General features: G+C 35.6%; 2 protein-coding genes and 2 pseudogenes across 2 annotated transcripts in view; 2 read left to right on the top strand and 2 right to left on the bottom strand.

The window, feature by feature from the left end:
- Window positions 1-13,436: 13,436 nt before the first annotated feature.
- LOC132275588 (small nucleolar RNA R71) lies at window positions 13,437-13,535 on the top strand (annotated as a pseudogene).
- Window positions 13,536-23,264: 9,729 nt separating this feature from the next.
- Window positions 23,265-23,362, top strand: LOC132275552 (small nucleolar RNA R71; annotated as a pseudogene).
- A 29,119-nt stretch (window positions 23,363-52,481) lies between these two features.
- LOC132272485 (B3 domain-containing protein REM19-like) lies at window positions 52,482-54,209 on the bottom strand. The gene is made up of 4 exons (XM_059773627.1): window positions 54,147-54,209; window positions 53,449-53,770; window positions 53,190-53,335; window positions 52,482-52,721 (listed from the first exon to the last, which is right to left on the bottom strand). Exons 1-4 carry the CDS (start codon window positions 54,207-54,209, stop codon window positions 52,482-52,484), a joined length of 771 nt encoding a protein of 256 aa, XP_059629610.1.
- Window positions 54,210-61,384: 7,175 nt separating this feature from the next.
- The window catches only part of LOC132273677 (uncharacterized), a 19,880-nt gene continuing 9,175 nt past the window's right edge, over window positions 61,385-72,089 (bottom strand). Inside the window, exons 3-5 of the mRNA XM_059774679.1 lie at window positions 68,937-68,988; window positions 65,893-65,959; window positions 61,385-61,672 (exon numbers count right to left, since the gene is read on the bottom strand). Coding sequence (XP_059630662.1) covers window positions 61,582-61,672; window positions 65,893-65,959; window positions 68,937-68,988 — 210 coding nt within the window. The 3' untranslated portion in view covers window positions 61,385-61,581. The remainder of the gene's footprint in view (window positions 61,673-65,892; window positions 65,960-68,936; window positions 68,989-72,089) is intronic.

Raw genomic sequence — 72,089 nt, 5'->3', positions numbered from 1 at the left:
TTTTTAGAAGTGCGCTTTTGAGTGCACAAATCTTTGAGAAATTTTTGCATAGGGAGGGATTTGCTTGATAGCATCCAAGTGGGGCAAGTTAATCTTCACTTGCTTGAAAACTTCCCACATGTCTTGAATTTTACAATTCTTGTTCCCAAAATGTGTCGACTCTTGAAGACGTTGAGGAAACGGAGTTTTTGGCTCATAAGTAGTTTCCACATTTGGGGTGACATGTGTGGGATTTCCGTGAATGGTATTTGGATAAGAATTTGGATTGGAAGAGCTTGGATTTGGATTAGAAGAGCTTGGATTTGGATTTTTCAAATGAGGGTTTTTCTCACTTGTGTCTCCATCAACCTTGTTGTCAACCACTCTACCACTCCGAAGGGTGGTGATAGCTTGAACTTGTTCATGAGTCGGCCTACTCGGATGAGGGGTTTCATCAATCACATGCATTCCTCTAGGATTTTCAAAAGGTTGAGAGGGAAGCTTGCCCTTGTCCTTTTGAAGCAATTGATTCACCGAGTTAGCTATTTGGCCTACTTGATTTTTGAGCTTAGCTATGGATTGAGTATGGGAGTGAACCATTTGGAGAGTAGGCTGCAAAGATGTCAAGAGTTGCTTATTGGAATCCATGATTTGCTTGTTCAATGATTCCATCATTTGCTTATTCGCAGCTACTATCTCGTCAGTTGGACACACAGGAGGTTAATTGGAAACATTTGGATTGTAAGGAGGACGGTAGCTTGAAGAGGCTTAGAAACGCCTACCTTGATATTGAGAAAAGGGCTGATTTTGAGGCCCTTGATTTTAAAATTGGGAATTTTGTGGGGCTTGTTGTCTCCACGAAAAATTTGAATGGTCCCTCCAACCCGGATTATATGTATTGGAATACGGGTTATGCCCGGGCCTTGAGAACATGGCATTAGCTTGCTCTTGGTTGGGATTGGGAAATTGCTCCGGTGTGGGGCAATCTTCCGAGAGATGGAATGGACTAGTACATGAAGCACAAACTGAACTTGCCGAATTTTGAGACAATGAAGGAGGAAGATGTGGTGCCATCAATTGGTAGAATTTATGAGCGATGGCATCCACTTGAGATGATTCCTCCTTTATTGATTTTGGTTGACAAGGGTTGGTGTTCTTTGCAATGGTTGAGGTCGGAGCCCTACGAGAATTATGTTGAAGTGAATTTTCGCTTAAATTCTCAAGTAGGGTCCAAGCCTCATCCGCATTCTTGGACATGAACATCCCACCATAAGAAGAGTCAACCATGAATCTATGGGTGTCGGTCAAGCCGACATAGAAAGCTTGCACTAATTGCAAGTTTTGGGATCAAATGATGAGGACACTTCCGAAGAAGATCTTGTAACCTTTCCCAAGTCTCGTGGAGTTGTTCTCCATCAACTTGAGAAAAAATTAGAATGGAACGCCTCATTTGGATGGTTTTACTCACCGGATAATACTTCTTAAGGAATTCTTGTTGCAATTGAGCCCAAGAAGTAATGGAATTGGGGGCGAGGGAGTTCAACCAATATTTTGCCCTATCCTTTAGGGAGAATGGGAAAAGATGGAGATGGAGTGCATTGTCCGGAAAACCTCTCAACCGGATGGTCGAATAGATTTCAAGGAACTCATCAAGATGCTTATATGGATCTTCATTATCAAAGCCATGAAATGATAGAGGCATTTGGATGGTGCTTGATTTGATCTCATATTAAGCTGCATCGATGTTTGGCATTACTATGCAAGAAGGAGAAGCATAGGTGGTAGGGATGAAATGATCTCTAAGAGTCATTGGCTCGATATTAGGAATTTCAGCCCTTTCATTCCCCGGATTTCCTATATTATCTCCCATTGTATTAAATTCAGTTTCAAGATCCCTTGTAAGAGTAGATTCCCTAAGGTTTCTTTTAAGAGTTCTTTCAAGAGAATTGATATCAATGGGCGAATCGATTGTGGGTAGAGAGAGTGACCTACGACCGAACATCAACAGCACAGCATATAATCAACAAAGCAATTCATTATCCATAACTCCACATACGATGTTCCTTTTCTCCTCAATTATCAAGACAGAAAATAAATGGCCACGACAAGGACTGATGCTTGAACATGAAATTAAAACAATAATATAGCCTCAACAAGGGCTTGCAAATAAATTAACTACTTCTAAGCTTAACACATGCACAATATATAACAATGCGAAACTAAAAGGTCAAGAAGCTTACCTAGGGTCCTCTAGACTTACACTTTGCTAGCGTTCCCATAGCGAGAGTCGAGTCCCTAGAATCTTACAACACGAAAATGGTTAAACCACACGAAAACAATGCACAAAACATAATATGCACAATCAAACTAAATTTAACCCTAAACTTTGGTTGCTAAACCGTTTGCAAGTCCCCGGCAACGGCGCCAAAAATTTGATCGGTTGGTTAATTATACATTAACCTTCGCAATAGCACGAATCATTGTAAAATAGGGCTATTGGTCGGGTAAGTCGAACCACTGGGACTACGCTAGTCTAAAGCAACCTAAATGTCTAGAATCATTCTTAGGATGATGAGGTGTAATAAAGAATTGTTGATTGTTTGTCACTTATACTATGAATTGAAATATGCATTAATGAAAAACTTGCAAGAATTTAAGAGATGAAAGACGAGTAAAGAAGACTAAGGAAGTGAATCCACCTCCATCCCTATACACATGCTAGATTAGAACTAAATTAGGGGAAAAATAACATATGATGGTCAAGAACTACATAGCAACACATAGTTGCCATGTAAGTAATCAAGAGGTACATTAGGTCTCAAACAGGTATAATCCATCAAAAGGGTAAACATGTTTAGACTACCTAACTAAGGTGTAGCTTATACACGTTTACTTAAATGAAAGACTATCAAATTCTTGACAAAATGATGAAGCACATGGAGCTAGAGATTAAGCGTACACCATCAAAGGATTTCCTAAGCAATGGTCTATCAAAGTCACCTATCAACATGCCATTAAATCATTTCATAACCTTGTTTCCATTCTCACCATGTAAACTCAAGCAAAGAGATTAATACAAGACATCACCTAACATAAGATAATGAGCTTGAAGAAATCATCCATACATATATAAACATTCATTACACCAAATGAAGTGCTCGTAGCTATGAAAAAGACCATAAATATACATTGCAATCCCCCAATATAGACTACCCTAGGACATGCTTACAAGGGAGGGACTTCATCACCTCCCTAGAGAAAGAGTTAGTTACCCATTGCTAAGCTAGAAGAAGGAAGAAGCTCCATCCAAGACTCCATTTTCGTGCTCCTTCCTTTGCTTAAAGAACTCCTCTCTTTTTTTCTCCTCTCTCTCCTCTATCTTGCTAGAAAATATCTCCCTGATGCATGTGGCCCTTAGTTGCCTTATGTCTTACAACCAAGCTCTCCCTCTCCTCCAAAGACATTCCCAACCACTCCATAAAGAAGGAGGGTGGAAAATGTGGAAACCAATGCACAAGTGGGCTGAAGAGGAAGAGTCCCGAGCTGCATTCTGCCTGAATCTTGAGTGCTCAAAATAGGGCCTCGAGCACTCGAAATTGGAGCAGATTGCTCCATGCTTGCTTTGCTTCGCCCGGACCTACTTTGGTAAAATGGCTATAACTTTGTGCTCCGAACTCCGAATGACAAACCCTTTGAAGATTTGGAAAGCTGATTTAGGGCTCTAAAAACTTAATGTTTTGGTGGAGATCCAAATCTCAAGTATGGTTGGTCGAAATTGAAGAGCAAAGCAGAAACTCATTGCTGCCAGGCAGTTCTGAGCACCTCTGATAAGAAGATCATAACTCTCTGCTTCAAACTCCGAATGATGAACCGCTTGAAGATTTGGAAAGCTGATTTAGATCTCTAAATATGTCATGTTATGAGGGAAGTCCAGTTCTCGAGTTTTCAAGGTCAAAATGGCGAGAAAAGTCCAGGTTCCACTGCTGCCAGAAATTCAGCATTGTGACCTTTGATGTTCAAAACTCCACAAAGCATCCTTCTTGCTTCTTTTTGGCCAATGAACCTGAAAATATGTAAAAACATGCATATGAAGGTAATCTACATAAAATAATCAATTAATGGACTTTGTTAATGTAATTTAGGGCGCTTGAATAAACAGTATTCGGCGCTTATCAACAAGCCTCAACCCACTTCGAGACATAGTCAACAGTAACGATGATGTACTAAAAGCCATAAGACATTGGGAATTGTGATACTCCTGGATTTCTGAATGCGGGCTAGCCAGGCCCATGCCCGAATACCCGAGAATATCAAAAACAAATTGGTAATAATCGAACACAGAATACAAATATAAGAAATAAGAATAAATAAAATGCTGAAAAGAAAATAAAATGATAATCCAATAATTCCTCAGAATAAATTTCCATTAATAAACTCTTCTAATACAACTTGGTGTGTCTCGGGGCGTCAACCCAAAACCCATGGTTTGTAATACCAAAAGATAATGGTGTAGAGCTATGATGAATATGGCCAAGTTTTACATTTAGAAATTGCCACTACTACCTTTCACTAAAAATATAGTTAGGGCAAGTAAGGATCATCCCAAGGGATTGGTGGGTCGTACTAGATTAAGGAATCAAGATTAGGGTTAGTAGGTCAAGTGATCAAAAGATTGGTTGGTGGTTGAATTACACTAAGATACGACTTAAACTAAAGTAGGTAATTAAATGTAATGGAGAGAAAATAAGAGAGAAATCTTGGGGTTTAGAGTTCACCACTAAGCATAGCTTTTCTACACCCTTAATGAGGGGGGAAAACATGTATTGCAACAAAGTGTGTGTGTGTGTGTGGTTGTTTCAACAAGTATGGATGACAAATTAAGCATATATTATCTAAGCAACATGGTGGATAGCACAACATAACAAATTAAGCCATTAATCATTTCTTTAAGCTCACAACCAAACACATCACAAGGTTAGAGATATATGTTACTTTATTTCATAAATATGGAACATCAGACAACAAGCAAGGATTGTCCTCCCACTTAACATCTAAACTAAAACTACACTACAATTAAGCTAATGACATGAAATTAAACTAATTAAACTAAGGGAGAGGTACAATCCATCAAGAAATGAGTATGAACCATCAAACAAAACACAAAAGCATTCCATTAAGCACTATGTGTTGACAATCTCTAGATCTATAGCATTAATACACATAGACATGCATCAACAACACAAAAAATAGAGACAAACACATGAACATCTATTCTAAAATACATAGACATATGGATAGAATGAAATGATCAACTGGAAGAATTAAACCATATAAATCATTGAATAAACAAGATCTATATATATATAAGTGTAAAAACATATATCACAATACAAATCCCCTCAAAAATACATAAATCAAGATGTAGAAAGTATGCTTAGGGCTAACTCTAGCCCCAAGAGAATGTCTAGCCACTCATGGATGGTGTCATCCAACCCTCAAGGGCTAACTCCATGGTAGAGATTGCTCCTCTTCTTGGTTGATGGAAGAACTCCAAGCTTGTATCTCTAGCCTCCTCCTTTCTTTTCTTCTTCCCTAAGATATGAAAATTGTGCCTCTCAAGTATATCCAAAGTCTCTAATTATCATTCCCTCAAAAAGTGGCTCATATTCCTTATATAGGTAGGTCAAATATCACCCCAAATGAGCTGGGCTCGTACACCAAATATTCTTCAATGATTGGATATGAGACAACTTTTAATAAGCTGGAATTTGGATTTTCTCGGGATTTGGGAAGTTCGATCGATTGAACTTGTGGTGAGATCGATTGAACATGGCTGAGATCTAACAAATTGAAGCTGGATCGATCCTCTATGGCGGTGTCTTTTTTGGATAAAAACAAATCTGAGATATTTTGAAGATATTTTTGGGAAAAAGACAAAAGTGGTTTGTAGGGTGGTACAGCTGGATAAGATCTAGCATGTGGATAAGGACAAGAAAGTTTGATCGATCAAACTTTGAGATCTTTGAATAGGGATAAACATGGCTCAGATCCATCTTGAAGTGCTGAGATCGATGAAAGTTGGATCGATCGAACTTTTCTTGAGATTGATCGAAGTTGCTAAAATTCCACCCTTTACTTCCTTTTGCTCTACTTTACTCCTTTCTTTGATTCATCCCAGAATTGCTTCATTTCTACTCTTATTTGGTTGAGTTAGCTTATTTTATGGATAAGTACCTAAAAATGGAAATAACATGAAATCAATACAAAGCGGGAAAATAAGATAAAAGTTCTAGAATACCCAAGCTTAAGGGATTTAAATGCGCACTTTTCATCGCTCATCACACCCCCAAACTTAAATATTGCTAGTCCCTAGCAATGAACTAGAAAGTAAAGAAATGAAATGAACAACTATACAACTATGAGCTAGAAAGCAATAAATAGATAACGCCACTTTCGTAGGGAACACGATTAAATTTAGCATATGCAACAAGCCTTTTAAACCCCTAAGTTACCCCTAGTGGACGAGTAAAGTCTCGTAAGGGTTTCCAGAAATGATAGACACAAACATTAAGCTCATTCTTTCAAAAGAGGCACCAATATTGCAAACAAGCATTGGGAGAAAACTACCTCAAGTATGCAATTTTTCAAGCATTTCCAAGCAATCTCCCAAAATCTCAACATCAAGCAAGCAAGTATGGTCCTCCACACATCAAGAAAATGATCATGCAAATCAAAACAACTCTAGAATCCTTTTGAGTGGACCGGCATCAAATATGTTGCTATCTTACCCAACTAAAGAAATGAACACATCCTTACCCTCAAACTAGCATACAAATCTAGTACCGATCATCAAGACAAAAAGTGGACTTTTTATTAAAGCTTTATGGTTCTAGCTGCACTTAATCTTTTCACTCGAATTTTTTTTTTTTTTTTTTTTTTTATCAAAGATGGAAGCATGGTGCAATGTGTTGATCTATTAAGCTTTCTAGCGATCCATGAGGTCGAGCGTTAGGTCAATGACTCCAAAACCAGACGGCTTTAGGGCATTAGGCATTCAAACACCTCTAAGGACTTACAAGCTCAAATCAACTAGGCTACAAATCAAAATAACCTCCATCTAATCATTTCCCACTTCTCACCTTTTAGGAGAAGTCCTCATTTTTTTTACTGCTTTTGTAACTTTTTTTTTTCTTTTTTTTTTTTTTTTTTTGTATTCAATTATCAACCTAGAGTTTCGGCCCTCCACCTTTCGGCGCGAGAAGTTCAGTGCTTGATGAGGCTAGAATCTCGGCTACTTAGTGAAAAGGGGTTGTTATCTACCTTTATCAAGAATGAAAGCTTTCAATGCACTACTAACTCAATTGGGATATAACCAATTCAATAATTAACAAAGCATGTACCCCACAAATGAATGCTAGTGTGCGCCTGTGCTAGTGTAGAATACTAGAGTGAATCTTAAATCAATCACAAAATCAGGATGATGTGGACGACAAGTGCAAGCAAGAATTAATCTTTCGAAAAATTTACTCCTAAATGACATCCACAAGGCATACAAGGAGTATCTCTCAAATCAAGTAATTTTTAAATTTTAAGCAATATAGTCCTCAAAAGATCAAAATCATAACTAGTTATGGACCAATCATAGAAAATCCCTCAAATACACAAGTTATGCTAAAAATTTTGAATTTAAAGCAAACACCACAAATCACACTATTACCCCTAAATTTAAATGGCACAGTGTCCTCAATGTGTAAAGAGAACAAAAGGAAAGAGTATACCAGTGCAACTATAGCAAAGATTAGTCGGAATAGAAGTATCCAAAGTAGGTGGCATAGCCCCCCCAAACTTGGGATTAACTGTGCTCCTGAAAATTTTGGCACTTGGATAAAACTTATCAGATAACAAAAGGGATAATGACAGTGCACAGTGGACATGCAAGTATAAATGGGATAGTAACTGAAAATAGAGAGAGGTATAAGGGTGGTCCTCACTGAAGTCACTGGGATGCACGTGATAGAGTCAATCACAAACAGATATATCAATACAAGGTATAACATCCATAATATAGCATGTATAAAAAGAAATAATATACATCATAGCACAGTATCAGGGCCAACAGACTGGTCACAAAAATAGAGTAACAGTAATAATGTATCACAGATAGATAAAATGACAGGAGTAAAGGGATAGAGAGATCAGGAAGAGAATGTAGGAAGGGCAGGGCGTGCTCCACGGATATCTCGAGATAAGTCTCGCAACGCAGCCATGACATCGGTACGGAGAGATGTAATGTCAGCTCGAATGAAGACAATATCCTCTCTGATAGAGATCGTGTCGACGCGGATAGATACTACAACATCCTTCAAAGCTTAGAGTCGCTCTCCAAAGCCGGGTGTCTATGCTGGAGCCTCAGGTACTGCTGGAGTGGAAGAATGATGATCGTGAGCCTGCTCCTCATCATGAATGGGCAACCCAGCCGGAGAGTGATGCTCGTGGTCCTCTGTGGGCTGCTTCAAATCAATATCCATATGCATGGCAGGCGGATCGACTAGTATATCATCCGCCACCTACGCTGCTGCTACTGCTATTATTGCCTGCTCCATCTCCTCTCTCTCTAGCTCCTCAACTGCCTCGGCAGCAACGTCCCACAAACTCTTGATAAGAGCATTGTAGCTCTTATCCCAATCCTTCTTCTTGAATAAACAGCCCCGAACTCAGTATGCTCCCATGGCTGGAAGGGATAGCGCTGGTCTCTTAGAATCTGTGTGATGAGATGGCCGAATGGGAGATACTTAGCCCTTTTGGGCTTGGCCTTGCTGATATGGTCAACATACAGCAGCTTCATCATAACGCTCCAGATGAGAGCAGGAATGGACAGCCAGTGCCCTGTATAGAAGGCGTATAGAGCTGTAAGATAGTCATCGTGCCTCTGTGTCTTGTGGTCGGCCATGAAAATATTTCAGTATAGCACCGAATTGAAAAACCACAGGTCGTCTGGCCGATAAGTCCGAGTGGTGAAGGTCTCGCCACTGGCATAGTGAACTGTGAGTAAAACGGCCATGTCTGCATAGGTGGGCCTCCATAGAGTAGGATAGGTATCCTAGAGATCGGAAAGGCAGATGTGTGGATAACGGCAGGATTTGGAAAGAGTGTCCACCGTGATAGTGATAGGATGGCCGTCGATGGTAGTCCGCAGCTCCGCCAGGTTACTCGGGGCAGGTCGGAGGTTCTGGAAAAACATCTGAACCAACCTCGGGTACACTGGGTATGTGACAGGAGCTAGTATGGCTCAGATGCCCCTCCAGTCTATATCATGATATGCTGCTCTAGTAAGAACAGACTGGGAGAAGTAGTCCACGTCAAAGACCGACTCATGCGCCACCCGAAGGTGTGAATATCTAGGTAATGGCCAGTCTAAATGCTGGGCTGGCTAAGCTGGCGGTGGTGATGGAGATGGTATGTGCTCAGCCTCAACGTTATCCTGTGAAGAAGATGCCTCGGCTGAAGACTGTAGTCGACTGTCAGCTAGAGACTGAGGTGGCGTGGGCTCTACTGGCTCCTCCTGAATGGGGTCCTGGGCGTGAGATAGACCTGCCTCGTCGTCTAAACTCTTCTTGGCCCTGCGGTGATAGTGTCCGCGAGCTACAGTCTTGACCCTAGCCATGGCCTGCAAAATAAAAGGAAAACTTACAAAATGGGAGTCAATGCCAGCATAAAGAATTAAAGCATAGTTGATACAATCATGTATGTCAAATAAGATAGACAAAACAGATAAGGAACATGAATCTATGCAAGTGACAAGAAATGAGTGACATGATGTGAAGCATGCTAGATAGTATAAGTATGGAATGCATCCAATGTGGAAAACACAAGCATTGGGCATGTATGAGATAGCATGAAACATAAGAGATGGTGTGTGAAATGTGTAAAGCAAATCTGTGAAGTTCAATCGATCACAAAAATGTGAGATCGATTCAAGTTCGATCGATCGATCGAGAATAAGTGAGATCGATCTGTTACAGATCGATCGAATAAAAAGTTCGATCGATTGAACTATGAGGTGAAACTCGAAAAGTCACAGATCTATGACGTGGATGGCACGAGGCCTTCACGAACATGGTCGTAGGCCCATTTACACAACAAATCAACATATTGGGTCACTTGGTTAGGCCCATAACCCCTAAAATCAAAATTAAAATCAAGAAAATATAAAACATATATACACATATATACAAAGCTTCAAATCGTCATCAATGGCAAAATTCACCTTCAAAACACCTTAGATCTAACAATTAGAGCATGTATTTATCAAATTGAAGCTTGAAGTCACATATAAGATCTCGGATCTTACCGGAATCGAGAGAGAAGGTGAGATGAAGATGAGATCCTAGATCCAAGAAGAGAGAGAGAGATTCGACGCTTGGGATGGTCGCCGGAGTCTCACTAGAGGTGGAGAAGAGTTGTATGCGATGGCGAAGGGTGAAATGAGGGTTTGAGATCGATTCTTGTGAAATCGATCGAATGACCCTAAATCAATTTTTAAAAACATTCCCTTGCCAGTTCGATCGATCAAACTGACATCGATCACTCCTCTTAAGTGACAAAATATTTTTGGGATTTTTGAAAAATAAAAAATAAAAATAAATAAAATAAAAAGTAAAAATATTTTTAGGATTTTTTTTTAAAATATTTATTTATTTATATAGATATATATATATATATAAATTAAGAATTTAAAACAAAGTCAAAATTTAAAATCAAAGAACAAAGATCGATTTCACCAAGATCGATCTCAGAATACTTTCGATCGATCGAGAATGCAAAGATTTGAAGAAATGTTCGATCGATGAGACAAAAAAGGCTTTTGGATGCAGGTGATACAGGTTCAAAAATTTTCTAAGTGTTGGAACTGCAGATCGATCCAAGATAAAGTTGGATCGATCGAAAAACTAAAAATCGATCTAGGAACAAGTTCGAACGATGGGACAAAGAGCTGAAATATGCAAGTTTTGTTCAAACGATTGGACAGAGAGTGATTTGGATATAGGTTTGATGTAGGTGGGAAGTTCGATCGATCAAACTCATTTTGAGATTGATCGAACTTATGCAAAATGCTCAATTTCAACATAAAAGTGCATGCAATCCTAATCACAGTTCTTAGCAATGCATATGAACCCAAAGCCAATATCTAGACTTCGCAAGAAATAAAATTAAAGATGGAAATGAGGGAGGAATAGAGTTTTGACACCCAACGAAATGTCTTGCTAGTCTTTAACGTCTCTAGCAAGACGTTGGGCTCTTTTAGCCCGGATCAAACATCTTGTAGTACATCCCCTCCTTGATGGGGTGAGAAGTGTTTTGAACTCCACCCAACAAATGGTTCTTTAAGGAACTTATTGGATTGAGCTCAAAAGAAGTTTTTGGTCCTTGGTCAAAGCAGTCTTTAGGCTTCCATGCCTTTTCAAAATAAGACTGTGAAACAACTTTCTTTGGTTTCAAGGTTGAAGATGGACTTTTTGGAATTTTGGTTTCAAGCAAAAACTCTATTCCTTCACATTCATGGTTATAACATTTCTCTACAACATTCACTTCTTCATGCTTATTAAATGAATTGGGTATTGGATTAAAAATATTCAACTTTACCTTCATGTGGCCAAATGAAATCTTCATTATCCCCGTCCTACAATTAATGTTAGCATTCACGGTTGCCAAGAAAGGACAGCAAAGGATAATGGGAATTTGGCTCTTAGGATTTGGGACTGGTTCCGTGTCAATGACAACGAAATCAACGGGAAAGAAGAATTTATCAATCTTAATCAATACGTCCTCAATGATACCTCTAGGCTTTTTGATTGATCGGTCGGCAAGTTGCAAAACCACCGACGTCAGTTTCAAGTCTCTTAAGCTTAATTTGACATATACCGAGTATGGAAGAAGGTTAACACCTGCTCCTAAGTCAAGAAGAGCCCGATTAATGATATAGTCTCCAATGATGCATGAAGTGCTAGGTGAACTAGGGTCCTTAAACTTTGGAAGAGCGTTATGCTGCAAAATTGAGCTTACTTGCTCGGTTAAGACCACTTTCCTAGGTGCTTGACTTTTGTTCTTCCTCTTTTGGGTGCATAAGTCTTTTAAGAACTTGGCATAAGCCGGAATTTGCTTGATTGCATCCAAAAGTGGAAGATTGACTTTCACTTGCCTAAACACATCCATGATTTCATTTGCTTTAGCTTTTTGCTTGTCATTTGAAATGGATCCTTTTAAGGCATCCGGGAATGGAGCTCTTGGCTCAAAAACCTTTTTAGAAATTTTCTTTGAAGTCTCTACAACACAAGAAGTTTTGAAATCATGTTGTAAATCTTTCTTTTCAAAATCACTTTTTAAGGTATTCTCATTTGAAAAATCATGCATATGCAATGAAGGAGGAGTAGGATGTGAAACGGGATGGGTGTCAACTTGTGGTTACACCAGTTCACTCTCTTCATTGGACATACCCACTTGGTTGTCCACAATCTTCCCACTTGTCAAGGTAGTCACCGCATTGACATGCTCCATTGTGTGACCTTCTGATAAAGAATGAGTCTCCACAACACATTGTTGCTTTTGTGGGGAATTCAAAGGCATTTTCCCTTTCTCTCTAGCATTCAAAGTACTAACTATTTGCCCTACTTGGGTTTCTAGCTTAGCAATGGACTGAGAATGAGAATGAAGCAATTGAGTGTTATCCTCTAGAGTACCTAGAGCGGTCAAAACTTTCTCTTCAAAAGCGGGACTCCTAGCATTTCCTTGAGAATATGATGGTTGATTAGGAAAATAAGAATTAGAGAACTGTTTCCTTATGATTGAAATAGTCTATATCCTTGGGAACCTTGGCTTTGCATTGGAGGTGGAACATATTTCCCTTGGAAACCACCTTGGGGAGGGTTTGAGCCTTCCCCTTAGTTTTTCCAAGAGAAATTCGGGTGATTCCTCCAACTAGGATTATAATGATTGACATAAGGATTGTTCCCTTGATTAACAAAAGTTGCATTGACTTGTTCATGATGCTCACTTTGCACATGTCCAAGGAGACAATTGGAAGTAGAATGTAAAACACTTGAACAAGTCATACATGTCTCATTGGATGCATGATGGGAATGGTTAGGGATGGAAGATACTTGATTTGCCGAGTTTTGGTTGATCAAGAATTGATCAAACCTTTGAGTTAAGGATTTCATCTCGGCGGCTATTTCATTGGAATGGTCGACTTGATGTAAGCCAACACTCTTCCTTCCACTTGAATTCCTACCATTCTTAGAAGATCTCGATGCAAAGAATTCTCACTCATGCTCTCATAAAGACGCCACATGTCATCCTCATGCCTATCAATGTAAGAGACACCCATCGAAGCATCAACCATGCCCTTGAAATTGTCCGATAAGCTCTCAAAGAAATATTGAACTAATTGCCATTTGGGCATGTCATGATGTGGACACTTCCTAAGCAATTCATTGAATCTTTCCCATACCTCATGGAATGTTTCCCCATCCCTGTGTGAAAACTCTCAAATTGAGGTTCTCATGGCATTGGTCTTAGAAACCGGATAGTACTTCTTCAAGAGCTCTTGTTGCATTTCTGCCCAAGAAGTTATTGAAAAAGGTCTAAGATTGTTAAACCAATATTTTGCCTTGTCTTTAAGGGTGAATGGAAAAAGTTTAAGCCTTAAGACCTCTTCCGGCATGTCCATGTATCTCACGGTGGAACATACTTCAATAAACTCATCCAAATGCTTGTAAGGTTCTTCACTTGGAAGTCCATGATAGTTAGGAAGCATTTGAATAGTTTGTGGTTTGATCTCATAATGGTGTGCTCTAAATTGTGGCAATTGAATGCATGTGGGTGCATTATATTCATTAGGCACATAGTGATCTCTTAAAGCAAGGGGAGGATTAGCAATTGGAGGTGCAACATGGGCACCTTGATTGCCTTGAATAATGGGAGGTAGTGGAACATAGATTGGCCTTGGCATTCCCAATGAAACTTGGCCTTGTTGTTGTGGTGGATGAACGAATGGCCTCGGCATACCTAATGGTACTTGCATGTTATCATGATGCACATTGGGGTAAAGGATACCTTGTTGGTTTATGTGACCGAGGTCCTCCACATGGTCCTCATTATGTCCTTCCATTGATGAAATGGATTGAATAGAACTTCCTCTTCCCCTAGGGCTTCGAACAACAGATTCAAGATGAAAATTTAAAGGGACAAGAGTGGATCTCAATGATCTACGACCATGCATGCACAATGTAACACAACAAGCAATAATGACAAACACTTCACCTTCACAACAAATCAACAATCAACAAACTTCCTCCACATACAATGTTCCCATACTCCCATGCTATCAACAATATGCAAGAAAAGTACATAGCCTCCACGTGGGCTCACGATTTATCTAAGAATTGAAATATAAGCCTCTACGCGGGCTGACGATTTAACTAGAGTTTGAGTTAAGAAAAAGCTCACAAAGGGTCCTTTAGCACTTCAATTTAATTTCAATTTTTAGCCTTGCAAATTTTTTAAATTTTGCCTTTTTCCTTTGCTTTGCTTAGCTCCTTACTTGGAATACTCCTTTGCTCACCTTCTTGCTTAATGCACCTTGGTTCCACAAATACGACGTTGCCTTCAATCAATCCCCAGCAACGATGCCAAAAACTTGGTGCGTCTCGAGGCGTTAACCCAAAACCCACGGTTTGTGATACCAAAAGACAATGGAGTAGAGCTATGATGAATGTGGCTAAGTTTTACATTTAGAAATTGCCACTACTACCTTTCACTAAAAATATAGTTAGGGCAAGTAGGGATCATCCTAAAGGATTGGTGAGTCGTACTAGATTGAGGAATCAAGATTAGGGTTAGTAAGTCAAGTGATCAAAAGATTGGTTGGTGGTTGAATTACACTAAGATGCAATTTAAACTAAAGTAGGCAATTAAATGTAATGGAGAGAAAATAAGAGAGAAATCTTGGGGTTTAGAGATTACCACTAAGCATAGCTTTTCTACACTCTTAATGAATGATTAATGAGGTGGAAAAACATGTATTGCAACAAAGTACGTGTGTGTGGTTGTTTCAACAAGCATGGATGACAAATTAAGCATATATTGTCTAAGCAACATGGTGGATAGCACAACATATTAAATTAAGCCATTAATCCTTTCTTTAAGCTCACAACCAAACACATCACAAGGTTAGAGATATATGTTACTTGCTTTCATAAGTATGGAACATCAAACAACAAGCATGGATTGTCCTCCCATTTAACATCTAAACTATAACTACACTACAATTAAGCTAATGACATGAAATTAAACTAATTAAACTAAGGGAGAGGTACAATCAATCAAAAAATGAGTATGAACCATCAAACAAAACGCAAGATCATTCCATTAAGTACTATGTCTTGACAATCTCTAGATCTATAGCATTAATACACATAGACATGCATCAACAACACAAAAAATAGAGACAAACACATGAACATCTATTCTAGCATACATAGATATATGGATAGAATGAAATGATCAATTGGAAGCATTAAACCATATAAGTCATTGAATAAACAAGATATATATATATAAAAGTGTCAAAACATGTATCATAATACAAATCCCCTCAAAAATACATAAATCAAGATGTAGAAAGCATGCTTAGGGCTAACTCTAGCCCCAAGAGGATGTCTAGCCACTCATGGATGGTATCCTCTAACCCTCAAGGGCTAACTCCATGGTAGAGATTGCTCTTCTTCTTGGTTGATGGAAGAACTTCAAGCTTGTGTCTTTAGCCTCCTCATTTCTTTTCTTCTTCCCTAAGATATGAAAATTGTGCCTCTCAAGTATATCCAAAGTCTCTAATTATCTCTCCCTCAAAAAGTGGCTCATATTCCTTATATAGGTAGGTCAAATATCATCCCAAATGAGCTGGGCTCGTACACCAAATATTCTTCCAATGATTGGATATGAGACAACTTTTAATGAGCTAGAATTTGGATTTTTTCGAAATTTGGGAAGTTCGATCGATCGAACTTGTGGTGAGATCAATCGAACATCGCTGAGATCTATCGAATTGAAGCTGGATCGATCCTCTATGGCGGCACCTTTTTTGGATAAAAACAAATCTGAGATATTTTGAAGATATTTTTTGGAAAAGGACAAAAGTGGTCGGTAGGGTGGTACAACTAGATAAGATCTAGCATGTGGATAAGGACAAGAAAGTTCGATCGAACAGAGAGTTAAGTTGGATCTATCGAACTTTGAGATCTTTGAATAGGGACAAACATGGATCAGATCCATCTTGAAGTGCTGAGATCGATGAAAGTTGGATCGATCGAACTTTTCTTGAGATCGATCGAAGTTGCTGAAATTCCACCATTTACTTCCTTTTGCCCTACTTTGCTCCTTTCTTTGATTCATCCCAGAATTGTTTCATTTCTACTCTTATTTGGCTAAATTAGCTTATTTTATGGATAAATACCTAAAAATGGAAATAACATGAAATCAATACAAAGCGGAAAAATAAGATAGATAAAGGTTCTAGAATACCTAAGCTTAAGGGGTTTAAATGCGCACTTTTCAGCGCTCATTACAACTAATCCTCTAAATAATATAACTTGGGAATCCATACTATGTGGACCCCTAAAAAAACTAAACTGAACCAATGACAACAATAACTGTCTACAACTGAAAAATGAAGTATAAAGGAATCTCCCATGTAGAATCGAAAGAATGAAGTAGTCTGATCCCTGGTCAGCACGAACAACCTCTACTCCTAACGAACAACTGGAAAATAATGATGGGTCAGGCCCACAAACAAGTTCTACTCTACTATAGTCCAAGCAGAGATCAGATACACGTATACATCCTAGTTAATCCAACAATAACTAGTAGTCCGTATATATATATATATATATATATATATATATATATATATACATACACACACACACTAAGGAACCTCACTGGCTATAGGGCGACCTCAACCTGAATAGTAGGCAACATGCAAAACGCACATATAGTGGGCATGAGTACTTAGACCTACCAGGGTACATAATGATCCACTATATCCAGCTACACATCCCTGGCAATATACGCACCTTAACCATGATCCTGAAACTCAAGCTCATATTATAGTATCATAATCATATATATAAAGATCCGTATAAGCATAAAATAAATGTTATCCATCTGATACAGTGGCTTGACACGAATAAGGAGGACTTAACTCTGTGGTTAATCCATTCCCTTATAAATAAATAGGTAGGACTTAACTTCTTTGGTTAATCCATCCCTAAAATAATAGAAATAGGTAGGACTTAACTTCTTTGGTTAATCCGTCCCTAAAATGCTACCATCCCATACTAATGCATTACATCCATACAATCCAATTATTGATGAAAGAAATAAAACAATACATCAATAAATCTGGAAAAAAGCATAATAAAAATCAGATATAAAGAATCATATTATGCAACCAACACAAGATTAAAAACATATAATCTCCATTTAACTTGCCAAAATAGTTCAAAGCAATTAAATCCTCCATTATCAATATGCAAATTTAATTAAAATTTCATACCGATTAATCTTTAGTATAACAACATCAGAAACAATCCATGATTATATTATACTACAAATATATGATTAGGATCATATAACGTTTATTTTAAATTGCTAAAACAAAACTAACCAAATAAACCATCCTTTAACAATATGCAAATTTACTTAAAATGTCATATTGTTTATGCTTCTTGGGATTTAAATATGTCAAATAATAATATTTAAACCCCCATCATCATCCAAACCATCACTGGAAACCTAAAACCCCAAAATAGTAGCCAAATTACACATCTCGTTGAAGTCCCAGCCATGGAGCATGCTCCCATCTGAAAGGAGCAGGCTCTATCCAAAAGGAGCAGGCTCTGCCCACAGTGGAGCCGCCTCCATTCCTGCTACTCTCCGTTTTCTTCATCTCCGGCATCCTTTGATCATTCTGATCATCTTCCTTAGGGTTCCTAACCTTCTGTTCCAAGCCCCAGATGATCCCAATAAATTTATAAAGTCTATACACATCTTAAACACGAATTAAAACAAGGTTTCATACAAGAATTTTCAAGATCAAGTAAGAACACCTTAAATATATAAACTCAGTTTTAATTCTAATTAAGCATGCATAAAAGATCAATTTATTATCTGATTATTCCTATAATTAATCTCGGCATGCATATAACACGAATCCAAGGGAAAGAGTAAGAGAAAAACTTGCCACTAGGTTTCAAAATAAAACCTTAATCTCTTCTTCCTAGCTTTTTCAGTGATCCTTGGCCACCGTCGAAGCCTCCTACTATTTTGGTTCCAACCCTCGAACAGCCCTTAATCTTTCTCCTTGGTCTGGCCTTAAGTCCTTGGCCGAAACCCTAGTTTCTTCTCTCTCAAAAACTCTATGTTTTCTCTCAAACCTTCTTTGCCTCCAATAGTACATGAATAGGGTTCTAAACCCTTGGTAGACATATCTCCTATGTATATATAAGCTAAATTCCAAACCTAATCCTATATAAAAACCAATTCCTCTAATAAAAGGAAAATAAAAGAAAAAGAGAATATAATAAATAATACATATATATAGGCATAGTCAGAGACTAACGTGATTTAAAGATACATATAATATATATATATATATATATATATATATATATATATATATATATAACTATCTTAATATTACTATTATTATTATTATTAAAAATAAATAAATAATAATAGTGTTAATAACTATCCCTATATATACATATATACCCATATATATATGTACACCATCCATGGGTAAATATCCATGTGACCTATTTACTTGGTCCATTACTACTATTCAAATCCGTTCCTTTTAAAAATATAAAATAACATTTAAATTAATAAATAACTACTCATCACCAAACAACACTTAAACAAATAAATACAACCAAATAAGAACATCAATAAAGTAAACACACCAGATAACAATTTAATTCAAATAATCCATTTAAGCGCATACAATTTAAATTAAACAACTAAATCAATTAAACATATAACAAATAGCCAAATAATCAATTAATCAAATAAAAATGTAATTAAAATAATTAAATAAATATCGAGACTATCATTTTAAAATTAAAGGTATTACAAGAATGGTCTCATAAAATTTATACCCCATACATCAAAAATTTCAACTACAAAGATCGAAGTTAAGGGCATCATGTCTCTTTGACATTGATCCTAACTTTTGGCACCGGACACACACCTTGTAAAACTTATAGGCATCTCGGTGGATAGTGGGCCAAAAGAGCCCACTTTGAAGAACCTTCAAAGCGATCTTTTTTCCACTAAAATACCCCCACAAGTAAGTGTGCAACAAAACACAAGGACGCTCGGAACATTACTTTCCGGCACACATCTCCTTATGATTTGATTTAGGCAATAATGAAACAAAATGGGATCTTCCCAATAATATTTTCGGATGTTAGCAAAGAATCGGTCATTTTCTTGTTTTGACCAATTAATTGGAATTTTGCCAATTACAAGATAGTTAACAATGTCGGCGAACCAAGGTTACGTCCCATTGAGATTTGAAAGAGTTGTTCATCCAAAAATAATTCATGAATTTGAAGATTTAGAAAAGATTCAACCATTAATCTAGAAAGGTGGTCGGCAACGACATTGTCAGAGCCTTTTTTGTCCTTGATTTCAAAGTCAAATTCTTGAAGAAGTAAGATCCATCTTATCAAGCGAGGCTTGGTTTCCTTTTTCATTAAAATATGCCTAAGAACGGCATGATTGGAAAACATAATGACTTTGGATCCTAAGAGATATGACCAAAATTTCTCAAAGGCATATACTACGGCAAATAATTCTTTCTTGGTGGTAGAATAGTTCAATTGTGCACCCAAGAAAGTCTTACTTGCATAGTGTATAGCATATGGTAGCTCACCTTCCCTTTGTCCCAAGACAGCACCCATCAAGAAGTCGAAAGCATCACACATAATCTCAAATGGTAAAGACCAATTTGGAGGTTGCATAATGGGAGCAGATGATAGAAGAGTGTGAAGTTGATGAAAAGCATTTAGACATGCTTCATTAAAGACAAATGGTGCCTCATTGGCAAGAAGACTGCACAAAGGTCCAGCAATTTTGCTAAAGTCTTTGATAAATCGGCGATAAAAACCGGTATGGCCTAGAAAGGAGCGGATTTCTCTCACCGTTGTAAGTGGAGACAATTTAGAAATTAGCTCAACTTTTGCTTTGTCAACTTCTATTCCTCTTTTAGAAATAACGTGTCCAAGCACAATTCCTTCTTAAACCATGAAATGGCTCTTTTCCCAATTGAACATGAGATTAGTCTCACGACATCTTTAAAGCACTTTTAAGAGATTTTGGAGACACGAATCAAAAGAGGACCCAAAAACCAAAAATTCATTCATGAAGACTTCTAAATATTTCTCCACCATATTTGAAAAAATTGACATCATACACCTTTGGAAAGTGGCGCACAATCCAAAATGCATCCGTCGATAAGCAAATGTACCAAAGGGACATGTGAAGGTGGTTTTTTCTTGTTCCATTGGGTCTAAAGCCACTTGATTGTACCCCGAGTAGCCATCTAGGAAGCAATAATATTGTTGCCCGGCCAATCTTTCTAAGATTTGGTCAAAAAAGGGCAATGAAAAATAGTCCTTCCTAGTGGCTGAATTTAGCTTTCGATAATCTATGCATACACGCCACGAATTGGCAGAGCATTTCGATATAAGATCACCCTTAGCATTTTCAACAACAGTGATTCCCGACTTTTTGGGAACCATTTGAGTTGGACTAACCCACTTGGAATTAGAGATGGGATAAATGATTCCCGCATCTAGAAGTTTCACAACCTCCTTACAACTTCCTTTATATTTGAATTCAATCTCCTTTGAACGTCCCTGAATGGCCTTTCATCCTCTTCCATGTGTATACGATGCATATAAACGGAAGGGTCAATGCCTTTTAGGTTAGCCACACTCTATCCAATGGCTTCTTTGTTAGCTTTAAGCATTTCCAAAAGATCATTCTCTTGGTTATCTTTAAGATTTGAAGCAATGATGACCGGAAGAGTCTCTTTTGGGCCTAAGAAGGCCTATTTGAGATTGCATGGAAGAGGTTTAAGCTTAAGAGTATGAGGAGAGATAAGAAAAGGAACTGGTGGAGTACTAGAGAGTGAAAGAAGAGGTTCTTTCTTACTTTTCCAAGGTGGGAAATCCAAAGTGGCCACAGAGTCCATCAATGCATTCACCTCACTTATGGATCCTTCCGTGTCAAAACCACAACTTTCAAACATTTCACAAAGGCATGCCTCAAGAGGGTCCTCAAAGAGAATAGAGGGAAGATTTTCCTCTATGATTTCGTCCAAGACATCCACTAGGAAACACTCACCTTCATCTATGGGATGTTGGCTTGCATTGAAAACATTAAGCTTAACCATCATGTTGCCAAAAGAGATGTCCATAATGTCGAATTGACAATTAATGGTAACATTGGCGGTGGCAAGGAATGGTCTTCCTAAGATGATTGGAATGTGATTGGTAGGATTAGGGACCGGCTTGGTGTCAAGTACCACAAAATCAACCGAAAAATAGAACTTATCAACCTTAATTAGGATGTCCTCAATAATTCCCTTATGTTTCTTTATTAATCTATTGGCTAATTGGAGTACAATCGATGTTGGCTTCAAGTCCCCTAATCCTAATTGTAAGTAGATGGAATATGGAATGAGATTAATACTTGCACCTAAATCAAGGAAAGCTCAACGAATGTGTTGGTTTCCAATTACACAAGAAATGGTCAGAGCATTCGGATCCTTGAACTTAGGATGAGTGTTATGAATAAGAATGGAGCTCACTTGTTCCGTTAGAAGCCTTTTTTTAAGGTCTTTTCCTTTGTTCTTCCTCTTTTGAGTGCACAAGTCCTTAAAGAACTTTGCATATGGTGGAATTTGCCTAATTGCATCTAGAAGAGGAAGATTGATTTTTGCTTGTTTAAACACTTCCATCATGTCATGAATTTTTTCTTCTTGTCTCTCAAATGGTGAAGTCTCTCTCAAAGCATGAGGAAATGGAGCATTTGGCTCATAAGGCTTCTCTAATTGTGGAGATGATGATGATGGAAGGTCCTTTTTAGAACCACTAGCATCCAAGGAAGTAAAAATAGGATTTAGAATGGGACGGAGGCAACCATTTGGTTGCGCCAGTTCACTATCCTCCCTAGGTGCCTCTACCTTATTGTCCACTTTCCTACCACTCCTCAAGGTAGTAATTGCTTAAACTTGCTCATTGTTGGAAAATCCTAATGAAGGACTTGTTTTCACCATAAATTGTCCCCTAGGATTAGTCTCGGTTTGACTAGGCAACTTACCTTTCTTTCTCACATTTAATGAATTAGCTAATTACCCGATTTTAGCTTCAAGCTTTGCAATTGATTGAGAGTGAGAAAGAAACAATTGATTATCTTTTTGAAGATTACCCAAGGCTTCCAAGACATTGTCCTCAAAAGCGGGACTCTTAGGAGGCGCTTGATTTAAATGAGAGTAGGATTGAGAATTTGATTCTTGAGGATGAGAGTATTGATTCACATTTTGAGGATAGAATGAAGGACGGTTACCTTGAGAATTCTGATTTTGAAGATGTGGGGGAACATACTTTGCTTGGTAACCTTGACTTTAAGGAGGATTTGCACCATCTCCTTGACTTTTCTATACAAAGTTTGGATGATTCTTCCACCCCAGATTGTAAGTATTTGAATAAGGAATGTTCTCTTGATGAATGAAAGCGACATTGGCTTGTTCTTGAGACTCACTTGGTATAAGTTGTCCAAGAGGACAATTTGAAGAATGGTGAGTGTAACTAGAACAAGTCAAGCACATTTCATTGGAATGATGGGAAGAAGATGATTGAAATGCCGGACCTTGATTCAAAAGGAATTTATCAAACCTTTGAGTAAGATTTTTTACCTCGATGGCAATTTCCATGGAAGTATTTACTTGACATAAGACTTTCTTCCCTCCCACACTTGCTAGGCGACCCCCCCTAGAAGATGAAGATCTATGTATTGAGTTTTCACTCATTCTTTCGAAAAGATGCCAAATTTCATCCTCATTTCTTTCGAGGTAGGTGCCTCCACATGAAGCATCAACAATGCCCTTATTGGCATCGGATAAACTTGCATAGAAACATTGAACTAATTGCCACTTAAGAATGTCATGATGTGGACATTTCTGTAGCAAGTCATTCAAACGTTCCCATGCTTCATGAAAAGGTTCTCCTTCTTCTTGTGCAAACTCACGAATGGAAGTTCTCATAGAATTGGTTCGACTTGTGGGGTAGTACTTCTTTAAGAACTCTTGTTGCAATTATGCTCAAGAGGTGATTGTATTCGGCCCCAAGTTGTTAAACCAATATTTAGCTTTATCCCGAAGAGTGGAAAGGAAAAACTTCATTTTAAGGACTTCTTCTAGCACATCCGTGATTTTCACAGTGGAGCAAACTTCCAAGAACTTATCTAAATGTTTATAAGGTTCTTCATTGCTCAACCCATAGAAAATGGGGTACATGTTAATGGTGGAAGCCTTAATCTCATAATGATAAGCACGGAAGCTTGGTAACAGAATGCAAGTAGGTGCATTATATTGATTTGGAGTGTAATGATCCCTAAGGACCATTGGAGGATTGAAAGGTGGGTATACCTCTTGACCTTGGAGAGGGTATGCCATTTGACCTTAAGGAGGGATTTGTACATATTGATGTTGTTGCTCACCAATTGGGGGAACAACATTTGGCCTTGGCATCCCTAAATGAGGTTGTTGCACAACATTATTGATTAGTCGTGGCATTCCCAAGGGTGGATGCACACCTTAAGGATCCACATTATGAATTTGTTGTGGGTGGTACACACCTTGGTGATCCACATGACCAAGATCTTCAATTGGATCTTCCATTAAAGGTGATGGATGATAAAAAAAAAAAAATGGGAAGAATAGAATGACTATCCCTAGTGCTACCTCTTAAACGTCAAAGGGAAGCTTCGGGATTTTGATTTAAAGGAACGAGAAGACGACTAAGTGATCTACGACCATGCATGCACTAAAATAAGTCAACACACCAACACTTCAATCAACAACAATTTCCAACTTCCACATACGATGTTCCCAAACTCCTCAATAATATCAATGCACTAAAAAAAATAATGGCCTCCACATGGGCCGATGCCATTTAGAGTTACATCAAATGGATGTGAATACAACTTTTATGAATGAAAGTTTAGAAGATGAAGTCTATATGATCAACCTGAAGGCTTCACATTAGAGGGTAAAAAATATATAGTCTATAAACTTAAGATGTCAATATATGTACTTAAACAAGCTTCTTGACAATGGTATATTAAGTTCAACGATACCATTATTTCTTTTGTTTTTAAGGAAAATACTATTGATCGGTGTATATACTATATGGTTAGTGGGAGTAAGTTTATATTTCTAATTCTATATATATTGATGATATTTTGTTTGCTAGTAGTGATCTTAGTTTATTATATGAAACTAAAAGTTATCTCTAAGAACTTTGAAATGAAAGATATGGATGAGGCATCCTACGTGATGGGAATAGAAATATTGCATGATAGATCATGTGAATTTTTAGGATTGTCTCAGAAAGCATATATTGAAAGAGTTCTAGAAAGATTTGGTATGGAACATTGTTCAACCAGTATTGTTCCATACTGAAAAGAGAATAAATTCAGCCTAATGCAATCCCAAAAAATGAGTTAGCTAGAAGGTAAAGAAACGAAAAATATTCCTTATGCATATAGTGTGGAGTTTGATGTATATAGAAATTGGTAAGGGATAAAAGATTATATGCTCACACTTATGAAAACTTTTTTATGAATCTGTGGATAATAATTAATTCACAATTAGTTATTTGTTCCTTTTGGCTGGAGGAATAATATTATGAAAAAGTGCAAAGTAATTACTTTGTCTATTATGAAATTTTAATTTATAGCATGCTTTAAGGATATAATTTATGGTCACAGAATTTATTTCAGGACTTGGAGTTATGGGTACCATTTTCAGATTACTGAAAAAATTTATACTGCAATTGTTGATCTTCTTGAATGAAAAATAATAGGTATTCTAAAGTTGAAATACTTTATCATTAAAGAAGATGTTTAGAAACAACGAGTGTTTATTGAACATATAAGCACACAACTTATGATTGCAATCCATTAACGAATGAACTACTACCCAAGACATTTATTGACCATGTTGAAAGAATGGGTCTTGAATATAGTCAATGGTGATTATTTTTTAATTGTGGATTGCTTAACGGTACTTATATATATTTTATATTTTGCGCTCATTAAATGTGTTTCTAATATTTCCTATTAATTAATGTACATGTACTTATTGCTTTAATAAATGGTAATAGGAATAGTCTTAGAAAAGACATTATTGTTAAATCATTATTGATACTTCTCATTTATAGACTCTATTGAATAAGTTACTAGTGTTGTGATACATGGAAGGGACTGTGTTATTTAGTGATATATAACCGCCATGACTCGCATTGGTAATTTATTTACCATGGTATTTATGATGACCAACTTAAGTACTCAATCTGATTTATGGTGCACACTAATGACTATTTTACTAAACCACTATATAAGTTATCATATGGGCCAAGTGGGAGAATGTAAGATTATTTATTAATTGTGTGGACCACAAAATTTAGACATGTGATATATTTCATTAATTAGTGGTTAAGTAAATAGATATTAGATTAATATTATATTATTTAGTCAACTTATTAATTACCTTTTTGGTAATTAATTATTGGGGAAGTGTTTTCCTATGTATTCCTTACTTTGATGGAAAGTGAAATTACAGTTACTAAAAGGAAAATTGGTCCTCTCTTTGCCTTTATAAAAGTGCATATATTCCATCAATTATGTACGCTAATGAAAACAACACGTATATTATTTATGTGTGCAAAAGACCAAGAGAGATAAATCGATTTCTACGCTTTGGCTATTGCAGTTTAGCATGTTGTTCGTTCCGCAAAAAAAACCTCGATGTTTGCCTTAATCTCTACGAGATTTACAATTACAGATCGAGGAAATTATATCTAACTATTTATTTATGCATTATAGATATGTGAAAATCATGAAGTTCTAAGATTTGGAATTCATGTTTATTTGTAATTAATGCTTAACACGAATTAATGAAAGTTTACACTAGGATGATGGAGAGAAGGATAGTGGAATTGGGTTTTGCAGTTCTTAGGGTTTGGATTGGCTTTACTGAGCATCGAATTGAGAATTTTATCGCACATGTTCTTTTGAAATTAGAATGAGGTCTTACTCTAAAGTATTTTTGATGAATTCAACAATTTTTACCAACATGGTATGAATTTTCCTCCCCAGAGAGGTTGAGTTCAATGGTAATTACGATTGGGCACTACCCTAGATGGTTTAAACTCAGTTAAGTGTTTGAGTTTTGGTAGAGGTTTAATATGGATCAGGATCCTCTAAGTCAAAACTCAAAAACTACCTAATATTGTAGGGAATTCCATTCTAAATCAAATTCAAATTACAAAGTTTCTAACTTTCCATCCACTTAGGACTAGGGATGGCAAAATCCCCATACCCGGCGGGTCTGCACCCCACCCCACCCCTGTTATGATGGGTTTAGGGACCCATTTATGTAAATGGGGAGGGGATGGGGATTGTATTTGAAACCCCGGCGGGGGACGGGGCGAGGCCGGGGGAGGGTAACCCCACCCCTCCCCGCCCCGTTTATAGTGCATTTTTACAAATTTGCCCATACATGTTATAAAATATTACTAAATTACATAACTATATATATAATATATTCACTTCTGAAACCCTAGATCCATTCCCTTGCAACAGAGTCGTCGAATGTTATTTGTTTTGATTGATCATGTTGAAAATTTCCAGACTATTCCAAAAAATGTTATATGTGGTTTTGCTATAAGTTTCATCGGGTTGAAATGATATATTTTAAATTGTTATAATTGTGCTGAAACTTTATTAAATTATTAGGTTGAAAAACATTATAATTGTGTTGATTTTGTTGAAGGTGAATTGAAATTTTAAAAAAGTTGTGCGGGACGGGGACGGGGGCTAATGTGGCGTGGCGGGGCGGGGTGGGGATGGGGGAGGGGGTTGAAATTTAAACGGGTATGGGGGCGGGGATGGAGGTAAAAAATTTGACCGAAAATGAGGATGGGGAATGAGATCCCCACCCCACCCCACCCCACCCCATTGTCATCCCTAGTTAGGCCTCTCTTTGTTTTTCCTTATATTTCTCCCCAACATATATTTAAACTAATGTAAGTATAGATTCATTGTCAGCCAAATTCTCAATCTACAACAATAGGCTACCGATAATCCATTGATCTCACACCCACAGTAACTGTGGGTGTAAACATAAATGTTAGGCCTAGTGAGTGTAATTTTTTAAAACACAAAGATACTGTGTGTAATTTAAGATTTTGTGAGGGTGTGAATGTAATATTTCCATACATACAGGTATGTGTAATAATTTCAAATAATGTAAAAAGAAAATGAAAAGGAAAAAATAGGAACTCCAATTCCAACAAACGCAAATTTCTTTACGTACCAATACATCCTAATTATGTCCTTCTGTCAACATTTTAGAGACTCAAATTCCACTTTTGCCAAGTGTTTTGCAATAAATAAATAAGAAAAATTTGGTAAATATTATGATTTTAAATTGGGACACCAGCTAAAATTTAAGTTCTGTTTGGTTTAAAAATTCAGTGATATGAGGGGAAAAAAAAAAAAGAGAAATAAAAGTAATAATTTATTAGCTACATTCAGTTGCATAGAAGTGAAGCTTTAAAATTAGAATGGATAGACTTAGAAAAAAATATTAATTTAATTTTCTGTACTTTGAACTAAATGGATTTACCCAAAAAAAAAAAAACTTATAAATAGACTTATAAGTAGACCTACATTCGGTTTCTTTTTAAATTTTCTTCTTTTTATTTTTTTATTTTTATATAATAGACTTATAAAAGACAGTTAGAAGTGGATTATCACCAGACTAACGCATATATATATATATATATATATATATATATATATATATATATATATATAATTAAAATCAGCACTTAAGTCTTTCAATTGGCTCAAGACTTTGACTTGCTTGAAACTTCAATTTCAAAGAAATGACTTGAAGTCTATGGTGGAATATAGAATATTGCCATTGTGTCTTGAATGTTCATAAATATTCTACGCCAATCATTTTTATCAAGTGTCGTTTGAGTTAGATGGAGTGTTACTGAAAAAAAAAAAAAAAAAAAAAAAAAAATATTCTTTGGTTTTTCTATTTTATTTATTTATTTACAAATAATTCATGTATATATGGGTGTGTGTGTTCTCATGAGAATTAATTTGAATTCTGACTATTTACTTTTTAACAATGAGATGATGTAAAAAATTGACTGTCGGCCAAGTTTTTAAATATAATATGTTTTATTTCAAAAGAGTATCAAACAAAAATGACCCAATCTTTTTTTTATTTTTTAATGTTATGTATAAATTTTAATTATATTATAATTCTTTCTCATTGTATCAAACAATTACAAATGTACAAAAAAGGAAGGTAGCTATAATAATTTAAAATACAGGAAGGAGAGGTGAGTGTAATAAACCCAGTTTGGAGGGAGGTAAGTTTAATCCATCCATTTCCAAAGATTTGATAATTCTAAAAAAAGTGTCGTTTGAGTTGGGTGGAGTGTTACTTTTGTAACTTCCCAATTTGCATATAAACCATATATAACAAATTCCCAGAATTTTTATACTCGATGAATTAACTTCTTAGACATTTGGATTCCTCTAGAACACTTCGAATTGGGATGATTTTTTTGTCTATAAGATACGTGTAGACATTGAAATTTTTTTTATTGTCTCGTTTGATCGGTTAAAAAGTTAAACATTATTGGTTAGTTAAATTTTATATACGCGAATCCCATTAATGAACACCTCTTAAAATCTTAGAGGTCCAAAAGTGTGATTACTTCAAATCTAAATTTAAATATAGATTAATTTTCACATAGAAAAAGACAATTCTCTCTTACTTATGAAAATTGACACATTATTGGTGGGTTTCAAAGTTAAACACTATACAATTTGTTTTATACAGACAAGACCACCTTACACATTAACGCATAGATGGATAAATTACTAAAGTTTTGCCGACTCTCTAATTGATTCAACACAAGTATTATTCTTTTTTAAACCTTTAGCACCGGCAAAGAATAATAAGTACATCATATAAGTATTGTTCTTCTTTTGAAAATCTTTAACCAAATATTCTAGATCAAGTTTTGCTAGTCCTCAATCGAAAATGTAATCTTGCTCTTGAAGATTTGAAAAAAATTCACCACAATCAGTTCAAGATCAAACTTGCGAGTCCCTTGTATCAAAAATCAAGGAGGTTGAATAAGAAGAAGATTTAAAAGATTCGACTAGAGAGAATTGTACCTTTTTCATTAAATTAATAAAATTATTATTTGTTTTGCATTTTCGTGTTTCTAGATTTTCATACCAAAATAAAATAAAAATAAAAAAATAATTGGACACAAAAATTTTCGCATCAAAAAATTTAGGAGCAAAAATAAGGAACAAATAACAATTTTATTAGTTAGGGTAAAGTGCCAAAAAAACTTACTGCTATATATATAATGCGCGAATACTTCCTTGAGTTCCAATTAACCTCCTACTTGTTAAAATTGTGCAAATTAAAATATTATGTCAATTTAGCAATTGAAATGTCCAAAATACCCACATAACAAAATAAAAGAAATAAAAAATAATGACGAAGCAAAATGTCCTCTCTCTCCTCTATTTCTCTCCCAATTTGCATTTTTTTGGTCGGTCTCTCTTTACCATTTTTTCCGGCGTCCATTTTTCTATTCGACTTCCTTATTTGCCAATCTCTCTTATTTTTAGCAACTTCCATATATTCATTCATCTTGTCATATATATATATATATATATGGAAATTGCTAAAAATAAGAGAGATTGGCAAATATGGAAGTCGAATAGAAAAATGGACGCCGGAAAAAATGGTAAAGAGAGACCGACCAAAAAAATGCAAATTGGGAGAGAAATAGAGGAGAGAGAGGACATATATATATATATATATATATTCATGAATTCATGCATTTTGTGTACACTTCAAATTTTCAACTCAAACCAAAGATTGTCGTCGTCAAGAAACATGGAAACTACCCGTTACACCGTCCATCCCACAATCACCATTGAAGGACCCTTAGAGCTTGGAACCACCCATTACACCTACAGTTCCCCAATCACCATTGAAGGACACTTTATGTTCGGCTTTATTCCTATGGATTATTAATCAAACCCAATGCTAAATTCAATATAAAAAAAATTGTTCACACATCAACACATATACACACAGACATAGAGAGAGGATAAACAAAAATGACCATCAGACCCAACTTGTACCCTCTCGTCCTCTTCCATATCTTCACCAATTAAATCTCTCTCTAACACAATTAATTTTGTGGTGTTGGTTTCGTTATAAATATATATATATATAATCTTGAAATCATTGCTTTTCAAATAATTTGCTTTTGAAATTACCGGAACACATAATTTTTGGTCAACGTAGTGATTTTTCGGTGAGAATTGGTTGTTGCCGGAGCCGGCATAGACACCAATGAAGAAGTCCGGTGCCGCCACTGGTGTGGTGTGATCCTCTGTTGTAGAGAGAAAAATAGAGTGGAGAGAGAGATACAGTTTAGAGAGAGAGAGTCTGAATGAGAGAAAGGATAGAGATTTTTTTTCCCTTACATTAGCACTGAGAATTTTGGAATTTTTATATAAAAAAAAAAAACTGGTCAAAATTTATGATAATGGAACAATTTGTTTGAAAGATTGATAATACAACGATTTTATATACACTTAATTTTAAGTGGGGATTGTTTTTGCACATTTTTTGTATGGTAATTGCACTTTACCTTTTAGCAAAAGAGGTACAATTTTTTTTTATAATTGTGGAATCCACAAAGGCAGGTCCAAAGGACCCACTCATAGAAGATAAATTACGGGACATTGGCGAGACCCGAACACTAGTCCCCGGGTAAGTCACAAATAATTCAGAAAGAGTGTTATCTTCAATGCGTCTTTCAAGTGTCGAACTTCGTATCATCTATTTCCGTCTCAAATCCACTAAATCAACCCGTGCAAGTCAAAAGAGGTACAATTTTTTGTGATCAATTCTTCTGCGTCCCTTAGTTCAATGTCTTTGAAATGTTCTGAGCTTCAAAAGCTTGATCTTGAAACAGTGGTATAGAATTTTCTTCCAATCCTCAAAATTGAATTAAGAACTAAGTGAATTTTCGATTAAGGGCCTATGATGGTAGAAACACAAGATTGATTTTGAAATAGTTAGTTATTATTATTTTTTAAAATTGTAAGTCCAAAACCCATTTCCTAAAACCCATACTATCCATATTTATAAGAATTCTGATATCAATTTCTTTGAAATTCCAGCAGCCCACCAACAAAACATAGCTAAATTCGACCTCAAACCAATCATTATAGCTATTCATAAACTAGACTCTGCTTCCACATCTTTACACTATAATTAGCTATTCATAACCTAGACTTACCTGTAAATTAATCAAAGACATCATCTTTGAGACTTCCAAGTGTTGTCCTCAAATCAACAAAGCATTTGTCACAGTGTTGGATACTAGGACTGGTTATTAGTACACACCAAGAAAAATTTTATATAACAGAATTAAAAATTTTAAATCATAAATAGCACAACTATGAAGTAAAATCATTAAAAATAATATGACTACTACATGATTAAAGGTATAAAAGAGTTCTTATTTAATACAAATTCTTTTATCATTAAATGCCTTTTTTTTTATTTTAACAAACTCCTTTTATCATTAAATGCCTTTTTTTATTTTAACAAACTCCTTTTATCATTAAATGCCCTTTTTTTTTTTTTTTTTTTTTAATTTTAACAAACTCTTCTTTTCATTAGACAATATGTATTCATTCTATTTCATTTCAACAAACACTACGAATAAATAAATAATTTTTTAATATTTTTTTGTTATTTTATTTTATGCAAAAGCAAAAAAAAATAATTTCATTTAATAGAATTTAAATTTTAAACCTTAAAGAGCATAACTATGGTTTAAAATCATTTAAAATAATATGACTATCACTGAATTAAAGTTATATTATATAGTACACTATCAAATTAATTGATTTGGGCCCATTTGAGTACTCATGTTTACTCCAAATAACGAGTACAGCATTATGTAAATCTAGAAAAATAAGCCTTTCAAATAAAATCTATATGCAGTGTACCAAGTCAAAACACAATTTTATATCACAAATAAAAGAGGGACATGAGAGAAAATAATTAGAAGTTTCCACATGTAATTTACCTGCATATACGCCTAGTATAATTAAAGATGTATTTAGATCAAATCTTATATGATCAATTTAAATCTTATATCAGTTTGTGTGATTCAGTAGGTTAGCCATGAAGAAGACCTGTAACGAATATTACATGAATTTTGTTGGTTGTTCATGACTTTATTGCATGCTGTGTTAACTATTACTGTAATTGTTTTGCCATTTTAAATACAAAACCATATCTATCATCCAGCCACATTTCTGAAAAACCAGTAAGTCTGTCGGATGTCATTGCTTCATATTTGGTTTGTTTTTACTCTCTCTGCCCATTTGGTTCTCTCCACCATCTGCTGCGTTCTCCAATGTATCAAATGCCATTCAACTTAGCCTAGAAGTAACACAATTGTTGTCAGAAGCCAAGACCTCGAAGAGCTGCAGCCACAAGGCAGATCTTTTGCTGTCAAAGAAGGGCAATCCTATCGGCGGTAATCATCTCCGGTACAACAATGAGCTATGCACAAAGTACTACTTGGTCCGGGTTGAAATTGGCCAACCAAACCCCAATACATGTACATGATATTGGATTGGACACCAGCAGTGACATATCTTGGGTGTTTTGTAAAAGATGGCTCTAACCCAGACAGGTCGCGTTCCTACCGACAGCTAAACTGCGATTCACAAGAGTGCATCTAGGCTAAAAAAAGCAGTAAGTCTGTCGGATGTCATTGCTTCATATTTGGTTTGTTTTTACTCTCTCTGCCCATTTGGTTTTCTTTCTACCATCTGCTGCGTTCTTCAATGCATCACATGCCATTCAACTTAGCCTAGAAGAAAAACAATTGTTGTCAGAAGCCAAGACAAGAGCTGCGGCCACAAGGCGGATCTTTTGCTGTCAAAGGGCAATCCTCGTCAGCTGAACCAAAATTGGCAGAGTCATCGACGGTAATCTTCTCCGGTACAACAATGAGCTATGCACAAAGTACTACTTGGTCCGGATTGGAATTGGCCAACCCAAACCCCAATACGCGCACATGATATTGGACACCGGTAGTGACATATCTTGGGTGTTATGTAACAGGTCGCGTTCCTACCGACAGCTAAACTGCGATTCACAAGAGTGCATCTATCTGCCAGAAAAGAGCAGAGATTGTCGGGCAGATAAATCCTCTTTACCAAATCATTTATATGAATGGGATGTCCTCTGTGTTGACCTTGAATTAAAGGTTTTTAACGATCATAATTCATTAATGATCTTCTATGATTACTAATGTCTTCTTGAGTGAAATTACAGAGCGAAGCATTCATCAAAACAAGCACTACAATACAAGAACAAAACTGAAGAAGCAACACTAAGGCATGAGCAAAGGACCAAGCAATCAAAAGTCAAAGTCAAGTCATCTAAATGGGGTTAGCTAGGTTGGTGAGTTTCTTAGGAAGCTTTGTTAAAGTGTATATGAATATCTTGATGCTCAAACTCTCCAACATTATGCATATCATCTCAATTACCATGACTAAGGAACAAAGGACTTAAGCATATCCTTATCTGAAAATGTGAATCCATTTCGGTCTACCGAAATGAGAAGTACTTGTGTATCAGTCTACCGAAATGAACCAAGAGTTAGGATCAAAGTTTCAAGTTATTTCGGTCTACCGAAATAAATCATCATTTCATTTCGGTCTACCGAAGTGAATATACAGATCCAACTAATAGTTATTTCGGTCGACCAAAATAACTGAGAGTTCACTTCGGTCTACCGAAATAGATATACCGAGAGGGTGAAGTTCAATCCTGAAACTATTTTGGTCGACCGAAATAAACATGGGTTCCTCTTTGGTCTACCGAAGCTAAAGTACTGAGAAGGGTGTCCAAACAAAAAACCATTTCGGACGACTGAAACTCAAGGGAGTTTCACTTCGGTCGACCGAAGCTGCGCATTTCAAAATTCAAACAGGCATTTCTGTCTTCAGGTGTGTGTCCAACAACTAGAAAAGTATCAGACATCATCTGAAAGTGTATATAATGACTGAATAACTTCATAAAAGGTTGAAGCATTTTATTGAAAAAGATCTACTAGCAATCGAAGCCTTTCATCATCATTTTATACACATCATATATCAAAAAAGAGAGTTGAGCTTCAAGTTATTCATACATACTCTAGAGTGAGCTAAATCTTGTACTTCAGATCTCAGAGAGAGATCATCTTGTACTTCATCTATATATTTCAAAAACTTGTAAGAGCTGGTGTGGCTCAAGGAAGACTAAGAGAAGGTGTATCTCTTAGAACTTAGAAGCTAGAAAGTGTTTCTTGTAAAAGGTTTGCTCTCCACCCGCAAGGAGAAGCCTTAGTGAATTAGGAAGTCTCAAGAGGGGTCTTGAGCCAAGGAGTAGGAGTTTCCGAACCTCGCTAAAATCGCTGAGTACATGTTTGCAACTTCTATCTTTATCTCTCATAATTATTGCTTCATGTATGTCTTGATATGCCTCTTTCTTCATAAAGATTGACAATTAAAGCTTAAATTCAGTTTGCATCATTCAATATTTGCCAAAGAAGTTAAGTTTAACTCTAGTTGATAAATCAATATTGAAAAATTGACCTTAGTTTGCTTAGACTCTATTCACCCCCCCCCCCCCCTCTCTAGAGTCTATACTTGGGCAACAATTGGTATCAGAGCTTGGTCTCTATTGAAATAGCTTAAGTGTTTTAGAGATCGATCATGGCAAACTTAAATGGTCAACTTTTTCAAGAAGGTCAGTCCAATACTAGACCTTCTTGGTTCGACGGAACAAATTATGGATATTGGAAAAATAGAATGATAGACTTCCTCCAATCCGTGGACTACCAAATCTGGTTGGTTATTGTTAATGGACCTTTTGTTCTAATGAAAGGATTTGGTGCTGAAAGAGACCCTAAGACTGAAGCTGAATGGAACACCGAAGATTATAAACTTATCTCCTTGAATGCTAAAGCCAAAGTCAATCTTAATTGTGCTATAAGTCCTAATGAATATAATAGAGTCTTTACCTGTACCATAGCTAAAGAAATCTGGGATAAACTCCAGATTACCTATGAAGGGACATCACAAGTTAAGGAATCCAAAATTGACATCCTTATGCATCAATATGAACTCTTTCGCATGAATGAAAATGAGTCTATTAGTACAATGTTTGTGAGATTTACTGACATTATTAATGGCTTAAAACACCTTGGCAGGACTATGACTAATTCTGATCTTGCAAGGAAAATTCTTAGAAGCTTACCTGAAAAATAGGATGCTAAGGCAACTGCAATCAAAGAAGCTCGTAACCTCAATACACTTGAGCTGGATGAACTTCTCGGTTCTCTTCTCACATGGGAGATCACTTTAAAAGATAGAGAAAGAGATCATCATCGAAAGAAAGAAATTGCTCTAAATGCCTCTCAATTTGAAAAGGAAGTTTCCGACAACGAAAGTGAAAATGATGATCTAGCCCTTATTACTCAATCATTCAAAAGATTTCTTTATAGGAAGAAATTCAACAAGGGAAGGTTCAAAAAGGGAGAATCCTCTAATGAGCAAGGCAAACGTGACTCCCTTACCTGTTTTCATTGTGGAAAATCGGGACACTTTAAAGCTAATTACCATGCCTACAAGGAGGAAAAGAAAAAGAAAAGAGCAATGCAAGCCACTTGGGAAGATGACGACTCAAATGGATCCGAAAGTGATGAGGAAAAAGCCATTCTTTGTCTCATGGCGAGTAGGGATGAGGTAAATTCTAATTCTGACTCCTCTTCCGAAAATGAAATTACTTATGATGATTTAGTTGATGCATATAATGGTTTACTTGATGGCTTCAAAGAATTGCATGATGAACTAGGTAAAATGGTAAAAAAATGTGCTTCTCAAAGAAGAGAAAAACTTATCCTTGAAAACAAACTTCAAACTCTTCTAAATGAAAATGAGTGCTTGAAAAATGAATGTATTTCACTTAGAGAAACAGGATCACCTGAACTCATATTTGAAAATGAATCCTTGAAGTTAATCATTGAAGACCAAATTGATAGTCTAGCTAAGTTCACTCAAGGTACCAAAAATCTAGAACTTATGCTAGGTGCTCAAAGAGATGTCTTTAATAAAAATGGATTAGGATATGACCCTTTTGACAAGAAAGCATGTCTACTGAATAAAAGAGAGTCCTTGGCTAATTACTTTGTCAAGAGCAAAAACAAAAATTCTAAATGTAATTATTGTAAAAGAATAGGTCATCTTATTCAAGAGTGCTCAAAGAGAAAGCCTAAATTCATAAAGAAGTGGGTTCTTAAAGGAACATATATGCTCTTAGCTAACTCCCATGGACCCAACAAGATTTGGGTACCAAGTGAAAATATTTGAAATCTCTTTTGTAGGATGGTTCCAAAGTCTCCACGTCTTCCAAAGACAAATGGTTTCTTGACAGCGGATGTTCAAGACATATGACGGGTGACCGTACAAAATTCTCCTCTCTAGAAGCATACAATGGAGGAAGCGTAACATTTGGAGATAATTCTAAAGGCAAGGTAATTGGCATTGGGATCATAGATATTTCTCCTTCTTTGTCAATTGAACATGTCTTACTTGTTGAGGGTTTAAAGCATAATCTATTTAGTGTTAGTCAACTTTGTGATAATGGATTTGATGTAACTTTTAAATCGGATAAATGCATTGTTAAAAGAAATGAATCTCAAATATTTTGTGCTCCTAGAAGTGGTAATGTATATACTTTGCTCTTAGGTGAACTTCAAGAACAAGATGTTAAATGTTTCATGTCATCCAATGAAAATAGTTGGTTGTGGCATAGGAGGTTAGGTCATGCTAGCATAGATTTAATCTCAAGATTGTCTAAAAATGATCTAGTTAAAGGTCTCCCCAGGAAAAAAAATTCAAAAGACAAACCGTGTAGTGCTTGCCAAATCGGTAAACAAATCAAGTCCTCCTTCAAAAGGAAAAAGGATATAACCTCTTCAAAACCACTTGAATTGATCCACATGGATCTTTTTGGACCGGAGAAAATTGCTAGTCTTGGTGGTAAACTCTATGTCTTTGTGATCGTAGATGGCTACTCTAGATTCACTAGGGTATTCTTTCTTGCACGCAAAAATGAGGCTCATTCAATTTTTTCAAAATTTTACAAAAGGGTCGAAAATGAAAAGGAATGTAAAATTAAAACCATTAGAAGTGATAGGGGTAGAGATTTGACAATCAAGACGTTGAAAGATTTTACGATGAAAATGGCTACAATCATAATCTTTCGGCACCTAGAACTCCCCAACAAAATGGTGTGGTTGAAAGGAAAAATAGATCTCTTCAAGAAATGGCTAGGACCATGCTAAATGAACACAAATCTCCTAGATCTTTATGGGCCAAAGCCGTAAATACTTCATCCTATGTTATAAATAGAGTTGTTATTAGAAAGATTCTCAACAAAACACTCTATGAGTTATGGAACAAAAGAAAACCTAATATAGGTTATTTCAAAGTTTTTGGGTGTAAATGTTTTGTCCTCAATGACAAGGATAATCTAGAAAAGTTTGATGCCAAATTCGATGAAGGCATTTTTCTTGGATATTCCTCTAGAAGTAAAGCATATAGAGTTTATAACAAGAGGACCCTAATTGTGGTTGAATCGATACATGTTGTGTTTGATGAATCCTCAAACTCTCCCACAAAAAATGTGATGGATAATGATGAATAAGTTGAACTTGAAAAGGGTACCAATGAACTTGATACAAATAGGTCCCCTATAGAACTTGAGAGGAGTATCAATGATCTCAACTTAAATGAGTCTCCTATTGATATCTATCAAAGTTCTAATTCAAGTAATGATGCCTCTCTAAATAGAGCTACTCCAAATGAATGGAAGTTAGTTTATAATCATCCCATTGACCAAGTTATTGGTGATCCATCCAAAGGTGTTAGCACAAGGTCACAATTAAGAAATGTATGCAATTTTGTGGCATTCGTTTCTCAATTCGAACCTAAAAATATACATGAGGCTAAAAATGATGAATCTTGGCTTTTAGCAATGCAAGAAGAACTCATTCAATTCAAAAGAAATAAGGTTTGGAATCTTGTCCCTAGACCTCAAAATAAAACAATCATTGGCACAAAATAGGTTTTTAGGAACAAAAAGGATGAGTCGGGAACCATTGCCAGGAATAAGGCTAGACTTGTTGAAAAAGGCTATAATCAAGAAGAAGGCATAGACTATGAAGAAACTTTTGCTCCCGTTGCTAGACTAGTAGCTATACGAATGCTACTTGCTTTTACATTCCACAAAAATTTCAAATTATTTCAAATGGATATAAAAAGTGCCTTCTTAAATGGTGTTATTGAAGAAGAAGTTTATGTTGATCAACCACCGGGCTTTGAAAGCTATGATAATCCAAACCATGTTTATAAATTGACTAAAGCTTTATATGGTTTAAAACAAGCTCCTAGAGCTTGGTATGAAAGACTTAGTGGATTTCTACTTTCAAACGGGTTTGGTAGAGGTAAAATTGATAATACTCTTTTTACCAAAATCATTAATGGAAACTTGTTGATCATTCAAATCTACGTTGACGACATTATTTTTGGATCAACAAATGACCTTCTAAGTAAAGAGTTTGCCACCTCAATGCAAAACGAGTTTGAAATGAGCATGATGGGTGAACTCAACTTCCTCTTAGGGCTGCAAATCAAACAAACTTTTGATGGAATTTTCATTTCCCAATCAAAGTATACCAAAGATTTGCTAAAGAAATTTGGCTCGGAAGACGCCAAACATGCTAAAACTCCCATGAGTCCTTCCTTAAAACTTGATAAGGATGAGAAAGGTAAGGAAGTTGATATTAAGAAATATAGAGGAATGATCGGGAGTCTTCTATATTTAACGGCTAGTAGGCCGGACATTATGTTTAGTGTGTGCTTATGTGATAGGTTTCAATCTTGTCCCAAGGAATCTCACTTGAATGGTGTCAAACGTATCTTTAAATACTTGAATGGCACTATCAACCTAGGTTTGTGGTATCCTAGACACACATCCTTTGAACTCATAGGATTTACGAATGCTGATTTTGCTGGCTATAAAGTTGACAGAAAAAGTACAAGCGGCGTGTGTCACTTTATAGGTCAATCTCTTGTATCTTGGTCTTGCAAGAAACAAAACTCAGTTGCATTATCAACCGCTGAAGCTGAATATGTTGTTGTTGGCAGCTGTTGTGCATAAATTCTCTACATCAAACAACAACTGGAAGACTTTGGTTTATTTTTTGACAAAATCCCAATCAAATGTGATAATTCCAGCCCTATTTGCATATCAAAGAACCCCATTCAGCACTCTAAAACAAAGCATATTGAGATTAGATATCATTTCCTACGTGATCATGTTTCAAAAGGTGACATTGAATTGATGTTCATTAACACCGAGAATCAATTAGCGGACATTCTCATGAAGCCACTTCAAGAAGACAGATTTTGCACACTTCGTCGAGAAATCGGAATGGCTATAGAAAGTGAAATTCATAATAGTTGCTAATTCTCAAAATCAACACTTCAAATTTTGCTCTCAGGATCAGCATTTCGGTAGACCAAAACCATGCTTCGGTCGACTGAAATAAGGATGAAGTTTCCTCTCAACAGCCATTTCGGTCGACCGAACCTCCGGGCCCCATCACATATGGCCCATCTTTGAATGTTAAAGACCCGTGAATCTCATTCTTACCTTCAAACCTCAAAACCCTATCTTTCTCGCTCCCTGAGGCGCCTCTCATCGTGCAAAACTCCCGCGACTTTCTTCCTTCATCCTCTCCTGCGAATCTCTCACTATCTCTCAAGGTAAGATGCACTTTGAACTCTCTCATCTTTTCGTCATATTCTCTCCTAAGTTTAAACATCTCTAATTATCATCTATTTAAAGGACTCATCTACTGAGATTATTCAACTCCTTCGCTTCATTCTAAGTTAGAAGTGTTTTCTTTCAGTCAATATCATCTTGTTGCATCACTGTAAGATAGATTGTGTTGCCTTTAGTTCCGTCATCACTTCACATACACTCAAATCTATCAACAGAAATTAATGGCACCCAGAAAAAATTCTTCTAAACCTGATAAAGAGAAGAGATCTAAGCTCACACATGACACTGAAGCTGGAGGGTTTAACCCCTCAAATCCTGTTCCTTCCGACCCTTACCCTGCCCCAGCTATGCGTCTATTCCATGAGCCTGAGTTCAAAGAAGTCTACAAAACCAAGTTTCTCCACAAAATAGTTTAAAAAGGAAAATTTTTTGAGGAACATGACACTGAGGAACTCATCACACATACCTTTTCTCTCTTTGAAGCCATAGGGTTAGGTGAATTCGTGTCTATCAAAGTTCCTATCTACCCCAAATTGGTCAGGCTATTCTATACTCATCTTCAGAGGATCATAGGAGAGAACACCTTCCTTTCATTCGTTGTAGGAACCAAGATCACACTCCCTCTGTCAGCCATTCGTTGCATTCTGAACCTTCCTCATGGCGATATTACCTACTACACTGCTTATGACTGGTATGACGGGGAAGGGTTTGACCCTTACCAAGCCGTTCAACAAATGAGCCAATTTCCTACTAACAATATTGACAAAACCTATGCGAGTCAATTAACGGTACAAGCCCGTCTCATTTATCATGTCATCATTCATTGCATCCTTCCTAAATCTAGTGGCCGCTCTGATGTCTCATTCCTGGAGGCATTTCTTATCTAGTGTGTTCTAAATGGCAAGAAATTCGATCTCACTTTTCTCATCTTTATATGATCGATTGCACCAAGAAAAAAAAAAAAACTCACCTCTTCTATGCTATGCCGCTTACCCTAATCTTCCGAGCATTAAGAGTGCGAATAGAAGGCGAGGACAAAAAGGAGCTCACTAACCTCTACAGAGTCGACCAAGAATTGCTAAGTCAAATAGGTCTCAAAAAATCCGCACACAATATTTGGTATGATCCCAAACATGGAGATCCAGTGTATGAGGACCATAATATTGATATGGTAGAACCTCAGGCAGAAGAGGTTGCAGAAGATAGAAATGAAGAAAGGGAAGTAGAACAAGCTGAGGTTAAAGAGGAAGAACAAGAATCCATTGATATCCCTCCCTCTGACGAACGGTCCATCCGTAAGCTTCTACTTGAGAATCTTACTCTTTCTAAAGAACAAATTGCCCTTGGCAAAGAGAACAAGGAACACATTCTCGACCTGCGCTTTTAACTAGAGGAAGTAGCAAATGAAGCCGATCTTGTGAAGAAAAACCTTGCCGATCTCAGTGTCATGGGACTTCCTCACTTTTGATGATCTCATACCCCCTCCTATCTTTTTGATGAATGCTAAAGGGGGAGAGTTTATGTGTTGTTGGTGGTTGATGCGGTTGATGTTGTTAGTGGTTGTTGATGTTGGTGATGTTGGTGTGACTTTTATGACTGTTGAAAAATTGATAGAGTTGCTAATGTAGGTTGTGGATGGTAATGCTGATTGTAGTTGTAATTGAAACATTGGTTGTAGTGGTCATTGGGGAATAGATGATGTATCTTGACCTTAAATTTGTGAATCAATGAAAATACATGTTTTTGGCAATTAAAATCTATGTGCTTTCATGTCTTCAATTTCTTTATGATTTGCTTATATGCCTTAAATATGTTATGCTTTCAATTCTAATGATGGTTAAATGATTGCACAAGGAAAGGGGGAGATTTGTAAATCTCTTATTTATCAAGACTATGCACATTGATAGGGGGAGAATCACTCACATACTTTTTCGCATTTAACGAACACATCAATGAATTGTCATCATCGAAAAAGGGGAGATTGTTGACCTTGAATCAAAGATTTTTGATGATTATAATTCATTAATGATGTTCTATGATTACTAATGTCTTCTTGAGTGAAATTACAGAGCGAAGCATTCATCAAAACAAGCACTACAATACAGGGACAAAACTGAAGAAGCAACACCAAGGCATGAGCAAAGGACCAAGCAATCAAAAGTCAAAGTCAAGTCATCTAAATGGGGTTAGCTAGGTTGGTGAGTTTCTTAGGAAGCTTTGTTAAAGTGTATATGAATATCTTGAAGCTCAAATTCTCCAACATTATGTATGTCATCTCAATTACCATGACTAAGGAACAAAGAACTTAAGCATATCCTTATATGAAAATGTGAATCCATTTCGGTCTACCGAAATGAGAAGCACTTGTGTATCAGTCTACCGAAATGAACCAAGAGTTAGGATCAAAGCTTCAAGTTATTTCGGTTTACCGAAATAAATCATCATTTCATTTCGGTCTACCGAAATGAATATACAGATCCAACTAATAGTTATTTCAGTCGACCGAAATAACTGAGAGTTCACGTCGGTCTACCGAAATAGATATACCAAGAGGGTGAAGTTCAATCCTGAAACTATTTCGGTCAACTGAAATAAACATGGGTTCCTCTTCGGTCTACCGAAGCTAAAGTACTGAGAAGGGTGTCCAAACAAAAAACCATTTCGGACGACCGAAACTCAAGGGAGTTTCACTTCGGTCGACCGAAGTTACGCATTTCAAAATTCAAATGGGCATTTCTGTCTTGGGGTGTGTGTCCAACAGCTAGAAAAGTATCAGACATCATCTAAAAGTGTATATAATGACTGAATAAATTCATAAAAGGTTGAAGCATTTTATTGAAAAAGATCTACTAGCAATCAAAGCCTTTCATCATCATTTTATACACATTATATATCATAAAAGAGAGTTGAGCTTCAAGTTATTCATACATACTCTAGCGTGAGATAAATCTTGTACGTCAGATCTGAGAGAGAGATCATCTTGTACTTCATCTATATTTTTCAAAAACTTGTAAGAGCTGGTGTAGCTCAAGGAAGACTAAGAGAAGGTGTATCTCTTAGCACTTAGAAGTTAGAAGGTGCTTCTTGTAAAAGGTTTGCTCTCCACCCGCAAGGAGAAGCCTTAGTGAATTGGGGAGTCTCAAGAGGGGTCTTAAGCCGAGGAATAGGAGTTTCCGAACCTCGCTAAAATCGCTGAGTACATGTTTGCAACTTCTATCTTTATCTCTCATATTTATTGCTTCATGTATGTCTTGATATGCCTCTTTCTTCATAAAGATTGACAATTAAAGCTTAAATTCAGTTTGCATCATTCAATATTTGCCAAAGAAGTTAAGTTTAACTCTAGTTGATAAATCAATATTGAAAAATTGACCTTAGTTTGCTTAGACTCTATTCACCCCCCCTCCCACGCGCGCGCGCGCTCTAGAGTCTATACTTGGGCAACACTCTGCAGGTGATTTGATCCTAGAAACGTTGTCATTTGATAGCTCTATCTCATTTGACAACATGGTAATTGGACATTGGATGTCATACACGAGTACTAAATGTTTCGAAAAGGGCCAGAACCCTGGATTGCTAGGACTCGGCGGTGATATGATTTCACTCGTTTCTTTTTCCTGCTATAGATATACATTTGATTAAGATAAACTGAAAAGAGACTTCCTATCATAATTGGTCATTTTAAAACCAGCATCACTGCTACAACAGTAAAGGGATTTATATAATTAGCTAGGCAAAAAAAAACATACCTATTTTCTTTTTCCCTATTCCACCCATTTCCAATCAACTCTCTTCTTTCATAAAAGAGACCTATATTATTAGGACAAAAGAGGAAAAGTTTTAAAAGCGTTAATAAACTTGTAAAATATATATTCTGAAATTGAAAACTAAACTTCCAAGTCTTTAATTCCCATTAATAAATTGTTTGAGCATCACATCATAACAATATTATATATATGAATGTAGAAACAAAAACAAAAAATCAGTATGTAAAACATGAATAAATAGACGTAACTAATAGCTAAAAATGTCAATTAAAATTTTAGAAAAAGTTAAGAGTTAGTAACCTGATGACTGAGGAGGCATGTTTCTTGAACCTTGTTCTTACTAAATGTTAAGGCCCGATGATAACCCTAAAAATAGGAATACACTTAAGTTGTGAGGAAGATGTTTCACAATCTCACTCATAACAATTAAAACACCACCATCTAAGTACTCTCTGCATCATGTATTAACCCAACCCAACTATGCTTTCGGTCAAAATGTTGGACACCTATCCGTAGAAAGAGGTGTGATTACATATAGGTGTGATTAGTACATATTATACTCAGCTCTTATGTTAAATTAATCCAATACAAAGTACAATGCATTAGTTTAGGAATAATTTTTAAAATTAACAAATCAATATCTTGATATTCTGCATTCTAATAACAAAAGAAAATCAAAAACCAAAATTTGAAAATAAAAATATGGCAGAAAGATTGAATATACCCTTCGTGCATTATACAGATTGTATTTCTATGTGAAACAAAACATCCAGGATTTCTCAATGAGGTGGACTAAATCAAAATATATCAACCAAAATCAAATCAAAATATATCAACCAAAATCAACTATTGTTTAATTCAATTTTAGTTAACTAACAATGTTTCTTTAGACAATTGATGGATTAAAGCATAGAAAATCCTATTTGGGTAATTAAAAAAAAATATATTAACAATTTATTTCTGAACAATTCACCACTCAGTATCCTATCTCTTCTTTTGACCAATTTAGTAATCCTATTTGAGAATCTAATAGTGGAAGCAAAGTGTGAGGTAGTTCATGGCAAGCCCCCTCCAACACTATGGAATTCACTCAAAAGCATGTTTTTTGTAAGTATTTTAATTTTCAAGAAGTAACTTTAGAGCTTTACCCTATATTAATTACTTTTGCGTGTCAAAGTTCTTGTTATGATTTTTTTTAGTTCTGAAAGGATTTCCATCTTCAAAAAGCTTGGCATGTTGATAAAAATTGTTTTAGATCAATCTCTGAAGATATCTAATCCAATTCAGAATTTTTTTTTTTTTTTTTTTTCTTTTTTCATGCCCAGATTCAAATTTTCTTGTAGACATAATTGACAAAAAAAAAAAAAAAAAAAAAAAAAAAATAATATTACGGTGATTACCTCAAAATGCAATGGAAATTTTTTTTTCTTATTCTGTAAAAAAAAATTTATCTAAAAAAGATGATAAAAAATTTGACGGATTTATTTTGCAAAACAAGAATTATAGAGATTGATTAGTTGATTTAGAAAAAAAAAAAATTAAAATACTTACAAAGTTAGCAGTTGCAGAGAGAGATGGGGGGCAAGCTTGAGAGTTGAGAGACAGCTGCTGAAGCTTGCGAACGGCGAACCCGAACTGGAATAGCCGGCGATGGAAACTGAAAGATATGGGTTTGAACAATCTGAAATGATATGCCGATCTGGGTTTTGATATAGGTAATAGGTTTTGAACTTTTGATTCTTGCAGACATATAGATAAACTGAAATATATGGGTTTTGAACTTCTGATTCTTATAGATTTTGCAGTTGCAGAGAGAGAGAGAAAGAGAGAGAGAGAGGGGGGGGGGGAAGTTCAGAGTTGAGAACGAGAATAGAGATGAAGGCGATTGGGGAGGCTGAAATGATTTGCCCCATATATATATAATAACCAACTAGTCAAATAGTCAAATCTACGGGTCAAAAAAACAATTTTGGTACTGAAGTTGTAGGATTTAACAGATTTGATTATGATATAATGATAATGATATTCCATGTTTAGAGTTTTCAAACTAACAAAATACAATAATTTATTATCAAAATAATAACTACTAAAATTTTTTGCCCTAAAAACATTTTTTTTTTCTTCTGGTGGCTCATCATCCATGGGCCTATAAATTTTGATGCCCTAGGCGACGCTTTGTCGCCGTGGGTCAGGGCTAGCTCTGGGCTTATTTGGTTTGGGCCTTTATTTTAATATGGTAGCTGAGTTGACTTGGGCTTGATTGGATGGACTAATTTTGGGATGGGCTAATACTATTAATAAATTTTTGTTGTAGGAGTGTTTTGGATAGAAATCAAAATCATGTTTGATAACGAAAATTTATTTTGAGAAATTCAAAAATTTGCTTTAATTCTTACACTACAATATCAAAACACACAATATTACCAATTTGGTGATATGAGTTTGGCCAAAAAATGTAATATGTTATTAACTATTTCAAACCAATATAAGCCATCCCAAACATAATATGGGCCAAATTTTGAATATTAATATCAAAAAAATAATATCATAATGCATGCCTAAGGGTGGCAAAATGGGTCAGGAACAATCAACCCGCCTATATCCGTCCGTTTTTTAATAGTTATGGATAAACCATATTTAATTGAGGGTCAAGATAGATTAGGTAATTTTTAACCATTTAATTTGAGAGTCAAGATGGGTTAAGATGGATTGAATATGGTTAACCATATTCAACCCATATTTCACCCATCACATACTAAACACACAACACACATCTATTCTATATTGCACTCAACTCATTTCTCTCTCTAAAATTTTCTCACTCACAATCTTCTCTCTCTAAATTTGTTTCTCATCAATCTCCCCTCTTTAAGTTTCTCTTTCTAGAAATTTCTTCTGAAAAAAATAAATAATTAAAAAATTAAAAATTAAAAATAATTTTAAAAAAATTAAAAAATTAAAATTAAAATTAAAAAATAAAAAAGAAAATTAAAACCTTTTGAAAAAAAAAATTAAAAATTAAAAAAATAAATAAATAAGGGGGCAGCGCCCAAGGGACCAATGCTCCTTTCTCCAAAGCCATATTTTTAGTTTGGATAATGCCCATGTTTCAATGAATTTTCTTTGGAGTGATACAAGTAAAGATTTATTCATGACTTCAATCTTATTATGATACTGAATCCTGCTTGTTTTGTATCAAATAACTTTCAATCAGTTTTCTGGATCATAATTATTTTATTGCCTTGGATGTGGCTCTTTTGATAGCAATTGGAATACTCATTTATTGTTTTTGTTGGTCCTTTTAATCTAGGAATATGCCCCATAGTACAACATTTGTTGTTTTAATCCAATTTCAGCTTGTTTATAGAGAAAAAAAAAATAAATAAATAAATAAATAAATAAATAAATAAATAAATATTCTTAAATAAGTATTATTGGAAGAAATGCTTAAATGCCATTTATGTTGAATGGGAAGCCATAAAAAGCCAAAATAGCGTACCAATGTTCAATGGTGGTTACATAATACATATTTATCCTGACTAATATTTGTTTATACTGACAACGTATTTAAATGATAAGAAATAAAATTTAAAAATAAAAAAATATAAAAAATTAAAAATAATAATTAATTAATCCACGGGTCATAATGGATTGATCCGCCTATTTTTAACCCGCCCATTTTTAACCCGTTCTTAATAGGTTGAATATGGGTTTTGACCCATGTTGACCCGCCCATTTTCAATCCAACCCAAACCCGGCCCAACCTGCCCATTTGCCACCCTTACGCATGCCAAACGAACCCTTAGTTATTAGTTACCTTTCAAAAAAAAAAAAAAAAAAACTTACTTATTAGGTCACTCACCCACGATGAAACCAACTACCCTCTAGTCTCTAAGCTACCTCCCCACTTCTTTCCAATACCTTGAAGGCAATGAATTTAGGAGCTAATTTTCATTTCCTATCAAATTACATAATAATCCATGCATTAGTGACGTACACCTTAAGGAAAGCATGATCTCCAACGAAAAACTGAAGCTTCCTCATAAACTAAAATCCTCTCCTGCACAACAATGTCGGGTCCCCTCCAGTTAGTTAGTGATGTATCACAACATTTTCCTAATGTACATCCTAAAAAGAGTGCTTATTATAAGTTCTAGAAATTCCAAATGATAGGGAAAAATAAACCTGACCTACCTTAACCTAACGATAGAGGCAACTAAGTGTTGACCAGCCACCAGACCTTTTCGACTTTCGAACGATGATATTTCCATTGGATAAGAATGAAAATATTTCATTATCAATGATAATGAAATATGACGTGGTTCAATAGGGTAAGGATAACTTTGGTACAATTTGAGGAAGTCAAAAGGGTTAAATCATATCCTCGACAAATCTGACAACAAACAGATCTCCTCTGATCTCGCATAAGCGAATCTCCTCTGATCTCGCACAAGCGGATCTCTTATGATCCCGCAAATGAACTGAGGGAGAGCGACTATAAGAATGAGATCTTACCAATCAATAAAGGTACGACAAAAAACTATTATTAAATCCCTGCCTTTCTTTTAGACCTTTGGTGACTGACTTAATCATCGGATAGCTCTTGGCATGCACCACACCGGTGCTATCAAGATTCATCGATCTTCTACTCTCTTTTTTGCAAGAAAACGGAGTCTTATCGGACCGTGTGGATTTCACCCTCAACAGTTGGCGCCGTCTGTGGGAAACGACGATTCCCTTAAATCAATTACTTGGTTGGGTATATGCATTTGCGGTCTGGTATGGTAACTGGAACAGAAACATCGTTGCAGGGATCCAGTCAAAGAGAAGGGTCGGGTGAACACCCAAACGTCCCGAATGACCAGGAACGGCTTGCAGCATTAGAACTATAGGTCTAAACTCTAAATTAGGGTATGGACTAGTTGATCCAACAAAATGCAGAGATCCTGCAACATCTTATCCTAGTGGGACCACCACCTCAACAAGAATTGTCCGACCCATATCCTCCCAATTTGAATGATAGGGGACAACACGAGGAGGACCGAGAAAACAATCCTTCTCACAAGTTCGAGGCAGAACAAAGCCAAGTCAGAATCCGACACAGAGAACCTCCTTCCCTGCCCCCGTGGAATTCCTAGTCTCAGATAGGCACAACTTTTTGTGTCAAGGAAAAGACAAAGAAAGTTACCTATTTCGACCTACAGATTGAGGATCTCATGGCAAAAATGAAAGATGTAATGTAAGCTATGAAAGGGAAAAGTCCTACCGCCATAGATGACCTGGTGTAGAGGACCAACTTGCCATTCAGCCCCGCCGTTATGAAATGCCCCATGCCGAGCAAGTTCAGGATGCCCTCATTCGAAAGCTTCGATGGGACCAAAGATCCCCTCGATCACCTGGAGACCTTTCAAGCTCTTATGCATTTACACGCCGTGCCAGATGAAATCATGTGTCGAGCTTTTCCTACTACACTTAAGGGATCAGCAAGAGTTTGGTTCAACAAGCTGAAGCTAGGAACCATCAACACCTTCGAAGAACTGAGTAAGCAATTTGTAAGCCACTTCATTGTAGGTCAGAGGCATAGAAGGCCGGCCACCTACCTGCTTACCGTGAAGTAACAGAAGGAAGAGTTGATCCGGGAATACATCACCCGATTCAACGCAGAGATGTTGCAGGTAGAAGAGGTGGACGACAAAGTGGCTTTGACCGCTTTCATAGGAGGACTCCAAACCTCTAGATTTTTGTTCGCCTTATCTAAAGAACCTCCCACCAGCATAGCAGATTTGTTGATCAAAGCGCAAAAACACATGAACGCTGAAGACGCCATGAATGCACGGAAGGGAAAGGAATGAGAGGACAAGAAGAGGTCAGCCCCTCTTACCAGGGATGAAAATGATACCAGCTATAAGAGATCATTCTTCAGCCAAAGCGATAAGACATATCGTGAAGATGACTCAGATAAGTATACCAACTAACAATTGTCTCACAACTAGAATTAGCCTTATTAAGTCATTCAGAATAAAGACCGGGGCATCTCAGTTCATCGTTTCACGTGTTATTTTATTTTCTAATAAAGTTACCATCACCAATGATATGGATGACTCTCAATTTCTACGCAATAAAATATTATGTTTTCAGTTACCTACCTATGTGGTAATATTAAGCTCATAATAATCTATTTATCTCATTAAAGGGACCAAGGGCTAATAACACATTCTTCCCTTATTAAAGGGACAAGAAGTCGACTACTCTTTCTACACAAAAGGGTGAGATAATTAAAGCTTCCTTCATTTACTAGAGAGATGAGACGACTACCTCCCGTATTACAAGGGATGATAATGAGTGTCCTTTATTAAAAGGACCCGGGCTGAATGAATCACGTAATCAATATCCCCGTACTATAAGGGATAGTAAATAAATGTCATGTACTAAAAGGACTCAGGCTGAATGAATCCCATAATCAATATTCCCGTACTATAAGAAATAATAAATAAATAACCTGTACTAAAAGGGCCCGGGCTTAATGAATCCTGTAATCAATATCCTCGTACTATAAGGGATATTAAATAAATGTCATGTACGAAAAGGGTTCGAGCTGAATGAATCACGTAATCAATATCCCCGTACTATAAAGGATGGTAAATAAATGTCATGTACTAAAAGGATCCGGGTTTAATGAATCCCATAATCAATATCCCTATACTATAAGGAATAGTAAATAAATATCTTGTACTAAAGGAACGAGCCGAGTGAAGCTCGTAAAACCTAATTCCCTTATTAAAGGAACGGCGAGTTGAGTGAAGCTCGTAAAATTTATTCCCTTGCCAAAGGGATGGGCTGACTGAAGCCTATAAAAAAAACTTACCTGCGGGAATAATACCCAAGGGTACCAAAAATAGTACCCAAGGAATGGGCTGACTGAAACCCATAAAGTTTACAACTAGTATATTGGATTTTCAAAAGAAAAATCCAGTTTTACATCACTAAAAGTTATTGACCATGGGTTTGAATCCATGCCCTTCTAAAACAGAACCTTGATTTGGTATCTGTATTAATTCCACCATTGGGAAGATTACCCAATGGAGGAGTACCCAAGGGAAGGGCACCTACGGGAACATTACCCAAGGAAAGGGTACCCAAGGGAATAGTACCCAAGGGAAGATTACCTAAGGGAACATTACCCAAGGGCAGAGTACCAAGGGAACATTACCTAAGGGAAGAGTACACAAGGGAATATTACTCAAGGGAAGAGTACTCAAAGGAAAATAAAAAATAAAAAATAAAAGAAATTACTGTTCATGTGAACAGTAACTTGCGGGCACTGTTCCTGAGGCACCAAAAAAAAAGTCTATTGTTCATGTGAACAGTAACCCACGAGCACTATTCCCGAGGGAACAATGCCCAGGGCCCCAAAAAAAAAAGTCTACTGTTCATGTGAACAGTAACCCCGCGAGCACTATTTTCGAGGGAACAATGCCAGAGGCAAAAAAAAAAAAATTCACTTTCCCAAAGCTAAACGAGCAAGCTTGGGAATGGAGGGCAACTGATAAGGAAAAATAAACCTGACCTACCTTAACCTAACGATAGAGGCAACTAAGTGTTAATCAGCCGCCAAACCTCTTCGACTTTCGAACGATGATATTTCCATTGGATAAGAATGATAATATTTCATTATCAAAGATAATGAAATATGACGTGGTTAACTTTGGCACAATTTGAGGAAGTCAAAAGGGTTAAATCATATCCCCGACAAATCTGGCAACAAACGGATCTCCTCTGATCTCGCATAAGCGGATCTCCTCTGATCCCGCACACACGGATCTCTCCTGATCCCACAAATGAACTAAGGGAGAGCGACTATAAGAATAAGATTCTACTAGTCAATAAAGGTACAATAAAAAATTATTATTAAATCCCTGCTTTTCTTTTAGACCTCCGGTGACTGACTTGATCGTCGGAGAGTTCTTGGCAGGCACTACACCGGTGCCGTCAAGATTCATCGATCTTCTACTCTCTCTTTTGCAGGAAAACGGTGTCATATCGGACCGCGTGGATTTCACCCTCAACACCAAACATGCACTAACACAAAAACATAGCTCAAGCTAACAAATCTGCTTTAACAAACAAGACGTGTTGTCATTTGAAGCTAGAGAGGCATTGGGCTTCCAGTTTTAGCCAATCTCAATTTTCTTTTCCTGCATTCCTTTCAATGCTTGAGCTTAAATGATTAGGACTGTAACAATTTCAACATAATCCATATCCAACATATTACATATAGTGTATGATCATAGTAAGTTGTCAACATTGATTCAACATATATATAAATAATAAGCAAACATTCAACCCCTCACGATAGAAACTTTCAACACAAAATCATCTCTCTTAATTAGCTCAAAGACACAAACATCTCCGGCTTTCAGGGTGTTATCTTTAGCAAATGCTGCCCAACCCATAGAAAACCTGGCTTGGCGATTTTGATAGATTTTCACTTTCACAGGCCATGACTTCGTTGACACATGAAGAACAGCATTCTCTTTACCCTTTTCCATGTACTCCTTGAAGAACCTAAATGGTATATTCTGCACAAGTTACAAGTTTATATAATATGATATACAATGTGAACAAATCAAAACAAGTGGGATAACAAAAATTTTAGCTTGACATCAAAAGTACTTTTGTACATATAGTTGTCAATTTCAAGCCATTTTTTCGTTTGCATCACCTTGCCCTAATAATTAGTTAATGCTAGCTAGCTCTGATACAGTTATAGAAATGTTTCCAAAGAAATGCTACCAACGATCGACTGTGAACTCTCATGTCTCGGATGAAATTGGTTCTACTTTGTGACTCCCAAATGCTGAGTTGTGACAATGGTCAGCAGTCATTTTTTCACAAACAATGCAATAAGTATTCGATCTGGTGAGTAATGTGGCCTAATAGAAGAGTTTAAGTTCCTTATCCTACTATATGTAAAAGCTATATAAATGAATTGTGTGTGTGTGTTCTGGTTGAATTTTGGTAAAAAAATGTTGGAGTTATAACCTTACCAGAAAACAACCCTTAATTTCAGCTGAATAAGATGGTTTTATGACTATTTGGAAGAAAGGATATGCAGAGTCGAATTTTGTTGCTGCTTTACGAGCTCCATCATTCTCTTCAATAGCTATCTGCTTGCCTCTTTCTTCAGACTTTCCTGCATTATATGTATATATTTATACATCAGCTATATATATGATAAATACTCTTATGATCTTTTGAGGCAAGTTGGAAACTTGTATGCTCCACTAGAAATTAACATGTACTTACTGGGTTTAAATGTCTGATTTTCTTGGAAAACTGTAAGTGCTTTTTGAGTAGTCTTCCCAGTAGGGATTGGAACCTCCTTTAGACAGCCACTTTTTCCAAATATTTTGACATAAAACTTTGAACTACCAAAATAAGAGAATACTAGAAAATCTCCGTATTCTAACGTATTGTCTCCCACAAATTTGTGCCAACCATTTTGAAAATACAGATTGTTACCAACCATGTTCATTTCCACCCTCCATTGCCTCCTTCCATGATTCATAATTGTAGACTTGGAAGGTATGGTTCCATTGAATTCCTTGATGAATGCCGGAGGAATTCGCTATAACAGATCAAAAGTTAATTTAAAAATAAAAGTTAAGCTAGTCCTCATGATTTTCTTTTTATTTTTATGATAGCCATCACAAAAGAATTACTGTGAGTTTATATCACCCATTGCACCATTTATATAAAATTTCTTAGCTAAATGAATAGTGTACAGCAGTATAGAGAGATACACTACGTTTCATTTGATTTTATAAAGTGCAACTCATTCAATATATTGCTTTAGAATTGAAAATTGACCTTATAATCTTATGGTCCATGTTATAAGATGAAAAAAAAAAAAAAAATTCGTAACGAAACTATCATTTTCCTCAACAATCGATCATGGTACAAGATTGGTAGTAGTTGTTAGTTGTAAGAAAAAGAGAGATTACCAGTTGTTGAGTGCTTTGACCTGGGAGATAAACTTTGAAGAACTTCTTTCCTCGTTTCACCATTGTTGTTCACCCCAAAACCCTACGTACAGAAGGGTAAAAACCCTAAAACCCTAATGGGATAGAGCCCAAGCAACTTGTGACATTAGAGTTTCAGAATCCAGAATAGTTCAGATAAGTTTCAAATGAAACGGATTGTTTTTATAATTCTTATCCAATGGAATGGTATATATTACAATTTATTTATTTCCATTTCTTACCAATTTAAATTTATAAATGAATAAAATCCAACCTTCACATAGATCTCTTCCCAAATTTGATTTATTGTCTTTTTATCTACCAACTCCAATGAGTTGTTGAATGTCATGAAAAACATTTGATTTAAGTATAACTTAATTTTCTTTTGGGTGAACAACATTAAACCCCTTCACACACACACACAAAAAAAAAAAAAAAAAAAAAATCCCCAACTATCAAGGGGGTGACAGGCTGACAACGTTAATTGAAAGGAAACTAAAATAGTAATTGATTAAAATACCCATTAGACCTCTTTGGAAATCTACTATATGAAAGCTGTGCAATTTGATTATTTTTGGTATTGTTCCATATTATTTTTTATTATTATTATTATTTAAATTTTGTAGTTGCATTTGATATTTTGGAGTGTTAAAAAAAATTTGAATTAGGGTTATTTTGAGGTTTTATCGTAAGAAATAATGTCCACATCTTTCCCTTTCTGCTTGATTGTGATGTTGATGATTTTGGTAATGACTCAAGTTTACACAGAAATAATGTCAATTGCAACTTGCCCTCACCATTCACAACTGCACGACCAACCACCATTCACAACTGCACGACCTAAATGAGGTTGGACCAGGATCATTCATTCACAAAAATGGAGCAAATATTTGCACTATTTTACTGGAGGTGATTTTCCACCAATGAGGTTGACCTAAGAAGCTAAACTGAGCTCAAACTTTTTGTTTTTTTCAAAAGGTAAAAATACAAAAAAAAAATATATATATATATATATATATTTCTATTTTCTATTAAAGCCAAAGTGATAAACACGAGGCTGTCCTATGACCACTTTCATCTTCCTATTGTTTATTGCATATTTGTGGTCTAATATATATACACAAAAACAATAAACAAAAAATTAAATAAATCATCTAAATTGTGGAAGCAATAATAGTATATAATTAGACCACAAATATGCAATAAATAATAGGAAGATGAAAGTGGTCATAGGACGGCCTCGTGTTTATCACTTTGGCTTTCATAGAAAATAGAAATTTAGTCAATAGCCAAGTACATGAATTACTAGAAGAGTAGATAATTAAATTCCTTCAGAAAAACTGAAGTCCAAATTAATGCATAGCAAAATTTATGGTTTTCAGTGATTTCAAAAGTTAGTTAAAAGGCAAAATAACATCGATAAGACCTATTCACCCCTTCTTATGTCAAATTGATTGCTCACACTCAGACACGACACAACTGAGCCTTGGGTAATGGGTCCAAAAACTTTCAAATACCATTATTGTTCTTACCTCCAACAACTTGTGTTTACTTCCTTTGTCTGTCAAAAGGTTGTATTTTGTCATACTTAGGAATTGGCTCATTAGCATGTTGATTGATGATTGATGATTGATGATGATGATGATGATGATGATGATAAACGTTTTTTTAGTCGTTTTTTTAGTCATTGTAAGATTTTACAGCTTTTATCAGTAAAACTTGAATTGGGAGTGTTACATAATTAGGGTTAGGATTTTTTGATGTACAGCAAGCATCTCATTTACTCATAGTTACCATGTATAGGTTTACTTAGACAACATTCACACACCTACCCTCATATGTTCACCTGTATATACTCCATTTGTACTCATTCTTTGAAGGATCAAATCCAAAAGAATAACTAGATCGAATAAGATACACATTCAGAGCAACAATTATTAAGTTTAGAATAATTATCAATTGGTTGGTAGTTTGGTATATTTTACTGTCACTCACCCAGATATTTCTCATATTGTGAGTCAATTCATGGTTGCACGGCAGTCCTCTCATTTTGTTGTTGTTGTTCGTATCCTTCGCTGTCTCAAGGATACTATGTTTCATGGACTCCATTTTTCTCATCAGTCACCTCTTATACTTTGTACATATACAGATGCTGACTGGACAGGAGACCTAACATATTGCCGTTCTACTATAGGTTTTTGCATCTTTTTTGGAAACTCACTTATCTCTTGGCGTAGTAAGAAACAGATTATGGTGGCTAGAAATAGTACAGAAATCGAATACAAAGCACTTACAAATACAACTTCTGAGTTACTATGGTTACGTTGGCTTCTTCAGGATATGGGAGTTTCTTCGTCGACTACTACTCCTATTTACTGTGATAATAAAAGTGCAATTCAGACGATGTCTTTCATGAGCGCACCAAACACATTGAGATTGATTATTATTTGTGCGACATCACCTTCTTGATAATGTATTGCACTTGCGGTCCATCACTTCCCATGATCAAAAAACAGATGTCTTCACCAAATCGCTTCTGTCACGCCACTTTCAATATCTCATTTCCAAACTCAAGATGGTTTAATTTAACCCACCTTGATTTTGAGGGGTATGTTACATAATATTAGGGTTAGGGTTTTTCTGATGTACAACAGCCTCCTCACCTACCCCTAGCTACCATGTATAGGTTTACTTAGGCAACACTCACATACGTACCCTCATAAGTTCACCTATATATTTTTCAAACAAAAAAAAAAAATTCACCTATATATACCACATTTGTACTGTTTTATCATGATCACATACATTAATACAATTCTGTATTATTCTCTCTCTCTACTTCTAATAGGGAGGAAACAATTTTAATGTAATTAGCACTTATGCACCCCGAAACAATTTTAATGTAATTAGCACTTATGCACCCCAAAATAGGATTCGGTGAACATATTAAAGCATGATTTTGGAATGTAAAGAAGAATTTATTCAAGGGATACATGGAGAGAAATTTTCTACTGGTTGAAATTTATGATGCATGAATTGTTAGGATAATGTCTCAAATTCTATTGTGATTTACGTGTTAGAGTCGTATAATTTTTGTAATAGTTGTTGCCAATCATTGTTGAACAAGAAGTTGAGGTTTGGGCTCTATAAGTAATTACATAGGTTATTGTTGAAAGTATGATTGGAGAGACGTGTAATCCGTAAGGGCAATCTCGTGAGGGAGTGAGTACAATGGGTAGAGGGGGTTTACGAGTTGTTAATATCTCTACATGGAATCTTGGACGTAGCATGTAAATATCGTGTTGTGATTTGGAATTACTTTTCTTCTTAAATTACATTTCTGCGGTGCCAAACAAGTGGTATTAGAACCTATGGTTTGACTTGGTTTGGCTTGGATGTTTAATATTAAGTCAAGAAAAAGATTCACAAAACATAAGAAGTCTCACCAATTGTTGCAACGGGTTCAGTTGCAGGTGGAGTCAATCAGTTGGCTTGCTCAGTCACCATGGTTGTTAGGGTTCGTTCTCTCAACTCGAAAAAGAGATTGCGGTTTTGCTCTCAGCCAATGTTTGTTCTCAATCTAAAAGAAAAGTGGGGTTCGTTCTCTTAGCCTAGAAAAGAGGAGTGTGGTTTTTCTCTCAGCCAAAGTGCACTCCCAGCCTTAAAAAAATAAAATAAAAAATAAAGGGTTTGTGCTCTCAGCCCAAAAAGAGCAAGACAGATCGTGATTAGTTACATGCAAGATTTTCAAGTCAAGGTGGAGCCTTGAAGGACAAGAAGGGTTCAATTCAAGGTGGAGCCTTGAAGGACAATAAGAGTGAGTTGTTAGATTCAGTAGTTGACTTGGAAAGCTTTGATTAGCAATCATTGTTGAACAAGAAGTTAAGGTTTGGGCTCTATAAATAATTGCGACGTATGTTATCGTTAAAGAGACGTGTCACGAGTACAACGGATAAGAAAGATTTACGATTTTATAATATCTCTACATGATTTTAGTAGAATCTCGCACGTAACCTGAATTTAAAGTAAACTATGTAAATATTGTATTGTGATTTGGAATTACTTTTCTTTTTAAATTATATTTAGCTTCCGCTGTGCCCAATATGAACATGCTATCCTATTGAACATGCATGTCCATATAAGCCAAGAAGAAATCAATTCACGTGCATGTCCATACCATTTATTGGATTCCTATTGTGGTGCTTAATAAAGTACTATTGTGGTGCTTAATAAAATACTAGTGGACCATAGTGGGAAAATTCTGATTTAAGTCTTTAGATCTCCTACTTGTTGCACACTGCATAGCCTCCATGATCTTGTGATTTTGCCTTCTAATTGTGTCCTCCTCTGTTTTCAGTGCTGCACGATTTAAGCACCTGCAAAATAGAAGAGTGTTGATTAAAATGAAGATATATATATATATATATATATATATATATATATATATATATATATATTTAAAAAATGTATTAATTCAGAAAGTAACCTTACTTGAAGCTTTTAGTTGGTGCTGTTGGCATCATGCTTGTCACCCCATCATGCTCACTGTGATAATCCTCACTTCTGGATGAAAGCAAGACCCTCCTCTTTCTAAGATGTATTGTACAATACATTTTTAAACAATACATTTCTAAGTTGAAAGCAAGACCTTCATCACACTCCTTTTCTTCTTTCTGTAATCAGCTCGAAAAAGAGATTGTGGTTTTGCTCTCATCCAAGGTTTGTTCTCAATCTAAAAGAAGAGTGGGTTCGTTTTCTCAGCCTGGAAAAGAGGAGTGTGGTTTTTCTCTTAGCCAAAGTTCGCTCCCAACCTTAAATAAAATAAAATAAAATAGTGGGTTTGTACTCTCAATCCAGAAAGAGCAAGACGGATTGTGATGAGTTACATACAAGATTTTCAAGTCAAGTTGGAGCCGGACAAGAAGGGTTAAATTCAAGGTGGAGCCTTGAAGGACAATAATTGTTGAACAAGAAGTTGAGGTTTGGGTTCTATACGTACCTTAATGTTGATAGTATGGGTAGAGAGCCGTGTCACCATGGTATGAGTACAACGGATAAAAAGAATTTATGATTTTGTAATATCTCTATATGATTTTAGTAGAATTTCAAACGTAATCCTAAATTTGAAATAAACTATGTAAATATTGTATTGTGATTTAGAATTACTTTTCTTTTTAAATTATATTTAGTTTCCGCTGTGCCCAACATGAACATGCTATCCTATTGAACGATGCATGTCCATAAAAGCCAAGAAGAAATCAATTCACGTGCATGTCCATAAAAGCCAAGAAGAAAACAATTCACGTGCATGTCCATACCATTTATTGGAACAGAAAACCAATTAACTTCTGACCTCCCCTCACTAATTTATGGTTTTTGCATTAGCATTCCATGTGTTTTAAATGATTCTTTGTGTAAATATGATCTTTTCTATTATTTTCTATTATTGCTGTGTAAATATGGAAATCATTTTACCATTGTAGTATTATGCTATAAAATTAATGAAGAGGTAATGTGTTTGTATAATAATTATCATGTGTTGTATTAATTGCATTAGTTGCATTTTCATGGAACAGTTTCATTGATTTATCATTTTTGTGCTTCTGCAGGGCACTGTAGAGAAAATGGGATGGATGTAGTAGAAATCTGCTCATTTCTTCACTACCGAGTTTCAGTATTTCTATATTTCAAGATATTAATTTATTAATAAATAAATAAAAAGTTAATTAGAAAAATATATATATTATATTTAAAAATTAAACTACGGAATTCAATAAAAGAAAATCTAATTAGAGAATGAAATATATAATACTAAAAAACTTATTTATTTAGGTCAATAAAATAAAATTTAACTATAGAAGGAAATACTAATAATTATAATATAGTAGTAGAAAATACAAAACTGCAGTAAATGAAAATCTAATTAGAGAATGAATTATATAATACTAAAAAACTTATTTAATAATATAGTCATTGGATATACTAATAATAATAAAATTGTAGAAAAAAAACTAATTATAGAATGAAACATATAATATTACAAAATTAAACTAGTGAAATTCATTAAAAGGAAATCTAATTAGAGAAGAATATATTTAATAGTAAAAAACATAGTTATTTAATTTAATAAAAGAAAATCTAATTTTTTATAATTTATTTTAAACTTATTTCAGTGCTGTCAAAGCCTTTTTTTTCTCACAACTTAAACCAACAGCCGGTTTTAGCCTTTTGTATTTTTTTTTTCTAATAATTTTCTCTTTCTAAGTAAAATGGGTTCGAGTTTATTCGATCTAATCCTATCCTAAAATATTACATGATTCTTCTACCTAATGTATTCAGGAGTGATTCTATCACCATTTAGTGTCAGATAACATTTTTAACCAGTCCTAGTATCCGACAATGTGACAAATTTAAATTGAATGATCATTTCCACTCTAAATTGGATACCAAATAAAAAAATTATTAGAATAGACATTGCATTCATGTACACCACATGCAGCACAAAAGTAATTTTAACATAATTTTAGGCATCCTGGTTTGAAAACTTTTACGGTGCACCAAAATCAGAGATACAAGTCACGACGATAGTGTTGAATGATTCAAAACATAGGACCATTGGACTTTTTGTCAATATTTAGTAAGGTAAAAGTTTATTACATCCAAGGCGCAAAAATTTAAAGTTGAGAAAGATTTTCAAGTATTTTACAATAAAATAAATATTTATAATTAAAGAATTGAGTGAGATAACAAACTGTCAGTCTTGCTCGAGTATAGTAAAAAAAAAATAAAAATATTCTAACCCGCATAAATTCCATTTTTCTTGAAGTCACCTTCCAACAAAAATATCATAACTACCTTTGTCAATAAAAAAGGAGTCCTTGAATAAATGCAGACTGCTGTTTTCACTGGTTACTCTCTTCTTGCTACTGTCTTCACTAGGTAAACACCCCCATGTGGAAGGAGAGATTATCCCAGCTTGACTAAAGAATTGAGAAAGTATTAAATACCCTGGGGTATGGTACTCCCAGGCAGCGAAAGCCGTTGGATCATGAATGTGATGGTGGGCTCCATCACATCCAAGTATGACCCAGTTTACCATACCCCGGAATATTTAATACGTTCTCGACATGATTATTATAAAAAGGTATGTTAATAAAAAAAATAAAAAAATAGAAGATTAGGGGAAAGCGAGTTTTTTCACCCAAAAGTGCAAGAGGAGGTAGGTTCCAATTTCTTCACCCGGCATCAAGCCCCTGCTACCAGGTAAAAGTTAATAGATAAGATTTTCAAAAACATAGTTCATATCCATTATCTAATACATCAAACCACCATACATAAATTAAAAGGTATCAAACAAAAAAAAGTAACAAAAATTCCAACGGGAACCAGCCAATTATATTGAATTGCAATGTTCCACTTAGTGCCTTCTCGTTTTAGATTCACTTTTCGAAAGCATCATCCCAGAAAGCTTGCTGGTCTCATACAGTAGTCCAGCAGAGAATAAGAAACTGCATTAGAATTCAAACACATTAGTATGGCATTATAAGCATATCAATTTCTTTCTATATTCCTATTTATTATAATTCTTATTTTTGCTTAATCTAAAAGCATTCGCATATCTTCGTATATTCAAATGCCACAACAAACTGAATCGTTTCCTTTAACATAAAATAATTCTTTTGCTATTTTGATGTGGCCATCTATCTAATTGAATGCACAAAACCACATAATATCTCTACAATTCACCAAGGGCTGTAATCTAGTGGTACTTCTTTACCTTCCAGGGTGGGTATGTGTGTGTGTGTGTGTGTGTGTGTGTGACTACAGTTCTATGATGGTGATAAACAGTGATGTTATCTCTCAGTATGCTGCATGTAGAATGTTGCCTACTTGTAAAGATCTCTCATGCCACCATTTTAGAATATCATTTGTTCATATAAAAGGAGGGGGGGAAGAGTAGCGACTATCTAAAACAATATCTTGAAAACAGAAAAGAACAATCTTACATGTTTTTAATTATTTTCTTCAGTAATCGAGTCAACTGATGAACTCGATCAATGTATCATAACTTGAGACATTACCACCATGTCCCAACCATATGGCATTGAAGTTGTTAAAAGCTGCTCGATGTTATTGTCAACTTCTCAGAGTTCCACTGAGAAACAAAATTGTTTCACCTTCCTCGATAAATAGTAACTAAAACATAAGAAAGCCCTATAATTTTCAGGAAAAAAGAACTATTGAAGAATTAGGCATTTTCTGAGTTCTGAAAGCTTAAATTGATAACACTATTGAAGCTCTTTTAAGTTTGTTTTTTAAGCGTTTTCCTAATGAAGCCAACCTAAGAAATTCTTTTCCAAGCTCAGCACAGATCGTCTCTTTCTTCAAAGTAAATCGTTTCCAAGAAAAAGAATTCAAACATACATACATATAAACAGCTCCCTCAAGCCCAACCTTTAAATCTCATTACTACAGTTACTGCAAATGAACTTAAATCAACTCTCTTCAGCCTTTGCCCTGAAAAGAACACCAGAGTTTATGGTAGAAGGAATTTTAGACTTATAGCTTACTGTACCACAATTTAGATGTGTGTTTCTATAATTTTAGCCACCATACTCGAGGAAATCCTTCCTTCTCTTAATTTTGGAACTCAATATGCCTTCATTCAGAACAGAGTGATAACATTTTTATAGCTCATGAGTTCATGAGGAATTATTGCAACTACCAAGGCCCCTTTAGGCTTTAGATGTGCCATCAAACCGGATATTCACAAAGCTTTTGACCCTATAAAATTGAACTTTCTGCCTGACACCTTGGCTGTTCTTGGCTTTTCCCATTTCTACATCTCTTGGATCAAAATCTGCATTAATGTACTCATATCAGCATAAATGAACTCCGACTCCGTGGGTTTCCACAGTGCCAAAGGCTTAAGATAAAGTGACCTTGCATCTCCCTACATCATTATTGGTATGGAGGTCTTTTCTATTGGAAACTAAGAGGTTGTCAATGAATCAGATATCCATTATCACTGGATGTGACAAAAATACAAGCTCACACACCTTTCTTTTACTTATGATATTCTTGTCTTCTATCATCAAGATAGTTCAAGATTTTCTCAATACATTCCCTTCCCGTTCATGTCTAATACAAACCCCTCCAAGGGTAATATTTCCCTCAATGGTTAACAAATTGTTTATTTATTTATTGGATACATCTCAACTGTTAACAAGTTTTGAGAAACGATTTATCTCGTTTGTTTGGGTTTTTTCCCTACTCGCCTTCTCCCCCTAACATACATTGGTTCATTTAATTTTCTTAAAAATCAAAGTTGTTAGCCGCAAGGCCTTAGTTAGGGGTGACAATACTAGGCACGAGACGTTAACACAACTCAAACGCAACACAGGATAAGGGAGTTTTGGTTTGGCTAAATCATATTCAGGTCATAATCGTGTCAAACCGAATTGACACGCTAATTAAATGTGTCGTTCGTATTTGACCTGGCAACCCGCTTATAACCCCATTAGGCCCGTTTAATTAAATGTGTCATGTTCGTGTTAGAAATCACCAGTTTAAATTAATGTATCTGATGAACATGTTGTGTTCGTGTTAGAAATAACTTGTTACACAAAACAAGTATTGTTCGTGTTGATTTGGCCCTAATAGTATGAAATTTTAATTAAACATGTTGTGTCTTGACTCATTTATTAAACGGGGTAGGCACATCATGTCGTGTTACCCATGTAATAATCACATCATGTAAACCTTGAAAGTTGAAACGAATAATAATCAGGTGGCCCTGTCGTGTTCGTATTGACCCATATTGCAAAACACTTGACACGAAACACCAACATTAATTGCCACTTAGTTAGACCTGACAACAGATTAGATCAAGATCGATCCAATCTAAATCCATTGAGAAGAAAATGGGATCCGATTTGATTTGATAATCCAACGGGCATGTCTTCAATAAATCCATATCTGATATTCCTTTAATTGGATAATCCAATCCTTATATAAATTGAACATTTAGCCCAAGGCTAGCAACATATCAAACAATGATATCATTATTACTATTCAAAAATAATATTTATTTTATGTTGCTTATGACTTCACATAGAGTAATGCCATGCATCACCATCCATCATCCTACCTACCATGACTTATGGCATTTTCCTTTTAACGCACTCCCCTTTTGAGTGCTTTTAATAAATTATTACTTATCAAAAGATAATAAAATATATATATCAGTGCCAAGTTATTTAATTTTCTAAAGTACCCTTGCCACATCAATCATGACTGAATGCCAAAGCAATTCATTCACTATAAAATAGCAATAATGCTATGCACCAAGATCCATCATTCTAAGGGATGACTACGGATCGGATTGGATTAGACATTAAACCTAATCCGACCGTGATCTACGAAATAGTAAAAATAGAAACTGAACTGATCCATGGGAAAACTTAATCAAAACCAATCCAATCCGATCCATGAAATATTGGATTGGATCGGGTCAGTTTTAAGGATTGAATTTTTCTACACAAACCAATAATTTTGTTTTTTAACCATAGCCCAATAGAATTACCCCAACTGATTAATAAAAACATTTTTTTTGGAAATTAGAGAAAAATTATTAATTAAGACTGCTCCTACAATTAATATAATATATTGTTTTTTTCAAATGAAATTCTAAATATGATGACAGTAATCAAATGCGCACATATGAAGTAAAAATCCACAGTCCGAGCCACATCCTACAACAAATGCAGTGTATTTTCATAATGCTTCAGAAACCACCCAAACAAATCCCTATCTTTAATAATCTGTTAACCGAACCATTGGGTTAAAAATCTGATCTGATCCGTACGGATTGGATCAAATTGGATTCATGGATTGGCAGATCCAATGAACACCCCTAATCCTATCTAATGTCGTTTAAAGCATTTTTTTTTATATAAGTAATGATTGTATAAAAAGCGTTCAAAAGGGGAACGCATCCCTCAAAGGCTACACAAGGCCAAATATGGCCCCTAAAACCTCAAAGAGTCCATAAGATCTACAAACTCCTCCATAGAATTACAATTTCTCCCTAGAACCCAATAAAAAAGGGTAACGTATAACTTTAATGTTCCTATAGGATTCTCTTTCCCTTCGAAGGATCTCGTATTTCTTTCAAGCCATAAACACCATCAGACTCAACCCTCCAGAAATCACGAACTTGGGCCCCCACCATACAACCTCTCCAAGCCTCAACCAAGTCTCTGGAAGACCTGGGCATAACCCATTCAACCCCAAACAAACCAAAGAATAAAATCCAGCAATCTCAAGCCGCTGGACAATGCAAAAGAAGGTGATCAACCGTTTGCTCGTCATTCTTGTACATGTAACATAAATTGACCACAATCCCTCTCCTCCTCTAAAGGTTATTCTAGGTCAATATTTTCCTCAAAATGAAGTCCACACGAAGAACTCCACTTTGAGAGGGGCCTTCAACGCCAAATAGCCCTCCATGGAAAGGGCAGCCCTACATGAAAAGCATTTTACTTTCAAAAAGGAAAAACTAACGTCAAGTCATCAACGCCAACTTATTTTTCAGAGTACCCTTGCCACATCAATTATGACAAAAAATCAGACTAATTTAGCCACCAAAAATAGTATTTTCCTTTGAAGCAAAAATATATAGTAACTAAAAATAATACACAAAGAATATCTAAAGCATAAGCATTACCATGTTGTGATACAAACTCTATGGACAGTGCTAGCAGCGATAAGAGCAACTGTTTCTGCGACTATAACTGCAAAGGGGAAAAAAACAATTAATGTTTTTGACAAGGGAATTAATTAATTCATAAATATGATCGAACTCTTTACCAAAGAGCTGCTGCAATGCTTAACTAGCTACACATTGTAAAGCTATTCATTTTGGACACTGATTAAGATGAAATTTATATTAATTTGAATTGAGAAAACAACTTCATGTGAGAAGGAATGATAACTGAAAGCAGAAACAGTAGGATTTTAGAAAAGTAATGCATTATATGCGAGTTCAAGGGACGGCCTTTTCCTTTATTCCTGGCAACCAACCAATCCCAGTTAAGGACTTTAAGAAGAAGAAGATGAGATGATACTGATATTGCTAATAATGATGATGAGGACGAGGACGAGGACGAGGACGACGAATGAGAACCGCAAGAAAAGAATTCATTACACAACAATCATGTAAGGTCAGAAATTAAAACTACAAAAAGGCAGCTACTCCTCCATTAAAGATCAGAAACAGTGTGAATAGATACCCCTGACCTCCTCATTCTTCTTCAACCAAGTATCTGCATCACTGATACGTCTATGTATTGCCAGTAGTTTGATTAAGAATTAAGAGGACACCAACAACCTCTAAAAACCTCTCAAAATATAGTGTGAAACCATGTCAACTTTGGACCCTTCAATCATGTTGGTAACCCAGATAGGCATTGGCGATAACCAAGAATTTACAGGTGAGTATTACTTATCAAAAAAAAAAAAAAAGAATTTACAGGTGAGGTGTAGCTGCTGTAGCAGGTTTCGCCAAAACCACAAACCTCAAGGCTTGGCTTGGTGAGGACTACTTCAAAAAGAAAGGCTTGGCTTGGTGAGGAATTTTCAGACATAAACATAAGTGTGCATAAAAACAGGCTTGGTGCAAGTGATGCATGCAAAACGCAGACAAACAAGTGACGATATCTGGATAGAATGGTAGATTTCATTAAAATAATAATTGCATACAATGTGCTTGCTATATTTTCCAATCTTACATTTATGTTGATCATCAAACAAAGATGCACTGCATAGCTGTTAGATTTTTTCCCCCAACTGTACAATGCACTTTTGTGTTCTATAATTGTCATATATGCATTTTATATTCCACAATAATAAATTATTATACCATTCATTATTACAATAACTACAATTGCTAGGCCTTGCGCCTAGGCTCCAAGAGACCTTGGCGCCTTAGAGGACCTTGCGCCTTAAACAACTATGCCTAGATTAACTGTTAATAGTGGTTTTTACCTATGCTACTCTCTCCCTAAATTAGGCACACAAGACATGGATATTAATTTGAATGGTTGTGAGACCCACATTACGTAGTTGGTGGATAATGTTGATTATATTGTAACTGACAGATCATGTGTTATGAGATCACATTTGAGTATGAACTCGATGTAAAGATTGATCTGAGAATTATTCAAATTGATCAGTGTCAACTACTTTGGGAAATGTGTAATGAATTGGAAGGCTCAAAAACCATTAAAGGTAATAAAATGGAAATAAGAAAAAATATATATGATATAACATAATAAATACACCTATAGAAGTATAATTAGTTAATAAAATTAGTATTATATTGAAAACATAAAAAAAATTGAAATAGAACAGAAGTGTCAGACTAAGCTTTGAAAACTTACAATAATTGGTTAACCATTAAATGTTAATAAGTTAAAAATATTGTTTAATTATTAAGGTTGTTGGATATCGTTGATTGTTGGGAGGGGAACTCCAGTATTAGCGCTACACCATCGGCTTAGCCCATTGCTCGGGGTTAATAACGTAAAACCTAATAAGTTGTAATTGAGAGGATTAACTACTTAAAAAGATTTGACCAAGAAAATATGCTTTAACAAACAAAAAACTAATACTAATCCAAAAAAATATATATATTAATCGAGTGGTTTACTAATAAACTGATTGAGGTCTAAAAAGTAATTGCACTTGTGTGAGATTAGAATTAAATATAATACTTAATCAGGTACTAACTACCATATCAGAATGAATATGTCAACTAATAAGAGAATAATTATTATGAGGCAGGATATGTCAATTAATGAGATATTAATTGATTAGCATTGAGAAAGGTTTAAAATGATTAATTTGATTATTAATTATTGTGAGTTACTCTTATATACGAGAACATAAGGTAATATCAATTTGGTGAGCAGTAAACTTGTTCAGCTTGTGAGCTCACCCCTTATTTATTCTACAGGTACTCATGACGTGGCATGTGACAGAATGGAGCTTTTTTATTGGATTTATTATATTAGTTCATTTTCTAGTATGAGTGACTCTTGAAGCTAGGAAAGCCACGAAACTGATGGACTGGGATTTTATTAGTTCATATAGGGTTTGTTGTGGACTTCTGAATATTATTATTATTAGTTGGTGGAACAGTTCGATAAAAGTTGTTGTGTATGTTTTTATTTTATATTGGCTTGAAGTCAGGGATGGGTTTAGGGATTAGACCGGATGCTCCTATTTAAATTTGCGGGCAAGACACACTCACTCGAGCCTAACCAGTGGAAAAGAAGTGTTGAACTTTACAATATTCTGGAGAACGTAGTGTTATACTTTCTAGAGTTCTACAAAAACCCTAAATATTTTTTAATACACCTGCATAAATTTGTTGTAAAAATTCTAGATATTTCATTCTTAGTACTGGAATGGTTGCATTCCCATCCTTGGTCAAGGGAGCAGAGATTTAGTGAAGCCGTAAGTAGGATGGCATCCTCACTTGCATCTCAAAGATCCCTCAATCCATTTACTCAAATTATTAATGCCTAAGAATCTCTTTTATTGTTACCTCCTGGAAGCACATGGAAGCTACGTAAGAAAAAGGTCAAGGATAAATAGTAAGATAAAGTGATTTGTTTTGAAAATGAATTTCCCTTGCCATCTTTTCTATGTTACTAACATGAGGTCATCAATTCATAATAAACCAAAAATAAATAAAATTATACTCACCAGCACCCCACCCAGTCCTGACGCCAATCGTTTCCTGATAATTTCCAATGAACTGCAATAAGAGCACCCGTATGAGCCACTTATCAAAAAGAAAACATTGCTTCCTAGAGCATGTCTGTGCAAATCAATATACATAAAAAAGCTACTATTTATCTTTTGGCATATAAAGATACAAATTAGGAGTCAAGTAATAGGTAACAACACCAAAATACGAAAAACGTAATAATCAACATCCATAGAAAAAAAATTTGTGTGTGTGTGTGTGTGTGTGTTGGGGGGGGGGGGGGAGGGGACCAGCATCCAATTGTGGCACGCTAATCTTGACATCTTTGCAAATTCAACAAAGAGAAAAGCCATGTAGGTCATTAAGCTGTATGATATATCTAGAAAAGTGGATTTTAAGAAGTTGTGAAGAAAGAAACATATTTAGAAGAGGAAGGAAAACACATAAGGAAACAAAAACATATGACATCCAATCCAGAACTGACCAAAGTTTGATGGAAGATAACTCTTACAGAAATCTATTTAATAGAAACAAACGCAAGACCCTCAAATTTTAAGCTGGGAAGTAACTAAAGAGAGCATATGAGGTGATTCGTATTATTATTTATAAATAACCCCTTCTACTTAAAAGGAACTCAAGTAAAAGAAGTGTACAGAAGAAGTTATGAGAAGTATGCTTTTATGAAAATGTATCTGCATGATGGTAAACTTCTTGTGGGTAGCCTTTCCTTTTTCTTTTCTTTTCTTTTCTTTTTTTTTTTTTTCCTGGTTTTGCGCTCAAGAGGGAAGCAATCCCAGTAAACAAAAGTCACCCAAGGCAACATTAGAATCTCAAACTATTAACAAAGTCTAAAAGAATATCCAACGAAGTACAATCTTGCCCGTTTACCCAAGAGAAAAGAGAAGATAAAATATGGAATTTGATAGACCAAATAGGGGATTCCTACACCTCAAAGGATCTCTTATTTCTTTCTCCGCATAATCCCCACCATATGCAAAGGGGAGTGGCCCTCCAAGCATCTCTGACACGGCTCTCCAGTATAACATATTCATCGTGGATCCTGAAAGAACCCACTCCACACCAAAAATAACCAGAAACATAGACCAAACCTCCCTTGCCACCGGGTTCACAGATTCCCCCGATTTCTTGCACAAGCAGCACCAATTCACCACGATTTGACTTCTCCTTCTCAGGTTATCAAGTGAGAATGCTTTCCAATGCAACTGTCCAAGCGAAAAAGGCCACCTTCAACGGGGGTTTAGTCTTCCATATAGCTTTCCAAGGGAATGTGGGGCATGGATACTCCATGAGACAATGGTGAAACTGCCTGACCTCAAACACCCCTCTCGGGTTTCCCTTCCATACCATAATATCCATACCTATACCGTCCACCACCTGCCTATAAATCAATTCCAAGAAATCTGAAACCTCCAGAAGCTCCCAATCATTAAAGTTTCTACGAAACTGCACATCCCAGACCACCCTCCCATTATCAAGGCGATAATAGTCGGCAACCATAGCATGCTTATTCACAGAGATCCTGAAAAGGAGAGGAAATCTGCGAGCCAAAGCAACCTCCCCACACCAATGGTCCTTCCAAAACCTAACATTTCTCCCACTCCGAACTCTGAACCGGATCCGTTTGGAGAACTCATCCCATCCTTTTCGAATAGCTTTCCAGGATCCCAGGAACCTGGGTAAGTTTTTGAGGGCAGCCATACAAAAAAAATATTGGCAGTTGTTTGATAATCCAGTTCAGTGGCCCCTAAATTAAGTGTAGTTTGTAAACAACTATTTTTTTATTTTTTTTCATAAGTAACTAACTGCAATTTTAAAAAAAATTTAAAAAAAAAAAAATTTAAAACAATCTTAAATGTAAGTCAAAGCGACCTGACTTTCACAGAATGTTGTACAAGATCGCAGCCTTGAATAATGTAATCAAAACAAATATGATTCAAAGAATATTATGAGGTTGGAATGATAAAGAATTTATATAGAATAATGAAAAAAACAGACAATATGCCAAAAATGAAACACTGTCATCCTACTCCTTTTATTTTTTATTAGTAACTAATAACTATAACTTCTTTATAGGCCACAGGACAACACTGATAAACAATTCAACTCGAATCAATAAACCTATTTTTTCCACTACTTGGAGTCAACTACCTGAATCCAAATTTTCAACTCTGTGCTATCTAATGCCATAATCTCTCAGTCAAACCATATGTTGTCATATACTTATTACTAGCTCTACCAATATTAATTTTGGCCTTCCCCTTTCCTGTGTTTAAAATATTATTAATTACTTCATCCCACGGAAGCTTTGGCCCGCTCTTTGTTGCTTACCATTTAGGCAAACAACTCTTCCTCTTTATAAATAGGTGCATCATTGGGTCTACATTGGATATGGGTCTCTCCCAATCATAGTATGACATTAATTTAATACCACAACAATAAAACAATTTTGCATCTCCCCTTTATTTATTATATAGGAATTAAAATGTTTTTGCATCACTCGTCAGGCATTCTCTTAGTTGTTCTATCTTACTAAACAATTTGGTTAGCCAAGTCATGTCATCATCCCCTAAACATTTTGAAACCTCAATAAGGATGCCATTTGGTTTTAAAGTCCTTCCTAATTTCATCTTCCATAATATATTTTTAATTTCGCACTTCTTTAACTTGCGAAAAAATATGTTATCCCTAATCTAAACATAAATTCCTATATGATTTTCATACAATAATTTCTTAAAGTAACTTTTACATTTTTCTTTGATTTTGTCATCCTTTACTAGAAACCTTATAAATCTTCACTCTTGATGCATTTAATATTGCTAAAATATCTAGTTTTCCACTCCCTTGGTTTAGCAAATTTATATAGATAGTGAATAGAGTTCTTTCATTCCATCATGTGTCTAATTTATAGTAGAAATCATCATACGATCTATATTTAGCGTCTCCCAACTTTTTAAACTTCCTTATTGACATATTCATATTTTTCAAAGGTTTCTCTATTTTTAGTTTTTTGCCAAACTTTATAGTATTTCCATTTTATTTTTAAGACGCTTTGGACTTGATTTTTTTTTTTTTTTTTTTTTTTTTTTTTTGATAAGTTACGACGCTTTGGACTCGTTCATTCCGCCCAA

The sequence above is a fragment of the Cornus florida genome, unplaced genomic scaffold (genome assembly GCF_030987335.1).
Source record: "Cornus florida cultivar Cherokee Brave unplaced genomic scaffold, ASM3098733v1 CherokeeBrave_3.0.0_Hap2_Chr09, whole genome shotgun sequence".
NCBI lineage: Eukaryota > Viridiplantae > Streptophyta > Magnoliopsida > Cornales > Cornaceae > Cornus > Cornus florida.
The sequence above is the reverse complement of the archived record's forward strand: the minus strand, read 5'-3'. Positions and strand labels throughout refer to the sequence as shown.

Bases quoted from the DNA above. Each gene is read 5' to 3' on its own strand.
- LOC132272485 (XM_059773627.1), bottom strand. From the start codon at position 54,209: ATGGTGAAACGAGGAAAGAAGTTCTTCAAAGTTTATCTCCCAGGTCAA. The intron at 53,336-53,448 runs GTAAGTACATGT...CATATAATGCAG, and splicing joins AAATCAGACATTTAAACCCA to GAAAGTCTGAAGAAAGAGGC. The intron at 52,722-53,189 runs GTAAGGTTATAA...TAACTTGTGCAG, and splicing joins AAATTAAGGGTTGTTTTCTG to AATATACCATTTAGGTTCTT.